Source organism: Arachis duranensis, chromosome 9 (assembly GCF_000817695.3).
Source record: "Arachis duranensis cultivar V14167 chromosome 9, aradu.V14167.gnm2.J7QH, whole genome shotgun sequence".
In the NCBI taxonomy this organism is placed as follows: domain Eukaryota; kingdom Viridiplantae; phylum Streptophyta; class Magnoliopsida; order Fabales; family Fabaceae; genus Arachis; species Arachis duranensis.
In genome coordinates, this window is record NC_029780.3 from 117,150,619 (window position 1) to 117,219,575 (window position 68,957).

Here is a 68,957-nt window from a genome sequence, read left to right on the forward strand (position 1 = left end):
TTATTCACCTGATTTTATATAATTATTTTTTATTTTTATTTTTTAAATAGTCACTTTTTTTATTTTTTATCTTTTTTGTTATGTTTAAATACTATGGTACAGTGATAAAATTATCGATAAAATACAAACATGAATATTATTAATCTTTTGATAATTAAAAATGACATTCAATTTTTAAATTTTATTTTTTATGAATCGTGACAACATGTATTTTTAACAATATTGTTACAACTAAATAATATTAAAAATATAAATATAAATTATTGAAAGAAAAAAAATGATATATATAGACAACAAAGATATTATATAATTTATGAATGCAATTACACAAAGAAATATAAAAATTAATGAACATAATCACACAATTATCTAATACATATATTTAGCAAAAAATTAACATTAACATTGACAACAGTAGTGTAACCTATATAAAAATAAAGGGTAAAAAAATATAAAAAATTAAGGTTTTAAAAGAATTCTATAATATTATAGAAAGATAAGTTATTATGAGAAGATAAAAGTATCATGAAAATTCTATAACATAATGCAACGATAGAAGATTATAACACCTAAAAAAAATCTTATGTGACAACATAGAGTGAAATCAAATGTCTAAAAATATTATAAAAATATCTTGTACTCTCTTTTAATATATTATAATAAGTAATAAAAAATTTAATTGAAGTTTATTTATCTAATTTTATATAATTATTTTTTATTTTATTTTCTGAATAGTTAGTTTTATTTATTTTTTTTATCTTAAGGTTATATTTAAATATTATAGTACAATGATAAAATTATTAAATAAAATACAAGTATAAATATTATTAATGTTTTGATAATTAAAAATGATATTTAATTTTTTTAATTTTATGTTTTATGGATTAGGACAACATGTATTTTCAATGATATTATTATAACTAAATAATATTAAAAAATATAAATTATTGAAAGGAAAAAGAAGTGATATATAAGCGACAAAGACAATATATAATTCATGAATACAATTACATAAAGAAATAGACAAATGAATGAATACAATCACCTAATACATATGTTTAGCAAATTAAAAATAAAAAATAAAAATGAAAACTATGATTATCAATCAAATTTTAGTTGTGCAAAAAAAAGTTGGTAAGAATTGAGAGGGAAAAGAAAAAAGATGTATGAAATTACGTAAGAGGAAGTAAGGAAAATGTGTGAAATAAATGTTGATTTATATAATAAATATAAGAATCAATGATGAGTATAAAAGAAGAAGAGAAAAAATTAGTTTTTAATTAAATTTATATCTATTAAAAAAAATTAATATTAGTATTAAAAATAATAGTATAATCTACATAAAAATAAAGATAAGAGAATATGAAAAGTTAATGTTAAAAAAAAATCCTATAACATTATATAAAGATAGAGTATTACAAGGAGATAAAAATAAATACAATAAAAATCTTATGATATAATACAAAAATAGAAAATTGTATTTAAGTTATGTGAATTAGTCACTTAAGCTGACGTAACATAATATTAAAAAGCTAAAAAACTAATAATTCATCTAAAAATTATTTTAAATTCTGTTTTAATATATTACTGATAGATTGAAAATGAGTTAAATGACTATTATATTATATATTTCAGTCTTTTTGGTAATCAAATCCAACCAAGTTAATCAAAATTCAACAAAAATTAATTTCATTAGTTGAGCGTGAATACACGCTCTAACTACGTGAAACAGTTTTTGCATTCCGCTCCTTCTCCTCCTCCTTCTTCTTTTTCTTTTTTTTTTTTCGGGTTTCTCCTCCTTCGATCCTTCTTCTTTTCCTCCTTCTTCTTTGCATTTTTCAGCCTTCTTCTTTAGATTCCTTCTTCTTCTTCTTTACGTGTTCCCTTCTCATAATTGTTCTTTTATTGTTGTTGCTGTATTTTTTTCTTTTTCTCCTCATCATTTCTAGTAATTTTGCATCATTATACGTTTTTTGTCTTTATTTTATTTTTTCTTATTTTTATTCTTGTTAAGAGAGTAAATGAGAAGGTAAAATAAAAAAAAGATGATAATGATGAAGAGGAAGAGTTTTGAGTTATCATTAAATAATTTTGGTGCATTCTAGATTAAAATAAGATGAACTTTTGGTTTGTGCTTATTTCGAATTGAGTTTGTTTGTGTCGTCATCATTAAGTAATTTGGATGCATTTTGTATTTAAATAAGATGCACTTTTAATTTGAAACTTGTTTTGAATTGAATTTGTTTATGTGTCGTCATCATTAAGTAATTGTAGTGCATTTTGGATTTAAATAAGGTGTAAGTCTGAACTTGTTTTAAATTGAGTTTGTTTGTGTGTCGTCATCATTAAGGAATTTCGGTACATTCTGAATTTGAATTATTATACATATAAAAAAAAGACAATGATGATAACAATAACGACAATAAAAGAGAAAAATGAGGAAAAAGGAGAAGGAGAAGAAAAAGCAGCTATAATTTCTTCTTCAAGTATGTTAAAAGGCATCCTAACATTTGGGACAAACAGACACAAAAAAGACCAAACTTATAAGCATGACACCAAAAACAATTCTATATTACACCAAATTGTGTTTCAAAATGCATCGCAGCTACTATTAAACGTAACATAAATAGATTCATCGAGAAAAATAATTCAAAACTCCAACATTCCATTCAAATTCAAACCTTTAATCATGAACATTAATTTTTATTAAAAAAAAATTTATTCAACTTATAGACAAAAAACTACACCAGCATCAACTACTAACGAACTACGTTAATGATGTTCGAACCAATCTTTATTCACTTGATTCATTTCAAAATAATAATTCAATTTGTTCAACTGACAGTGTGAATTTGTATTATTTATTGTCTTCGAAAACGAAATATCTGTTCAAACTTGATTTTACAGCTTGATTTTAAAAAAATTTGACCCAAATCTTCAAATCAAATCAAAGAACATTGATCGTGAATAAAAAGAACACAACAAAGAAAGAGAACGTAAAAAACGTTGAAAAAATTTAAAAAATAAAAAAAGAAACTGCATAGAAAAGGTAGTTATATATAGTCACACTTTAAATCACATAGTTATTGAGTTAGTCTAAGGATTAATTTACTAGTCTTTTTAAACAAATGTCAAATATTAGAATCTCACGTTATACATGCAGCAAACAAATTTGCATTATTGACTAGCCGTAAGCAAACAAATATCAAATCCCAACTTGGAATTGACTAAAAAGCAAACTCACAAGATCAAACCATGGAATTGAAAATTGGTAAAAGAAAAACCACACTATTTGAAAAATAAGCCACATTTAAGTTTGAAAACAAGAAAACACATTCATACCCTTTCTACCAGGAGTCCAGAACTACACACATGGCTACCCCACCAACACTCCAAAGTCCAAAGTCAAATTCTTTTATGTTCTTTTTCTCCCCGTACATATCATCCTATATGATCTTCTAAACCGGTTTCTTTAAACATAAGAAAGAAGATTAAAAACATAAAAAAAAAAAGACATGGTGCTACTGCAGAGAAACATGAAACTCCGAAAACAACCACCTTTGTCACTGTCCCTTGTCACCTTCATATCTATCACTATCTTCACCACTGCCACCACCATCATCTCACCGGGAACAACTCTCTATGCTTCAAACACCAACCAATCGTGGCCTTCTCCCAACAACACCTTTTCCCTACGCTTCTACCCTCTCCAAACCACCCCATCTTCCTTCATCGCCGCCGTTGTACACTCCGGCGGCGCCCCCATTATCTGGTCCGCCGGAAATTCTGCGGCCGTGGACTTTGGCGGCTACCTCCGCCTCCTTCCAGCTGGAAACCTTCGCTTGGTTAATGGCTCCGGCGCTACCTTGTGGGACTCCAACACCAGCAACATAGGTGTCACCTCAGCAACGGTTCTTGAAAGTGGAAACTTTGTTCTCTCCAATGGAACTTCCACTGTTTGGTCAAGCTTTGAGAACCCCACTGATACAATTGTCCCTTCTCAAAGTTTCAATCTTGGTATGGTTCTGAGATCTGGGGTTTACTCATTCTTTCTTCAGAAATCTGGGAATCTTACCCTTAGTTGGAATAATAGTGTTACTTATTGGGATCAAGGCTTGAACTTTTCAATGAGTGGTGTGAATTTGAGTTCACCTGTATTAGGATTGAAGTCTGAGGGGATTTTGGAGATAAGTGATCCTAATTTGACTTCTCCTGTGGTTGTTGCCTATAGTAGTGACTATAATGAAGGAGGGAACAATGTGTTGAGGGTTTTGAAGCTTGGTGATGATGGGAATTTGAGGGTTTATAGTTATTTGAAGGGTAGTGAAGTTGTGAATGTGAATTGGGTTGCTGTTGAGGATCAATGTGAGGTTTTTGGTTACTGTGGGAACTATGGTGTGTGTAGTTATGATTCAAAATCAGAACCTCTTTGTGGCTGTCCATCTCAGAATTTTGAGATGGTTGATCCTAATGATGGTAGGAAAGGGTGCCAGAGGAAGGTGAAGCTTGAGGACTGTGTTGGAAAGGTTGCTATGTTGCAATTGGATCATGCAAAATTCTTGACATACCCTCCTGTTTTTGTTGTTAATCCTGAGATATTTTTCATTGGTATTTCAGCTTGTAGTGGAAATTGTCTTGCTGCTAGTTCTTGTTTTGCGTCCACTTCCTTGGCGGATGGAACCGGATGGTGTTACATTAAGACGTCGAATTTCATCAGTGGATACCGGAATCCTGCGCTGCCTAGCACTTCCTTCATTAAGGTTTGTCCACCTGTAGCACCAAACTCAACTCCCTCTTTGGAGAATGTTGTTAAGAAGCATTGGAGGATTCATGGTTGGGTAGTAGCTTTAGTTTTGAGTAGCATTTTAGGTTTCCTTGCATTTGAGGGTGGTTTATGGTTGTGGTGTTTTAGGAATATCCCAAGATTCGGTGGATTCTCTGCTCATTATGCTCTGCTTGAGTATGCATCCGGTGCACCAATCCATTTCTCTTACAAGGAACTTCAAAGGTCAACCAAGGGCTTCAAGGAGAAGCTAGGTGATGGTGGATTCGGTGCTGTTTATAAAGGAACTCTTGCTAATAAAACTGTTGTTGCTGTGAAGCAACTTGAGGGAATTGAGCAAGGTGACAAACAGTTTAGGATGGAGGTTTCTACCATAAGTAGCACCCATCATTTGAATCTAGTGAGGTTGATTGGTTTCTGTTCGGAAGGGCGTCACCGGCTTTTGGTATACGAGTTCATGAAAAATGGATCACTTGATAATTTCCTCTTTGTTGATGATGAACTACAATCAGGGAAATTATTGGATTGGGATCAAAGATTCAACATCGCCCTTGGCGCCGCGAGAGGCCTGACATACCTTCATGAGGAGTGTAGAAACTGCATTGTTCATTGTGACATCAAGCCTGAAAACATTCTCTTAGACGAGAACTACAACGCAAAAGTCTCGGATTTTGGCCTTGCAAAGCTCTCGAGTGCCACGAATCACCGGCACAGAACATTGACTAGTGTGAGAGGAACAAGAGGGTACCTAGCTCCGGAATGGCTGGCAAACCTTCCAATTACTTCGAAATCAGATGTGTATAGTTATGGTATGGTTGTGTTGGAGATAGTGAGTGGTAGAAGGAACTTTGAAGTCTCAGAAGAAACAAACAGAAAGAAATGTTCCATATGGGCCTATGAGGAGTTTGAGAAAGGTAACATAAGAGGTGTGATTGACAAAAGATTGTTTTGTGAAGAAGTGAAGTTGGAGAAAGTAGAGAGATTGATTATGGCATGTTTTTGGTGCATTCAGGAGCAGCCATCAATGAGGCCAACAATGAGCAAGGTTGTTCAAATGCTAGAAGGTGTGGTAGATATTGAAAATCCACCACCACCAAAATCCATTACAATGGGATTTTCTAGTGCAATTAACACCAATGTTGCAGATTCATCAGCTTTGTAACTCAGAAAAGAACATTCCTTTCTTTTCTGGATTTTGGTGATATGATATGAGATTTCTTCTACCACTTTGTAATATTATATGTGTAATTGTCTGCTGTTGGAGTAGTAATATCCTTATACCAATTATCATCTATTCTTTACACTAATATACCCATTAATATTGCTGAGAATAATTCTTTTTTTTGTCTTAATAATAAAGTTTGCAAAAATTGTAGCATCTTTTGTAATACTTTTAGGTTAATTTATTAAGATACTTTTTGGAGTTGTTGAAGAGAATTTTTATTAAGACAATACTTTATTCCACTTTTCATCTGATTCTGAACTACACAACTTGTTAGGCTGCAATTATTCTTCACTACCGTTCAATATGATAAAAATGAAAAAGTATTTAGTAGTGCTCCAATGATTTTTAAAGAAAAGATATGCATATTTAACTAAAGGGTTGTTTGGGTGAGTTTTTAAAAAAAGATTTTTTTTTGAGTTATCTTTTTTTTAAAAGATTTTATAAAAAAGTAAAAGTAATTTTATATTTGGTATCTCATACAAAAAGATCTTTTTTTAAGAAAAAAAAGATCTTTTAAAAAAATATATAAATTATAGCTTCTCAGAAAAGATATTTTTTTTATTTTTCTAGTACTTTTACTTTTACTACTAAAAATTTGTCAAACACGTTAAAAAATAAAAAAATCTTTTTTTATCAAAATAATGACATCCAAACAAATACTAAACTCATGACACCAAATACAATAATATATTATGGTAGCATAGGAAAAGAGTAACATGGAATCAAAAACCATAATGAATGTCGATTATTATTGTGGAGTCAAGATGAAGAAGTAGCATAATGATTACATAAATATTCATTTCCATAATAAACCAGTGATTAGTAAGTGCTAAGTACTAAGTACTAACTAAATTTAAAAGGTCAAGCCCGCCCAATAAGGATTAAAAATAAAAATAAAAAATAAAAATAAATTCCGGAAACAAATCATGTTGTATTATTACTCCATTGCGATAGTGAGTGCACGCAAGATTCGACTCCCAATAACGTCGAATCCACGCTGCTCTCTCTACTCAACTGGGGAACCGCGCCTCCGCCCGCTCTCGTCCCCGTCGGACGTCCGTCATGGCAGCCTCTTCCGCCGGAAATCCGCCGACCTCCTCCCTTTCCTCATCCGCAGCATTATCTCGCGAGAAATTGAATTTCTCGGCGGATTATCCCGCGCGAATCGCACTCTCCTCCGATCAGCTGAAACACTGTACGGAAGCGCTCTCGTTCTTCAAGGAGAAGCTCCACACTCCTCAGAGGATAGCTCAAGAGTTTGCTCGCTTGCAGGTTAGGTTACAATTTTTTCTTTTCAATTTTTGTTTTCGCTTTTTTTTTGTTCCTAATTTATGATTATTGTTCATACGTTTTTTTTTTTTTTTTCCTTTTGGCGCTATTCTTGTATTCTGTGATGTTGAATCTTTCTCAGGCAAATAGGATAACGCCAAGTGAGATGAGGAGAAGATGCACTGTGGCTCTCGATGCTGTCAATTTGAACAAAAATCGATATACTGATGTGTTGCCATGTAAAATATTAATCTTCTCTTTCCATGGCATACTTAGATTAAATCTTGTGCTTGAAGTTCATCATTTGAGTAAAATTGAAGTTGCAACTTGCTATTTAAAATTACAACCTTGATCTTGTGGAGTTTTGCAATTTATTTGTTTAATTTTTTGTGTTTGGTTCAGTTGACAATAACAGGGTTGTTCTCAAGTCTAGCACGGATTATAGGCCTGAAGCACAGGGATATATCAACGCAAGCTGCATATCTGTAGGCATTTCCTTATTATTATTATTATTATTTTGAATTTCTTTTATTGTGATTATATGGTCTGAAAATTAAAGCTGTGGAAGGAGCTTTGGAGATGAAATTCATGATGCTGACAATTGCATTTCGTTTTCATCTTAAATGCAGGCCTCTTTGCCCGGAAATGTGTCGCAATTTATAGCCACACAAGGGCCGTTGCCTCACACATATGAGGATTTCTGGGAAATGGTAATCCAATATCATTGCCCTGCAATTGTGATGCTTACTAAGTTGGTCGACAATTACAAGGTTCTTGATTCCATAATGGTCATGATCATTTTTTTGCTATTGTCTACATACATTTTTTTAAAAGAAAAAGAAAATTGATGTGTGTATATTTTTCTTATTATAGACGATAAAGTGTGGAGATTACTTTCAAGCTGAGGATGGACCTAGAGAATGTGGTAATATCTCTATTATCAGTAAATGGATAAAATCTACTGAAACTTCACTGGTGTTGCGCCATTTGGAAGTAAACCATAAAGAGGTGAGTTGATCTTCTTCTTCTTCTGTGAAGAATGATTCAAGAAAAAAGCCATCAATGAATTGTAAATTTCCAATCTCTTAACATGTTTGAGAGGGAATGCCCTTTTAAAAGATCATAAACAAAATAGTGGCCAAATGTTTACTTTCTATTCAAACTAGTTGTTACTTTTGTAAATTGTTTTGATTATATACTGTCTTTGAAGGAAACTAAACACCAAAGGCTGGTTTGTTTTAGGCTGGCAAAGCATATTGCATCAACAAATATCAGCTTATACCGTTCAACTCGAGCTCGATATATGAAATCTTGTTTATGGAACATAGACTATTTTTTCCTTATAATATATTTGTACTTAATATATTTTCAAGAAGAAAATCTTAAGTTAATGTCTCAATTTTGGAAGTCTCTTGGTGTCTCTCCACCATGAAGTTGCATAGCATTGTGGTTCATATTAAACTTTGGATGATATTGCTGCAGGCCGAAGATACACCGTTATCAGTTTTGCACATTCAGTATCCTGAATGGCCAGACCATGGAGTTCCAAGAGATACATCTGCTGTTCGTGAGATTTTTAGAAGATTGCACCATTTACCGGCAAACCTTGGCCCAATAGTGGTGCACTGCAGGTTCATCCCATTCTTTGCTTCTTTAATTATTTGTAATTTTGACGACAATGGCAATAAATCATATGCATATATGTCTGAGACAAACTCAATCGTCCAGTGCAGGCATTGGTAGAACTGGAACATACTGCACAATTCACAACACAATTCAGAGAATACTTGCTGGTGATATGTCCGCTTTAGATATCTCAAGTACAATAGCTATGTTCAGGTCCCAACGAATTGGAATGGTTCAGACCCAGGTACCTTGCTTTGCTGCTTTAATTTTTTAATTACCATTATTGAATGAACTAATATTGCATGAGATGGCATGTATTTGGTTGGGTCACATGTTGGCTTGTTAGAAGAAGAGGAAGAGTCACTTATTATTTCGAATTCCCTTTGCATTCATTTAAAATTTTTTTGAATGTATAAAAATCAACACGGCAACACAAACTAGACAATAGTGTCAATCCGTAGCATGTGGTTACCCTCTACCATTTAACATTTCTTCACTTGTTCAGCCTATCATATACCTCTGTTAGTGCTAACACATAATTCAATTTTTTTTTTTTTTGGGTTCCTTCTCTGTTTTCGTGTTGTTTTCCCTAAAACCATAACATATATTTTATACAATAACTTATTAAATGGTCATATATTTACTGTAATAAATTTGTTAAATTGAATGCATTCTAATTATTTTAGCCACAAGTGTATATATATATATATATATATGTGTGTGTGTGTGTGTGTGTATAACATAATTATTATATTTTTATATTTTTATAATAAGAAAGGAGAAACGGATAGCTTTTTATGATAAGAAAACGACCAAACTGGGGATATTAGTATTCTTAAATTTAAGAATGTTAGTGTGTTTTATAGTCTTTTATATAATGAATGCTATATATATATATGTCTTTTCAATAAAACTTTTTATATTTTTTTTTGACAGAATAAAACTTTTACATTGATAGGGTATTTTTCAACATTTTTTTTAAGTAAAATAAAAAATTTGTCATATTCTAGCTTAGCATACGTATGATGTGACATGTGATGATACAAATCTTTAGCTTTTGGACCACCTCCATCTGCCCCTGGCTGCAACTTGCAAGTAAATAGGATAAAAAGTTAGGGAAGGGTGCTGTAATAAGTTGAAAGTTTGGAGGAATTTTATTGTGCTAAATTGGGAATAATTTATTCTTTTCTAAATGCGTACACCCTCGTCACAAATGAAATGTCAAAGACTGGAATTTCTTGTAACTTTGTAAACTAGAGGAAAGTAAAAACTTAGGAAGGTTACATTCTAGTCTTCTTTTCTGTCCTTCAGTTCAGGAGGCCTCAATTTACCAACCAGTTGGAAATTGGAATCCATCACATTAAGGATCCTAAGAGTTTCTGTTGTGGCATGCAATCCCCTTTCCTCCTCCCCATACCCCTATAATAATATTACTATTATCACTGCTACTTTTGCACTGTGGCCTCCCCCTTTGTATTTGCTTTTTCTTTGAACTTTTTGGTAATTCTCTCCTCAATATATCAGGATCAGTTTGTTTTCTGCTATGAAGCTATCATAGATGAACTAGAAGACCTTGTTTCTCTACAGCAGTGAGAGTTGAAGAGGTACATACTTTATGTGTTGGTCTTTTGTACCCTTTTTATGTCAGTTTTTTGTACCCTTTAGTTATTATATCCTCATTTGAAAATGATTTTGGTACCATGATGAATTTCTGTCTTGTGTTGTGGAAATCCAGTGCTGAATCAAGGGCTATGCTAAACTCTTGTATCATTTTGAAGCCAGGTTCCAATTCTTCCGTTTTCTATTTGAGTCCAGCGATGCATGGGTTCCCGGGCAGCTGATGAATATAAACTATTGGCATTCTAATTTATGACTTTCCAATGAACTCATGTTATTCTCAAGATTTCATGTATAATAGCAGGCAGGGAAAATCTAACTAACATTGGCATCCTTTTTGCTACATGATTTATTTATGGGGAACACAAGGACATAATGTCTAAAATAGTTTGAATTCCACCTTCCTGTACTATTTCAACTGCTTATAGCATGTTCTGCTATATTAGCTTAACCTTTTGTATTGGTGAAATTCTCTATGTTAGTTTATATATCAGATCTGGCTATCAATTTACATTAGTGTTGATTAAATAGTTACAAGTGTTGGTTATCATTTAGTACTGACCAACTACTATAAATATATCCGTTGACTTTTTAGGTCCTACATTCCTAGCTGATGGGACTTGTCGTCTAGTAAGCTTCTTATAGGTCTATAGCAACTTAAGAATAACAACCATTCTTTAACATCCAATCATGCTCTTGAGCAATTTTAATGCACGTTTCAAGAACATTTATAGTCATCTCTAACTATATATTATAAACGAAAATGAGTGGTTGTGTTCTTTAATAACACATTAAATGATTTCTAGGAGAACATAAGAATTTCATTAATCTATAGACCCAAGTAAACTCTCCGGAATGCCAAGTATATCTACTTGTAAGTAAGAAGGATTATCTAATTGATGCTTGCAGATATGTTGGTTGTAAATGGCTTAATATTGACAAAAAACATGTACACAAGGAAATGTATGGCATAAATAACATGGGTCTAAACCATTTCCCCCATTTTTAAAAATCAGAAGCTCCCTGTGACTAACAACCTGACAAGAGCAACTTCACATGGGAGGAATAGTTATCATCATATCAGGTAGATACACACCATACTCAAGGCAAATAATTGAAGAGAATCAGAGATATAGTTTTCTCCCTGTATCTTGGTCTTGTTTTTTAACCTATACAAAAGAAATTTCCATGAAGTTTCACTCTTGTTAAGTTATGAGTGAAAACACTGGATCAAAGTTTTCCTGTACTTTGTTTGCAATAGCAATTAAAGTGTTCAGACTTGAGCATAAGAAAGCATAGCGTGTTAGCTTACGATAAAACTTGCTTGGTGCCTCGACCATATTTTCAAATATGCGTGCCATGAATTTTCATTGAAAATAGAGAATTGGTTTTGTTTTAAGAACTATTAATTAGAGTTTAATTTTGATGTACTTATATTGTTGTGTAATCACATTTGTTTTTTTGAATTCATACGGACAATGTAAAATATAATAATTTTTGTTGATGTGTCGTTATATAATTAAATACACGTGTAAAATTACTTTATACACACATTGCATCAAAATTAAATTCTATTAATTATTGTAGTTTTTTTTTGAAATTTTGTAAAAAAGAAAACTGAAAATGTAGAAAGCAACAAGAGTTGAGTGTAACTTGAGGAAGAGGGAGTGTGTGCCAGTTAAGTTGGCTGTTTTCATCGAATTGTTATCGCCGCCGATGTGGACCACCTTCACAAGATCCAGTGGAGGTGTTGACCGTAGCAGCTCTTTGTCTCGGTTATGACCATCTTCCTCGGTTGATCTTGATCATGTAATGTACCTTTTAACTTTAATGTATCGTCTGCATTAAATAATTGCAACTAATCACAAGTGACTGTCTCTGTAAATTTTCTTTAGATTATGTTATTAGACACAGCTTTTCATTTTATAAAAAAATAATTGAATATTTACAACCAATAATCGAGATTTAGCTGGTTAATATAGAAAGAATATATTTTGTTAAGCTTCTATCATTTTAAATGCGTTGAAAGTTGAAACTCTCTTTTATTATCATTGAAAAATTTAACTAGTATTCTTCCATTAAATTATAAATGATGTATATTGGAAATTAATTATTAAATTAATTGTTATATATACATTTTTTCTTATATATTTTGAAATATAGTAATTTTCATCAGAACAGTCAAAAGTCAAAATTTTAAATGAGTAGAGTGTTTTGACCATTGCTAAAAGAAAAAAAAATGATAACTAAATCTTTGAAGATTTGTACTTAGATTAAAATAGATCTTTTAAAAAAATTAAACTGGTTCGGATAAGTCAGTCGCACCTACGCCCATACATCTTGTATAGAATGTATGTGGCTCAGATTTATACATATAGAAGTCAACTCCTCTAGAGATAATTTAACTTTTAATGGCTGCAACGACCGACTTTTTAGAACTGTATTCCATTTCAATTCGGAACTCTCCGTCTTTAGGATCAACAACGCCTACAGAAAGCAGGAATCATCGTTCATTAATCAATCCAAAGTTTAAATTAACAAAAACGTATTATTCAGTCATCACGTACCTATGTTTGCATATTCCGAAAATTTCGGTACATGCATGGCGTCGAGATCCAACTCACGCATAAAAGGTGGCACATTCATCGGTTGACTGCTTGAGGGATGAACTACTACATTTTCCGCTGCTATCTCAACTCCCACATCACCATCCTCGTCTTCGTCGCCAGCTTCATAAGTGGCTTCGAAGTCCTCTTCGCTGTCACAATTCATTCCTTCGTACACTACATGTCTATCATCCTCTATATCTAATTCATTTTGTATCCCTTCTGCCTCTACGGTTTCAAATTCAACATACAGCTCAATCTGTGGCTGTCGCATCTGAGTCTGTCGGTGATTTTGAAACATATTCTGCATACTCGATTCGTTAGTGATTAGCATGGTATCAAATTGTATTAGTCCACCAAAAACTACAACCGGATTTTGTTACAAAATTATTCTCACTCTCATTAACATACAGTTTTCCATACTTTGACAGAGACCGTTTTGAAGCTCCATAAACGTCATGGTGCATGGAATCACAAACAAAAACGAATTATGGCACACAAACCTCACTCCCTCATGAGTATTCCGTATTATCTCACCATTGCGATATATCACCACGTTTGCAATACCCTCTATTACACTACCAACACACTCAGAAGATGCTCAAAGCACAATCTCATTCGGAATGAAAGTGATACCGAGCTCGACCTTATCTAGAGGGAGCATTCAACATGCCCCCCACGTGCTGTGTGTCTCAGCCAACCATGGTTTGCCATGTGTCATCACGCCCCCCGCGTGCAGACTCACCACGCCCACCATGTGTTTGAAGCTTCACCCAATCACGCGTGGCTACGTGGTAGCATGCCCCTTACGTGCTGATCCACCATACCCCCACGTGCTACGTGGTTCATCCAACCACTCTCCGCCACGAGTCCTCTACATCCCCCACGTGGTGCTTTTAACGTGCTTCCTGCGTGTTGAACTAGTTATCTGACATGTCCACCCAAATATAAATACACTAAGTTTTCTCATTTCTAGCCAAAACACCATCCTTTTACTCCATAACCAAATTATTTAGCAGTTCCTTCTATTTTCCATCTAATATTAAAAAAATTCTATAAATCTCACCTACTTTTTTATACTATTAATTTCTTTTTTATTTTTTTATTCAACCATAAAAAATATATTTTTTAATTTTTTTCTATTTTTACCTCAAACAAATGCATCTTAAAAATCTATTCTATCCAAAATACACATTCTCATGGACTTATTTGTTACTTTAGTCAAAAAGAAATGAAAAAATTACAAAGAGCAAGAAGAGCTAGAAAAAACGAGAGAGAGAGAGAGAGAGAGAGAGAGAGAGAGAGATTTCATCTTCTGAAGTTCTGAGCTTTTTGCGTGTAGCAGCGGTTCCTGGGCACCGCATCACCGTGTCTCTGAGAAAAAACAGAGAGAGAAATAACACTCTCTCAGCTCAACTGTGCCCTCCTTTTTCTTCTCTTTGTTCTATTTATGTGCTTCACTTTACTTCTTTCTCGATCCATTTGACCCACCATAGCCATTAACACATGCACCTTCTCCCAGATCTCTGCTGCTGGTAGTTCCCTACCCCCATCAAATCCATATATTCGATCCAAACCTCTAATGTGTTCTTTAGCCTAACGTCTCTTCATGTGGGGTTTTCCCCCCTTTTTTTTAAGGGGAAAAAATATTGGTTGTCTCTAATTTTCTTCTTGATGTTGCTGGTTTTGTTTATTCTGAATTGGGGTTTTGGTTTGTTCGGAAATTTTTATTTTTTTTTTCAAAAAGAAAATAAATATGTAACATAATAAGCAAATGAAAATGCATAACATTTGTGAAATTTTAACCTCCTTTTGTTTGTCTGACAAAAAAAAATTCCAGATTTGGTGATCTTAGCAGAGTTGATGGACTGGACCTGTAAAGGTGATCAGAATTGGTATGATCAACATTTGCGCCTTGATTATAACATCCCTGTCAATTGAAGGCTCTGCTTGTTTCTTGAGTTGTTGCTTCTTATATAGTCCAGTTCAGTTTTGTGATATGAACTCCTCAGAAAGATTTTGAAGTGAGGTTTTTCTTGTTCTAAGTTATAGTGCATTACTGCATTATTGTATAGACATTGTGTACAGAAGAGTAAAAGCTATAGTCTCTACGAACTGAAAATAATATGGGTGGTATTTGCTCAAAGTCATGGAAAGCCACTGTGGATGGTGTAGCTGTAAATAATGCTCTTATTAGCGAAGGCTCGTCGTCGAGACATGCTAATGGCCATGTTAATAATGAGCCTGCAATGACTTATCAGTCTATTGGACTTCCTGCAAATAGTATAGATAGCAGCAATTCAAATGTTCCCCCACTTGTTGATGATGATGAGTTGGAAAAGCATGAAAGGGAATCATTTTCCTTTTCTGGAATGGAAAAGGTATCATATGGGTCCGGTGCAGATGATATCAACGACGGAATTCCTGCTCTATCTAGAGCTTTATCACATAAGTCCAGATCAGCCAAGTCCAAGCAGGCTGCTGCAAAGGTAGATTACTGACTTACCGCCCTCATATTTGATCTCTATTTCTTCTGTGTTTGGATTGGTTTATATTGTATTTCAAAGCTTGCAAACTATAATCGCAGTGCCAGAACAAGTGTTTGGCTAAAAGGTTATGTTGTATAAACATCAAGCAAAACCAAAACGTGCAAACTTTAATGCTGCCCCTGAAGAAGGAGAATGTGTATTATTTCTGGATTCAGCTTTAGTTGGATTGATCTTATTAAGTGGTGTTGTTAATGTACAAACCCCCTAGGCATGACATGGACGCTTGAATGATTCCATAGACACCAATGGAAATGGGTGCCTTGCTGTGGAATCAGGCAAGGAAAGAAACCAAGGTTCAGAAGGGAGTCGATTAGAACATGATCTTAGTAATTGTTTATGGAGTGTATGCTAAGGCACCTGTATGCATTTGAACTATGATACTTGATGGGAATTAACTCAAATGATTTGCATTAGATATGGAGGCTGCAATCCCTGGTTCTGATACCCAAACATTATTGTTGCCTTTGGAACATTCTATCTTCCTTGTTTGTTATCTTTGCCCTCTTTTTTCTTTTCATGTTTGGATCTTAAATATTGAATTTATGTAATATGGTTAGTTCTCTAGATATTAAGCAGTCTCTGTTTATGATATTAGAGACTGCCTAAAGATAACTGATTTGTAGAGAAGTGTTTACATCAGTTTTGCTTTATGTCATGGATTATATATGTGCCCTTCCCTTTAGATTGTGCTTTTGCCTTATCTCTTTCTACGTTACAGGTATCGGAAGTGAGTTCACTTTTGGGCAGAGCTGGTACAGCTGGGCTTGGCAAGGCGGTAGAAGTTTTGGATACGTTAGGTAGTAGTATGACAAGTTTGAATCTCAGTAGTGGTTTTACATCAGGCATGACAACAAAAGGAAATAAAATTTCAATTTTGGCCTTTGAAGTCGCAAATACAATTGTTAAGGGTGCCAACCTGATGCAATCTCTTTCAAAAGAGAACATTAGACATTTAAAAGAAGTTGTTCTGCCATCTGAAGGAGTGCAAAATTTGATATCCAAAGATATGGATGAACTCCTAAGAATTGCTGCAACAGACAAAAGGTAGATTATCAAGAATAGTTTGTTTCTTCTCTTAGATGCTCTCCAACTTTGATTTGGAGCTCACTTTCTTCAGCTACTATCTACACTTAAATGTGACTATTATATTGTAATGTTTTGGCAGAGAAGAATTGAAAATCTTTTCTGGTGAAGTTGTACGTTTTGGAAACCGTTGCAAAGATCCTCAGTGGCACAACCTTGATCGTTACTTTGAGATGTAATCCTTACTGAAATTATTTAGTCTTACCTTAACTTTTGCAATGTTTACCATTGTTTTAGTTATAATTTGCTTTCAATTTCTGATGTTTAGGTTAGGTTCAGAGCTTACACCACAAAGGCAATTGAAAGAGGAGGCAGAAATAGTGATGCAGCAACTAATGACACTTGTTCAATGTACAGCTGTGAGTACACCCATTATTATGGTTTGTCTAATGGTGTTTCTTTATCTAAAATGTTTACCCACTTAAGGTTTAGGTCTTTTACTTTAGTCTCTTTATCATGATGCCTTGTGGATAAAAGGTCAGCCTGTGCACAAGCATCCCATGTTACACAAGGTCTGGAGAAGAGCTGCACCCAAAGGGTGTAATGTAGGCAACCTAACCTGATAAATGCATTAGTGGTTGATTACACATCTTCGACCTTTAAATTAGAAAACACATTGGAACTGACATATCTTTTGTTTGTTTGTGTTTGAACATTTCTAGAAGTAGACAGGCTTGCCAGCTATGCCTTCGTTTGTGCTTTATCATTAGTTTGTTTTTCAGTTACGTGCTTTCTCAACTTTAATGTTCGAGTTAATACTCCGTAGCAGCTGTAGGCAAGTGTATCGAGGAAGATTTTTTTTTCCCTCCATAGAACCATCATGTTTGTTAGAAAAATGTGTCTTCATTTGGAAAATCTGCTGGGAGTTCTTTGCGCAAAATGATTGTTTCTACTTTCTAAGACTAAACCAATATCTTTATTTTGAATGCAGGAGTTATATCATGAATCGAATGCCTTGGACAGATTTGATCAAGATTACCGGCGCAAGCTTCAAGAAGAGGACAATTCAAATACCACACAAAGAGGTAAATGCAAGCCTGGACAAAATTATCATTAGTCAGTAGGTCCTATGTTCTTGTATCATGTATTAAAAATAGTTATTCTGTATAGAACCTTGTTACTTATGGCATGTTTTGAATGGAAACACAACACATCCTATAGGTGAATTTCCTGTACCAAATTATTTTTAAACAAAATACTATTAAAAAAATTCTATAGCACCCCCAAATAAAATCCTGCTTTGAACTATTGGAGCTCTTTTTTACAAGCACATATGAAACTTCCAAATATTTGTCTATAATAAAATGTAAGTAAGTGCTCAAATTTTCCGTCACAAAAACAATGTGTTGATCTCACAAAAATAACTGCAGATTCCTTTGATGAAAAAGAGGAACTCTGAAAATTCAGTCACAAAATCCATTTCTTCCAGAAATGTAGTGATGATAAAATGAATTCTGCAGAATGTGAGCAGTTTGCACTTATTGATTTTGCTAGAGAACCTCCACCACAACCTCACACCAGTTTTAAGTTTTCTACTCCTTGCTCTCATCAATTACCAAACCAATGTTGTTCATTAAGAGCCTGAAAGATCTTTCATTAAAATAGGGATAGAAAATCTAGTGTTAATTAGCAGGAAATGTTTTCCTTCTATTCCCCATAAACCATTTTATTGTAGTGAACAGAAAATTTGTACTGCTGTAAATAAATGTGTCTAGATGTCCAAATATCTGATGAAGTAAGTATTTTCAGTTTAAGAAATCATGTTATAAGTTATAACTATATTGTGCTTGTTACTATTACGAGAGTATTCTTATTTTTAGGTTATCAATATTTATCACATGTGTAGGAGACAGCCTTGCAATTTTAAGAGCAGAATTGAAGAGTCAAAAGAAGCATGTGAGGAATTTGAAGAAAAAATCACTGTGGTCCAGGATTTTGGAAGAGGTAAGAAAACTAGTATTTCCTGCTTCTTATGTTCAATTGTGATGGAAGCTTAAAGTCTAAAATAGAGATTGGCGATTTGTTTGTGTTGCACTGTCCTGCATTCTTTGAATTATGCTGTCTTCTTTTCATATTATTTTCTTTGGTAGTTTCATTTATCTTGGTGCTTCCCGTTGTGTAGTTTACTTATTTCTATTATGATAATTGTCATGTTCTATTAAAAAAAAAATCATCCATAGTCTTTTCAACCACTTTATATTGAGTATGTTTTATTTTTGTAGAAATATAAAATCTTATTGTGGTATCTTCAGGTAATGGAAAAGCTTGTAGACATTGTGCATTTTCTACATTTGGAGATACACGAAGCATTTGGCAGTGCTGGTATGCTTTCAAGAACTGCAAATAATTTATTACGATTAGCTTATTTATAATTATGCATTTATTTTTTGTACCCTGGTTAAGGATGATGGGGTGTGGGAGAATTTTTAACTTTTTCTTGTGCTTGTCCGTCTTTCATGACAAGCTGTAAGATCATCCTTTTGCTTTGTTAAGATGCCAGATTGAATAAATGTCTTTATATTTGTTGCCCTTTTTGACCTTGCAGACAATGATCAGCCAGTAGAAGAGTCTCCGGGCAACTCGATGAAGTTGGGGTCTGCTGGTCTTGCTTTGCATTATGCAAATATTATCACCCAAATTGATACTCTTGTGAGTTCCATAGTCTTACTTAATCATGCAGTCTATAATACTTTTAGTTGTCTTGGAAGTGCATTTATATCTATTTTATTGAATAGCAAATTCATTATTGCATAATGGTTCAATTATGAAAGGTGAAAACATCTTTATAATAGTAAAATAGTAACAGTCATTAATATAATTATAACAGTGATTAATATAATTCTATGTTTATTTTCAAAGAATAATCTAACTCGCAGTTGTTACAGCCACCAATGTTCACAATAGCAGCACAGATGTCTCTAAGATAATTGCAAGATGTTTGTGAAGGTAGCCCTGTGCTGACATTTCAATTTTCTCAGGTGTCTCGTTCGAGTTCCGTGCCTCCCAATACAAGGGATGCCTTATATCAAGGGCTACCACCTAATGTAAAATCGGCATTGCGATCAAGACTACAGTCATTTCAACTCAAGGAAGAGGTGCTTGTCCTATTGTTTTCTCTATTTCCTGTCTATTATGACCAAATTTTTAACTTTTAAGTCCATATTTGACATGAAGGAAACATTCTTGCAGCTTACAGTCCCACAAATCAAAGCTGAAATGGAGAAAACTTTGCAGTGGCTTGTGCCTATTGCTACCAATACAACAAAGTAAATTTGCCAGCCTTACTCAGTAATTCTTAAATATGCAAACACAATACAGTTGCTTAGCTTTATGATGTTATTCTACTCAAAATGAACTATTCAGTTTTCTTTGATTGTTAACAATTTGATATTAGATTTGCTTTAACCATATTTACCATTATCTTTTTTACACTCTCTTCTAGTGTTTCTAATTGCCCCCTTTCAATTCGATTTATACAGAGCTCATCATGGCTTTGGATGGGTTGGAGAATGGGCAAATACAGGGTAAGCATAGAAATCTTTGACTTATTTTCTCCATGATTAAGTTTCTGAACTCTTTACTTATCAAATTTGTCTAGGTCTGAGGTCAACCGCAAACCTGCGGGCCAGACGGACTTATTAAGAATCGAGACACTACACCATGCCGATAAGGACAAAGCAGAAGCTTACATTCTTGAACTTGTTGTCTGGCTCCATCATCTTGTCAGCCAAGTCAGAGCTGGTAATGGAGTTAGGTCTCCGGTCAAGTCTCCGATTCGTTCTCCAACGCAAAACACAGGACAATTATTTACACAGAAAGCCTGCTCCAATTCTCCCATATTAACAGTAGAAGATCAGCAAATGCTTAGAGACGTCGGCAAGAGAAAACTGACGCCAGGAATCAGCAAGAGTCAGGAATTCAGCACAGCCAAGACTAGGTTGAGTAAGCACCATAGGCTGAGCAAGAGTAGTAGTCATTCCCCAATAAGTGAAAGTAGTAGTAAGAATGATATATTCTCTTCTACTTCAACAAGGAGGCTACCTTCAATTCCTTTTATTGACTTTGACATTGATAGAATGAAGGCCTTGGATGTCATTGATAGGTTGGATACAATTAGGAGTTCATAGTTGCATGGCAAAATCTTTGATCCTAGAAAGTGAGGTAGCGGGAATGTTGGAATGAATTTAAGATCTTCAATATTATAATTACTTGTTCAAAGTTGGGTGCTGCCTCTGTTTGTTGATTTCAAGAGTGGGGTTGTGATGCAAGGCATGTTCTTTCTTGAGATTGCTGTATATGATTATGGGATCGGAACAAGGGGGGAGGGGGTCAAAGTTTTTTTCTTAATCAAATGTATATGTACAGATTTCATGATCATATAATAATTATAAATCAATGTTTTCTCTTCATATTCATCTTGCACTTATAAACCATAAGGGTATCTTTGTGAGTTAATTTTGAAGGAAAAGGAAGAGAAGGAAAGGGTTATTATTTCCTTCATTCTCACACACCCCCCTTAATTAGTTGAAGGTTTGCTACTTAGTTAAAATAAATTCTTCTAGACTTTGTACTTGCAAACTACAAATGTGTAACGGATAACAATATTCCTTGATTTATATCTGATGGAACAGAATGCATATGCTATGCTGATTTGTTCCTTTCTTAAGAAGCAAGGTTCCTCAGAATTTATAATGAAGAGGTTTTTGGCTCATTTTCTTGGATATGTAAATTCTATGTGTTGTGCATGGTTATGAAAGTGGGTGGTGTTAGATGTGAATGTGGGACAGTTTTTTTGAACTATGAAATGAAGAAAATGTACTGTCCAATTTGTGTGGGAGGAAAAATCGGAGGGTCCAATTTGTACTTTTATTTTATTTTTTTTATTTTGAAAACAAAAATCGGATGGTTCGGTTTGTGTGCTACAAATTTTTTTAATTTTTTTAAACGCAAATTGGACGGTCCGATTTGCTCTTGACACTATAACTACGTAAAGCAACAATATATTCCACAACTGCGTTCTACATTATTCTCTCTTCCATATCTAAATTAAAAAGTGGAGGTTTTTGGGTGAAAAGAATGAAGAATATATAATCTATCTTAAATAATTAATAAAAAAATCAATACATTTTACTAGATATGTCTTTAATTATTTATCAAAGAGAACCCTTTTTTTTTAACCATAATATATACATCGTCTCTAGAATGAATTGTCAATAGTATTTTGTGGGGGAAATTGACAAAAGAACCTATTGTCACAATATATGAAACTATTATGCGTTGTAAAATAGACTAAAACCTACCTACATACAAGGACGAATCTTTTCAATTTTTTTTAATTATTTGATAAAGTGTAATTTCTTATAAGTAGGACAAAAAAATATGTGACAGAATATATTAAATATTAAAAGATCATACCTTACCCAACAAACAAAGGAAAAAAATTGAGAGGATATACTCTTCTTACATACAAATTCCAACCAGTGTGTGTCTAAATTTCATTGGAGAAAGTGTCATGCATGTTCACTTGATCACTTGACGACAATTTAAGGAAGAATCACAGCAAGGGATAGCTCATCACTGAATCACTCACTTAGTGTATTTGCTATATTCAAATTTCTTCATTTGCAAGGTATTTGTACATTACTAGCTCTTAACAAGAACAATGTGCTGCGCCCACAGCTGAGAACCGGATACCAATAATGTCAATTCTTCCGTTGATTCGTTCGTTAACTTGATGGAGATCTTAGATCCTTCCAACAATTTTATTTAATTACTCTATTTTCCTGTAGGGGTGTGCATGGATCGGATGAAACCGGGTTTAATGTGACCCAGATTCGGCTCGAAATATATACTGGGCCTATTTGTTAGACCCGAACTCGACCCTAGACCCGATGAAACCTATACACTTTCGAACCACGATTATACCGGGTAAAAACCAGGCCATTAATATTACATTACTTTGAAACCTTATTATAAGCTAGCATGTGAAAATATCTAAATTTTTAAGACTTCAACCATTATTTGACATGGTAAAATTCACTTAGAAAAATATAACAAGAACCAACTCTTCTCTAAAATTGAAGCATAACCATAATCAATACTAATATTATCTAATAACACCAAATATTTAAATCAATACAAATAACACAATATTATGCATTTTAAACATAAAACATTAACTTATAGTCTTACAATAACACAAAATATTAAGGTTTACAATACTTAAATTCCACATAAGAATAACCATCATCCATCACTAATAACACAAAATATTAATTGTGTATGATGACTAGGCCGAGTTCGGGTGACCCGAGCTATGGCCCGGACCCAACCCGAAATAAAAACCGGGTCTATCTTTAAGACTTTTACCCGGCCCTAGATCCGGTAAAATCCCACCAAATTAGTCCTTAAAGTGTTCAGGGCCGGATCGGATCTTCGGGTCGAGCCATGCACACACCTATTTTTCTTAAATGTATAAGGCAAGTTAGCCTCTTTGCAAACACGTTATTCCAAATTTTTTTTTACCAAAGTATTCGGAGGGTTCCTGAACGGGTCGGATGTGCTGGATATACGGGGTGACAAAGGACCTGGATTCGAATCGCTGGTGTGAGGTTGGACCTCCCGGACTGATGTTGAAGGGAGAAGAAGGACGCTCGAGGATCTTCCGGATTGACGAAGTAGTGAGGGAGGAGCCACCTGCAAAAGAGACTTCGATACTCAAGTCAGAATCCATACAAGGTGGCAGAAAAAGTGAGGGTTAGATAACGTACCTTTGGGGAGGGGTAGGGCCCTTCCCTTATATAGTCTACACTAGGGCAAGTCCCACGGGAGAAGACCCACCTTCCAAAAAACTTCCTTCCCCAGCTATTAGGTGCCTCATGGGAGGGGTGGCGGTTCGGGTTGCCTCCTGGTTAATGTTCGGGTTTCGTGTTCCTGCAGGTTGGCCGGTCACTCGGGTCTGGAAAATGGACCAACTGGGCCGGGCCGAAACACAAAGATACGGAGACTCGAAACCACGACTTCTTAAGTAAATATGAAGAGACTATGCCATTTTGTTTCTTCATGCATCAATATATAGTATTGTTGTTTCTATCACTCTTAGTTATTTCTCGATTTTTACTTCATCTTTTATGAGTAACTAGAGTGAGATTTGCACAATAAACGAGGTGATAAATTAATGATAGTATATAGTATATTTTAATAAGTATTATATTATTTAAAAATTAATTAAAATATATATAAGTTAATATTAAATTTGATTTATTTTTTATTTAAAATATTTTATAATACAAAAAAATTTTTATATTGAAATTGTACAAATCTATATTTTTATTTGTTATTTTTATTTTCGTATTTGTTATAATTGATGGACTTAATCTTTTTATATGGTATTTATTCTCTTCTTTTTATTTTTAGTCGTTGTTGGAATTATTTCTTTTTTCTTCCTGTGGAGACATGATGTTTTTAAACGGTTCACTTGTATATATTTTCTGATCTATTGTCCTTTTTTATTCCATCTATGTGTATATGTTCTTTTATCTAAAGATATATCTTGGATTTGTTTAATTTTTTTTCTTAATTTCTTAATTTGTATGTTCTCTATGTTTGATGATATTAGTATTGGTGAAGTTAGTTCCTATAATTAATGAACAATATAAATGAGCAATAAAAATGATGCTTTGAATAAATAAAATTTTTGTTGTATTACCTATTTTATTTGTTGTAATAGGGGTTGAGTTTCATTATTTTTTGTCAAAACAAATGTCTTAGTAATAGCGTACTGTTGAAAGCTTAGTTAAAATCATTAATTTTGGCTTCAAATATAAGTGTGAAGTTGTATAAATTTTTTAATTAGAACGATGCTTTAGTATCATTGTTGTCTTGAAATGTAATTAGTTTTGAGGTAGTGCCCAATAATTTTTTTTGCTTTTCTATCAAATAGCACAAAAATTATTGTAACACTTTAATCTAAAATCTTTAATTTAATTTTTAATCTAAAATAATTATTGAGTTAGTAATTTATAATTTGATAAAAATTATTATGATAGGTATAATTTTATAGAATTTTTCATAATTTGAATCTATAATAATTTTTTATATTATAGCACAAAAACTTTATTTTTCATATTTTTTATGAGTTTTTTTTGACATTTACTTATTCTTCTTTTCATAATACATACAATTTTTTAAAGACATTTATCATAGTAAAAATAAAATTTTTTAAAATACTTATGGTGTGAAATATCTATAATATATTGAATAAGTTATTTTAATAAAAATAATTTAAATAAAATAAAATAAACATACCTATTTGATTCTTTGATTTAAATAGCATATTGAAATAAGTATAATTATAAGAATTTTAAAATATAATTATATATAAAATATTATAAAATAATAAAAAAAGTAAATATATTTTAAATAGTATGAAATTTGAATAGTTTATAACTTAAAATTTGTTATGATAATATTATTATGATACTTTTAATGTAGATGTTTATTATATTTAATTAATATTTTATATTTTTATTAAATAATAATATGTAATAAATTAATTTATTATGGGAGTTATGATTTTAATTTCAATTTTTTTAAAATATTTTACTAAAAATTGATTGATTAATTTTTAAATTTTATTAAATAATTAAAATTGATGATGTGATATATATTATTAAAAAAAATATAACTTAAATTTAATGTATAAAAAGTTAATATTAATTTTTATATAATAAAAATAGATTAATTTTTATATAATAAAATTAGATAGATAGATAGATTATGATAATTTTTCTCCAAGAATATCTATCAGTATTCAGTGGATCTGTGGATATATATATATGCTTCTGCTTTATTCATTGCATTGTAAACATCAAACGCAGAATACATATTATTCAACCGAGATACTAGGACAGTTTCATACATTAATAACATTCAAATGGAATTTTTTGATGTTACATGTCCCGTAAAACTATATCGATCTAACATGGTCCTGAATCCTGATGAGTACCGGGCCGAATTGACTGGTTTAATTAGGTTAATTGAAAATATATCATCAGATCAATTTAATTTAAGATAAAAATTTATTGATAGCGAACTAATAAAAAATTTTAAAAATTAGTAAAAAAATTAATTAATCATTTAAATTAATGAAAATTTTTAACAGTTAATTAATTTAAAATAACTAATCTTTTTTTAAAATATATTTTTTCTATATAAATATATTATTTTATTATATTGAATTTAATTTCTATTGAATCATTAATTCTCTAATTTTATTAATTCAATTATCAGTTTTGTTTTAAGAACCTTAATATCTATTTCATTTCACAACACCTCTAACTTCAAAAAGGGATAATATCGAAATAATTTTTAGTGTAGAGATGAAAATATTTGATCCTAGTTTAAATTACCTCGTTTTTTTTTTTAAGTAAAACTTAAATTCAAAATTTGTAGATAACAATAGAAAGTTGCCAAATTACATCAAAGTCTTCGGGAGAGTATGGATGAAAATGGAAGTATATATGCATGTACCTGGCTAAGAAACAATTAACATGCATGGTAGATATAATGTTGTAGTATTCAAACTTCATCACAAACAAGCTTTAGAGTATGAAAAGGAACAAACAAACAAACAAACAAATAATTGATATAGCAGAAAATGACACTACAGCTATTTAATTTATTTCCAAACGAATAATGACCTCCCTTCCTCAACATCATCATGCTTACGGACCACGACCTTTCATCACCAAAGAAGTATATATAACGTACCCATTCTAAAGTGTAACTTTTCCATACTTTAATTTTCTGAACCTAAGATAAAAGAAAAATAAATAATTTGTTTCATCTGTGTATTTATCTCATGTCTAATTATTAAGGTGGACAATAACCTAGTAATTATTTTTATAAAAAATTAACAATTAAAAATCGTTAAATAATAATTCAATAAAATATCAAATTATTTAAAGAATTTTGAATATCGACTTGACGAGAATATCGATGTAAGTGGGTCTTACAGCCAATTATTAAACAAGCCATAATGCAATGCAAGAGCAGCAGTTTTTCACTTTTCATTCACAGAACCACCACTCCCCAAACTACTATAAACCCACCAACCACCACACATTAAATACACATTCACACTCTTCACTGCTCCCTCTCTCTAACATAGATTGCAAGGAATGGAGCCTGTCGTCTCTGCTTCCACTTCAGCCACCAAGCCTCCTCCTGAAGTGCAGGCAGCGGAGGCAACTGCCACCATGCAACCTGCCCCACTGCGCAAGATCATGGCGGTGGCCAGCATCGCCGCCGGCATACAGTTCGGCTGGGCCCTACAACTCACACTACTCTCACCCTACGTCCAAATACTCGGAACTCCACACATGTGGGTCTCCTTCATCTGGTTCTGCGGCCCTGTCTCCGGCATCCTCGTCCAGCCCCTCGTCGGCTACCACAGTGACCGCTGCACCTCCCGCTTCGGCCCCCGCCGCCCGTTTATCGCCGCCGGAACCCTAGCCGTCACCTTCGCAGGCTTCTTAATCGCATTCTCTGCCGACATCGGCCACCTCCTCGGTGACGAACTAGTCGCCACCGGAGAGGAGCACAAAATCCGTCCGCGCACCATCGGCCTCGTCATCCTCGGCTTCTGGATCATTGACTTCGCCAACAACATGCTCCAAGGACCGTGCCGCGCTCTCCTGGCCGACCTCGCTGCGGGGAATCAAAGCAAAACGAAAACCGCGTACGCACTCTACACGCTCTTCATGGCGGTCGGAAACGTCCTGGGCTCCGCCGCCGGATCCTCCGGCGGGCTTTACAGAATCCTGCCTTTCACAACGACGAAAGCATGCCACGACGAGTGCGCGGACGTGAAAACGTGTTTTATGATCTCCGTGTTGCTATTGGTTGTTATTGTAACCGTCAACTTGATGTACGTGAAGGAAAAACAGTTAACGGTTTCCATTGGGAAAAGTGAAAAAGGCGGGATGAGAGAATTATTGGGTGCATTGCAGGGGCTTAAGAGGCCGATGCGGATCCTTTTATTGGTGACGTGTTTCAATTGGATTGCGTGGTTTCCGTTTTTTGAGTACAACACTGACTGGATGGGGGTTGAGGTGTACGGAGGGAAGGATAAGGAGCAGAGTGTGTATGATACTGGGGTCCGCGAGGGTGCCACCGGGATGATGGTGAATTCTATTGTGTCTGGTGGCGCGTCCTTGGGGATTGGTGTGTTGGCGCGTGGGCTTGGTGGCGAGAAGAGGCTATGGGGAGTTGTTAACTTCTTGCTAGCCGTTTGTTTGGCCATGACGGTGCCTATCTCCAAGATAGCCAAACATTTGCGGCGGTATGCGGTGGGTGCTGGCGGATCTCTGGAGCCTCTTCCGCCGTCTCGTGGCGTCAAGGCTGCTGCCTTAACTCTCTACGCCGTCCTTGGAATTCCTCTTGCTGTAAGTGGTTATTGCAATTTTAATTAGTAACAATTCCCATCTTCCATTGTCATGCACGCCACGCGCCAGCCATGCATGAAAAGAAGGCACGTAAACTTAAACTTCCCATCATTCTAATTCTTTTTTGTTTCATTTTGAAGGAAACAATATTAACATGTGAATTGAGAGAAAATTTATGGAATAAGGTTATGATGACATTTTCATTGTGAATTTTTAAATTGGTTAGCCAATTATATTATTTAATAATTTATAAGATGTTAGTTATTAAAAAAGTGAGTATTTAAATATTGAAAAAAAATTTTAAACGGTCTCCTATAATTACTTCAAAAGATAATAAGGTCCTTAATAAAAAAAATATTCTTTTTAGTCTTTAATTTTTATTTCTATGAAATTGAGTAATCTCTTTATTAATATTTTTTGTATTAACGGAATAAGCCTATATAATATGTTAAATTGTTGATTTATCCATTAAAAACTAACTAGAATTGACAAATTTTTTTATTGAGAGTCTCACTATCTTTTAAGAATAATTGTCAAAACTGTTTAATTTCTTTAATTATTTTTTTAAATATATCAGCAAAATTTACTGTATAAAATTAAGAAATATTAGTCATTTTTAAATTATTTTTGCTTATAAAAATTAAATAGGACAAGATTTTGTTGTTGGTGTATAAAAATTAAATGGAAGATATATTAGTGATTAACTATCACATAAGTATATTCTGAAAAAGAGATCATTGACAAAGCAGTCTCAAAAAGTTAAATATCAAAGGCCGAAAAGGGTATTTTTTTTAATCGATAGCCTCGTAGTCTTTCAAAAAAATTATCGGGTCGAAATGGGTATTCATTCTTAAATATTTGGTAACTAAAATTAGGTAAAAACAGCTTGGATTTGTTTCATTTAATATTTATTAATTATTACAACAATTAATGAATATTAAATAAGATAAATTCTAAATTTTTCTTTTGTCTTTCTAACATTACCGAAATGTTCAAACTAAAAAATAATGAGTTTAAGACTTAAACATTGCAAAATATATTTTTTATATAAATATATAATGAATATTTAAAAAAAAATGTGCACCAAATTTTGTCTAGTATCATAAATATAGATATAGACTATTGACAAATTTAGTAAGTTGTTTATGTTTGACCATATTTTTATAATATTTTAACATAGTATTATTGATTAACCATTTCGTAAGTTGTTGAAATAACTTTTTTTTTTTAACTTTACGTCCTCCTTTAATTTTTAAATTCCTACATCTTATTTCCTATAATTCCTTCATTATTTACCAATTTATGTTATTTCCAACTAAAAAAAGGATTAAAGTGCAAGGACTAAGTTTACCACTGAAATGCTAGCAAGTTAAATATCTATTTTTGAGAACTTGATTCATGTGCAAGATTTGGTAATAATAACCTAACTCATTATATGGTCGTGTTCAGATCACTTACTGCATACCCTTTGCTCTGGCATCTATATTCTCCACCAACGCAGGAGCAGGACAAGGTTTGATAATCATAACCACTTAAATCATTGAATTTGAAAAATTTTAATTACTATTGATTTGGGATTTACTATTAATAACGATCATGGTCTCATCCTAAAATGCATAACTTTTTTTGTTTATTTTTGTATCAAATATTCAGGTCTATCCCTGGCAGTTCTCAATCTTGCAGTTGTCATACCACAGGTCAGGATCAAATTTCAATTCATATGTTTTTTTCTCTTCCTTTCTAATTAATGATTCATTTCATGTCTAGAAGAATTGATTAATTAATCACATGCACATGTATACTTATATGTATACAGATGTTGATGTCTGCTGTTAGTGGACCATGGGACAAATTGTTTGGTGGCAGTAACCTGCCATCTTTCGTGGTTGGTTCCGTAGCGGCTGCAATCAGTGGCATATTGTCCATAACCTTGCTGCCCTCTCCGCCGCCGGACGTCAAGGCTGCAATCACCGGAGGAGGCTTTCATTAATTAATTAATCAATGCAACATTTTAGTTATCCATCTCATGTATAATTGGCAAAAAACAGAATGCTCTTTTAATTTAACTAAAGCTGTTTGCTTAATTAAGATCATTTAGGTTATCCAACCAGATGCTACAAGCAATTACCGATTTTGCTGTATCAACCATATCTATCAAATGATACGCATTAATAAAATGAAAGTTTGATGCGTGGCTGCACATAACCATAGCTTGTTCAAGACCCATCTAGCACTGCTCTGTTTTTTTTTTTTTTTAACACGGTGTTTTCAACCGCCAAATCAAAGATTAATTGGTGGCGGATCTAAACTACATTTAAGAATTTGTTGCTGGTCAATGGGTTGTTACATACACAAAACAAAATTCGAAACCTAGACACTTGCTTAAATAAACTAGTGAATTAATCACTAGACCAACCTAATTTAGTTCAACATTACCTTTTTTATTGTACAATAATAAGGTTCGTGATACGATCCACGAATCAAGAATTTTTTTAATAAAAAAAAGTCAAGTTTATTTTTTATAATGGAAAAAAAGACATTATGTATAATATATGTTTTTCTCAAAAATTTAATTATAATATTTATTTTTTGTCTAATTTAATCTTACTATTTACCAAAGGAATTTTCTAAGAATAATATAAATTGTAAAGTGCGTGATTGCTAAATATTTGATGATTAAATATATGAATTAAAATGCATGGTTATTAACTTATTATGGACCCGAGAGACGGAATGTATGGTTACAAAATAAGTAGATGAGTGATTTGTTCAATAATAATATTATTAGAAATAAGAGGTTAAATTAAAAAAAAAATAGTGTATTATTGAGTGCATATAAATAATATAATGTACAAAGATATATATAGGTGTTAGAAGAATCAAAATAATAAAAATATAATATTCTATAATAAATATACATATATGCTAAATAATGCTAATTGGTCTAATTGATTCGAATTATACTATAACATTCCTCTTCAAACTCAAGTGGGAGCTAAAGATACTATTTTGAATTTTGACACTAGAATCCGAAAAAGAGTAGAATGATGATGAGTTTTCGTGAAGATATCAAAATTTGATCTAGAGTCCTAACAGCTACGAGACGAACAACATCAATAAGAAGGCATTGTCAGACAAAATGACAATCAATCTTAATGTGTTTGACGCGTTCATGAAAAACATCATTATGAGCAATCTGAATAGCACTGCGATTGTCACAATAAACATTACTAGAAAAAAGATCAACATTGGAGTTAGTGAAAAACGTTGACTGAGTAGAAGGAATGAACTTAAATGAGGAGAACTTAAAAAACATACGATGCTCCCAGACTAAACATGACAAGATATACGAATACGTCTAGAAAGAAGATTTCAACAATGATAACCCTTATGTTCAGTTCCATAACCAAGGAAACAAGACATGCGAGCCCGAGGTTCAAGTTTATTATGTTTATGAGGCTAAGGAAGAATAAAACAGACACAACGAAAAATTCAAAGAGAATTGTAATATGAAGAAGTATGATAAAGACGCTCAAAGGGAGTAATGTTACCAAGGACAAAAGAAGGGAGTCTATTGATAACATGGACAACAGTATGAATTGCTTCACCCTATGTAGGACACGAAGAAGAAATAAGCAATGCACGAACAGAATCAAGAATGTGATGGTGTTTGCGTTTAGCCCGTCCATTTTATTAAGTGCATTTTTATTTTTCTTAGATGTGTTTGGATGAAAGGAAAATAAGAAGGAAAAAAATGTTATAAAAAGATAATTTTATCCTTATATTATAAAATATATTGAAAAAAGTAAAGGAATAATATTGGAAGTAGAGAGAGAATTAGTTTTCTCTCCATTTTCTTTCCACTCTTGGAGGAAAAAAATTGGTGGATCCCATCAATATTTTTCCATTCATTTTCCTTCCTCTCCCATTTCTCTCCTCAACCAAACAAAGGAAAATAACTATTTTCCTTCCAATTTCTTTCCCTTCCTTTTCTTTCCTCCCATTTTCACCTCAAACAAACACACCTTAAAGATTATGAAAAACTGAGTTTTAATCATAATGGCAAAGTTAATATAAATTTGAGATAACTCATGGCAATTAGTCATCAAATAAACCCAAGTAAAGCGTGAATAATTATCAATAAAAACTATAAAATAGCAAGCCCCTCCCATAGAAGTGATGTGAGTAGGCCCCAAACATCAAAGTGGATAAGATTAAAAGGAGAGCAAGTAAGAGGTGAATTATTGTGAAAAGATAAATCAGATTGTTTGACAAGAAATGCAATTAAAAGACTCATTATTAACCTGACTCGAAACACCTTTATACACAAGAGAACGCAATTTTTCTAAAGAGTTGTGGGCAAGATGGTAATGCCACAAGTGAAGGATAGATGGAAAAAGATAGCACAAAGATTTGACACAAGAATATGAAGATTCTCGAGCTCAAATAATCTTCCGACCTTACGTCCAGTCCTAATGATCTATCTCATCTCACGATCCTGCACACGACAACCAGAAATAGAAAAATTGACATCAAAATCGAGTTCAACAAGTTGACCAACAGAGATAAGATTAAAGTTTAATTTTGAAATAAAATAAGTATCAGAGAGATTAAGTTCAGACTGTGAAATAAAATCCTTATGTGTTGGATATAAGAGAAAACCAACAGCAATGTTGACAGAATGTGCATTTGTGGTGGTAGACAAAGATGAAAAAGGATGATGTAAAAGAGACATGTGATTAAAGCAATCCAAAATCAAAATACCATTTAGAATTATCTAGAAGAGTGAAAAGAGTAGTAGAAGTATTAGTAGAAAATGAGAGAAGTAGCTTAAGAAGATATTCAATGTTGGACGGAGAGACAAAAGGTGGTTTGAGAGAAGTAGAGTTGGTGGAGTCAGTAATAGCAGCAGCAACAATAGAAGCTGGCACATTCTTATTAGTGTAGTTAGAACGGGAATGATATTTGTGTTGATATGAATATTGTGGGCGAGTAAGACAGGTGGTAATCAAGTGTCCCAAGAGCTTGCAATAATGACAGAAGAGTGTTGGACAATTAGAGCCAACGTAACACTTCTGTTTACATTTTCGACATTCAATAGAATGACAGTCTGAGAAGAGGTACCCAAAATAGTTACAATTGCGACAGAATGTACTCTTTTTGTCTATGGCAGCAAAAACATCTTATTTTTTTATGATAGTAGATACAAAGACGAGAAAAGAGAAGAAGCTGCAAAATCGGGACAGAAATAAAAAAAATGGATGACAGAATCGAAAAGAGCTCACCAAAAAATAAGGGGTCCCACTGACTGCCACGTCAGCAAAAGGATGACATGTAGTAATAAACGAGTAGTGGAGGAGAAAGACACATGGACGAGTGACTGGGTGTGCGGGTCGAACCAATGGATCATAACAGGCGACACACGAGGTTGGGAAGCGAGTTGGTAGGAGTCACTTATGCACGACACGTGTGAAGCTCCTAGATTGTTGATCGTTGCCGAAGATCTAACGATTCTGGAAGCGTTTGGATAGAGAAAAATGTTGAGCGGACATGGGCCTTGCATAGGCACGTCCGGCAGTTTTCAATGACTGGGCTGTTCTCTGTGTACTCATAATAGTGAGACGAAGACGATGGTATGGCCGATGACAGAAGAAAATTTCGGAAAGTGGAGAGTGAAAACAGGGACAGAATATTAACTATGAACTAATTTTTATGGAAAGAGAAAGAAACCTATGCTCTTGATACCATGTTAAAAATAAGAGATTAAACTGGAGAAAATATAGTGTATTATTGAGTGCATTTAAATAATATAATATACAAAGATATATATAGGTTCTAGAAGAATCAAAACAATAAAAACATAATATCCTATAATAAATATACAGACATGCTAAATAATGCTAATTGATCTAATTGATCTTATTTATATTCTAATAAATATAAAATGATAATATCAAAAAAACAAAAAAAATAAAAATTTATCTTATTTAATATTTATTAAAAAATACTAAATAAAATAAATTTTAATTATTTTTAGTTAATTTATAGTTACCAACTATTTCCGAATATAATACATATGAGAGGAGAAAGTCTGCTAATTATTTGGTGGTTAAAAAGTGTCTCATTATTTGAAATACTTTCGGTACATCAAATCAAATAAATAATTACTATCGAATAACAGTGGAATTTCATGGTATATTTGTATAGCCGGTTTTTAATTTAAATTAAAAAATTATTATTTATATATGAATTAAATTTTGATATTCTTTTAGTATAAAAATACGTATTTTATTTACTTAAGTCCAGTTTGGATAAATAACTTAAATAAGTTTTTTTGAAAAATAAATTTAAAATATAAGGACTTTTATTAAAAGCAGCTTATAAATAAGTTATTTTGTGTTTAATTTTTTAGTTATAAAAGTACTTATTTTAAAGTTGTAACGTTTGGATAAATAACGCAAAAGATAAATTTTTTTTATAAAAGAGAATGAATATTAAAATAACCATAATAACAAATATTTTCCAATATTGAATGTTGATTTTACATAATCTAATCACTAATATTATGTATGATATGGTAGGTGAAAATAAAAAATAAATATAAAATGTGTGTCAATGTATATTTTATTGCTGTTTTTTATTTTTTATTTTTACTCTTATTAGAACTCTCTTCTCCTTTATTGAGGTCAAGAACTTGTTATAATTAACTATGAAAATAATAATAAGCTATAAAATTACATATGAAAAAAATAAAATTAAAACTGAAATTTCATACCACACTTGAATACAAATTTAATAATAAAAAATAGTGATAAAATGATAAAAAAAATACTTAGAAGGAATATATGCAGTAAGTTGTTCAGATGTAATATTGTCTGAAAATGTGGTGGAGGATCAATACTTCCATCAGATGTTTTATTACGTAAAAATAATGAGACTTGAAACATTGCGTGAGAATGATGGTGGAAGGCCAGTGCTTCTAGCAGACCTTGTGTGAAAATGGTGATGAAGGGTCAGTATTTTTCATAGAGTCAAGAAGGAAAGTAGATTTTTTTTGTTTTAAAATTAATTTTTTTTAAGTAAGTGGTAAGTCATATATTTCTACTTCTTTAAAAAGCTGCAAATTAACTTTTTGAGAAGTTAAAAGCTTCTTTTAAAATAGTGCCAAACACATAGACGGTGATTTTTTATAATCCAAAAATAAAAAAAAGTAGCTTCTGCTACTTCCCAAACGGACTCTTAATACTACATCAATAAAAAAATTATTTTATATATTAATCATGTAAATTATCATTTAAAAAAATAGATATAATTATATGATTATATAAAATATTTTATATTATCAATTTATATCAAAATTAACCTCTGTATATATACTAAAAAGTTTTATAGGTATCTAAATACGAACTTTATTGCATTAATTATATTGAATTGTTACATTATTCGCGCTTCAAATTTTTTTTTTAAAAAGTTATATATTGACACATTAGATATATTATCAGAATTGAGACTAAATTAACCTCATTCAACCTTTAAAAATTAGCTCCTAAGGAGAGATATTTTACATTTATAAATAATTTATAATTTAAAAAAATATAGATAGACAATGAAAATATTAAATAATGTGAACAATTGATATATCGGATGTTCAATTTAATAAATATGCGCATGGTTATTCTAATATTAATACGATTTAAGTAAATAATTTAAAGATATAATGTATTTTTATTTTATTAGTGATCGTTCATATTGTTTAAAAAAATTATTAGTTACTTAGCATAATCCATAATTTTATAGCATAAAAAAAAGTCTATAGCATTCCGGTTCTGTGAAGATTTTCCAAACAAAAGGACTAAAAGGTAGTCTACACTCTACCTTGTGTGACTTGTGCTGATGATGTAAGCCTTGGCCAAATTAATTAAGAGTGTGGTCCAAAATTAAATTTACCCTGAAATTGTCAACTCTCTCGTTAGCCGACTTTGAATAATGTTGGTAATTGATAATCAACCCAGTGATTAAGCTGTAGATTTTACGTCTTCCTTAAGCTTTAGTCTAATTTCCACTCGCCTAATATACCAGCAGTACCTTTTATTTCAAATTATTGAAAAAGAACTTAAGAGATATCTTAAAGATATACTTAATTTGGCGTATTAGGCTAGAAAATATGCATGTGAAATATTGGTGTATGCCTACACACAAGTGGGAACATATTACCATCAGTTTATGGTCCATTGGCTTGGTTGGTCCCGCTTGTAATCAGAACTGAAACTTCAAAGAGATCAACAACAATTTTGCCTAACTCAACTCAGACTGGAACTTGAGTGATGTTAAAGTGTGGAGTTCAAATGGAACTTGTATGATGTTAACGACATCCCCACATGTCCTTTAACTCTAACTGAATTCAAAGCAATTCACTAACGCCCTTGCAACTCCATTCAAACATGAAAATAACAACTAGTAACTACAAAACAAACAAATCATTATTTGCGAGAGCCACTGAAAATGACACCACTAATTAAATATGAAACCTTAGTCAGACTAGAACGTGCACTCAGTCTATATTGGCGACACATATTTGAGTGCATATAAAATCCATGCATATCTCCACTCCTAACATTTATTTGGCTCTTTTCCCAAGTTCAAACTTCAAACCATTTATCATTCATGCACACTCAGAAGTTGAGTGAGCAATTTTTGGAAACAAAAACTTTATGTACCAATTTTTAGGAGTAATAGAATAAACCTTTTATAAATGGAGTCTGTCAGTGCCACCAAACTTCATCCTCCTCATGCGGAGGAAGCTCCGGTTGCTCCACCGACTGATCAGCTGTCTAGCCCTCTAAGTAAGATCATCACCGTGGCGACCCTCGCCGTAGGCATACAATTCGTGTGGGCCCTACAGCTCACCATACTCACACCCTACGTCCAAATACTCGGAACCCCTCACATGTGGGTTTCCTTCATCTGGCTCTGCGGCCCTATCTCCGGCATCATCGTCCAGCCCCTCGTTGGTTTCTATAGCGACCGCTGCACCTCCCGCTTCGGCCCCCGCCGCCCCTTCATTATCGCTGGAACCCTATCCGTTGTCTTCGCCTCCTTCCTCATCGGCTACGCTGCAGACCTAGGCCATTTCCTTGGTAACTCCGACGAAGCCAACCTCCGCCCTCGCACCATTGCCGTTTTCATCGTCGGCTTCTGGATCATCGACTTCGCCAACAACCTCCTCCAGGGACCGTGCCGCGCCTTCATCGCCGACCTCGCCGCCGGAGACCACAGCAAGACCAGAACCGGCTACGCCTTCTACACGCTCTTCACAGCCGCCGGGAACATCCTCGGCTCCGCAGCGGGATCCTCCGGCGGAATCCACCGAGTGCTACCGTTCACAAAAACGGCATCATGTGACGAGTACTGTGCGGACGTGAAGACGTGCTTCCTCTTCGCCGTTGCGATTCAGCTAGTGCTGGTAACTGTTACTGTTACGTACGTTAAGGAAAAACCGTTACGAATAACGGGTTCAGTTGGAAATGGCGGGAAGGGAGGGATTGGGGAATTATTCGGTGCTTTGCGGGAACTCAAAAGACCAATGTGGATCCTATTGTTGGTGACGTGTTTCAATTGGTTCGCGTGGTTTCCGTTTTTACTGTACAACACTGATTGGATGGGGGTTGAAGTGTACGGTGCGCAGGATAAGAAGGAGAGGGTGTACACTATGGGGGTGCACGCGGGTGCGTTGGGAATGATGTTGAATTCCATTGTGGCGGGTGCCGCGTGCTCGCGGTTTGTTTGGCCATGACGGTGGCGGTTTCTAAGATGGCCGAGCATTCTCGGCGGTATACGGTGGCTCATGATGGGGTTCGGGAGCCACTGCCGCCTCCTGCGGGAGTCAAGGCAGCTGCGTTGACTCTTTACTCCTTTCTTGGACTCCCATTCGCGGTAACTAACTAACTAACTACTAATTTCGTATATTCTGCATCTAAATTCTTTTTAAAAAGAAAAAAAAATTAACAAAAGAATATTTACTAAAATTAAATGAAGATATGTTGTGTTGCTTTGCCATGTGCTTAATTCTTTAACAATCTTATCACTTTAACAGTCCCCTATCCAATAATAGAAACAATTTAATACAGTACAAAGTAGAATTAATTTTCGTTGGCATCAAATTGAGCTCTCTTTTTTTCAACTGACATGTACAAATCTATTAGCCTTTTACTTAAAACAATAATAATACTAACATCTTACTTTAATTAATTATTTATTGATTTGTTTCAGATTACTTGTAGCATACCCTATACTCTAGCATCTATATTCTCCAGCGCAGCAGGGGCAGGCCAAGGTACGTTCAAAGTTCATACCCAGTAAAACTAATTAATTAATTACTAAGTTGAGATCGCTCAGGTAGAGTAAAATATGTAATTAATTAACGAGTTTTAAATTTGTTGTTGTTTGATCACAATATTCAGGGCTATCCCTTGCAATTCTGAATCTTGCAGTTGTGATACCACAGGTTAGAATTTCACTTGACATGTTTAAAACAATAAAACTTGATTAGAGGCAAAACTTGATTATGATTATGATTATTGATGACAGATGGTGATGTCTGTGGTTAGCGGACCGTTTGATAAACTTTTTGGTGGTAACTTGCCATCGTTTGTGTTGGGTGCTGTGGCAGCTGCAATCAGTGGAATACTATCATTGTTTTTCCTTCCTTCTCCCCCGCCTGATTTCACCAAAGCTGCTGCAACCTCCACCCCTGCTGCCTTCCATTAATCACCAAACAACAGAGTTTGAATACCATGATCATGATGAATTGGTGGGATGTTATATCCTTCTGCTATTGGTGCTTTCTGTAGATTTCTAGTATTATTGGCTGATCATGATGATGAGGATGATACAGAGTGAAAGTTACATTTTCTATATATATATATATCCTCAAAGTGGAGAGATTCATGGATCTTGTTCAACCATACACATACAGTAATAATGCCTTGTTGATCATGCATGCACCAGTCACAATTCACAGATAAGACTCAACATTGTATTTCTTTATCGCCAAGAGGAATTACTAAAAAGAGAAAGTAAAATACCATTGTAGGAAGGGGGTAAAAAGATATATTTTTATTTATTTGATTTATTTTAGAAGTGAAATGATGACATGGAAAAATCCAAATTGAAAATTGTCATCCTAAGTTGCTTTAATTTTTAGTCTTCCCTTCTCTTGCGTCGGATCATTAATCTAATTACAAAATGTGAAACTGATTATAAATAAAATTAATTATTAAATGTGACAGAAAAGTAGTGAAACTTTTAATAGAGAGAAACACAAGTTAGGAAGCATTTTTAGTGGGAAAAAAAAAGACTTGAATAAGAGAAATTCATACTTTTAATGAAAACCCACAAACTTAGACATGTCAAATAAATTTTTGTATGCATATATTAGATCATGTCTAATAAAAAATAAATGTTTTAAAATGGTCTAGAGAAGGGGTTAAATTTATGATTATTTTTTAAATATTTTTGTCTTTTTTAATTTTGATTAGAAAAACATATAATTGCTGAAATATTTATCAAGTAAAAATTTAGGAGACAATTTTATTTTGTCTCTTTATGACGCTTTTAAGAACAGAGCAATATTTATTTTTAGAATAATTATGACTCTGAGATAAAGATAATATATGGGACATTTTTATTTTGTCTCTTCATGAAAGAAAAACAGAAGAAGATTAAAAAAGAGAAATTCATACAGCCATATATTTTTGTTCAACCATTATGTGCAATGTAATCTACATCCAGTCTTTCTCGCAATAGCGGTGAAATTTTCACTATCTTTTAAAGATTACAAGCACCAATTTTTCTAAGATTCAACTTAATCCTATCTAGAATAAACCCAACTTCTATCCAAATTAGATTTGACTAGATTCACTCCCTAAATTTTTAACCACTAAGTGCTTACCTAACTTTGTAAGAAAATTCCCTTAGAATCATGTGTACAAAACAGAAAAAATATACAAAAGAGCTTTGATATAATTTTCTAGCTTTTTCTTGTATCTCTCTTTACCTTTTCTCTCAATGATTTTTACTGATTCTTTACTATATGCCTTTTTTCATTGAAAAAAAATAAAGAAAAGATGAACACTGAAGAACAAAAAATTCAATGTAAAACTCTGGAGAAGAAGAGAGGAATAGCTTGTAAGCTATGAGAATTTAAACTATGTGCTCACTCCTTGAATCAATCTCTAGTCGTTTACCCCTTTAATAGAGGAGTAAATCTTTCAAAGCTTAAATCTTAGATTGAACAGTTGACTTCCTTCTTTTTCAATGTCACAGCAGCAGCAACAATAGCGCAGAAGACAACAGTAGTGATTAAAGTAAATATACAATCAAATCCAGCGGCTTCTCTTTCATCCTTTTTCAATTTTCTTCAAGGATCTGAGCCGTATATCAAAACTTTGGCTCCAAGTTTAATTTTTGACCTTTAATTTATAGCAGAGTTTCATAGCCTCCACTTTCTTCCATTTTTCAGTTTGGTACTTGAGGGAGAATAGCATCTTCAACAAGTTACCAATAAAACACCAAAATAAAAAGAATTTTTTAATTTATCTCTTTGATTTGATCTTGGCTTTTGAACCCTAACTTTTGACTTGCTTAGTTTTGGTAATCTATTTTTTTTTCTTTAATTTGAATCCTAATCAGATTATTTTTTTCTTGTTTTTCTTTTGAAATGTTTCACATGAATGAGAGAGAAGAGATAAGAAAGAGAACTGATTGGGTGACTTTGATTTGGTTTAGATGGAAATGAACATTTCTTAGTTAGCAACTATTTGTTTGAGTCATAGAGTGTGATATGATCTTGGACTTGAATCATCAATTTGGCATTAAACTTATTTTTTGTTCTAATAAAAAAGTGTTGATATGATAAACAACTATTTCTTTAAAGTTTATAGGCCTGAAGTTTGCTATTGGGCCTATTTTATTTTCTATTAATATCTACATAAATAATAAATTAATCGCACACATAATTAGATTTTTAACCTAATAATAATATTTAGTTATCGTCAATTAATTTATTATTTTTTTTAAATTCAACAAATAATTACTACTCCTCACATAAAAGTTCTACTTCCAGGGATTTATTCAAAACAGAAAAAGCCTTTCATTATAACTGCAGCATTAAAATATTTTTGAGTAGACTAATCAATTTTAAAAATATATATATATATACATAATAGAGCTTAATGTAGACCTCGGCATAGTACTTATATCACATATATAGTGTATAATCAAAGGTAAATATCTATATTCAAACAATATAATGCATTATTAAAATTCTGTTTGAATATTGTGGATATAACACAAGAGAATATAAATATGATCACAGAAAGCTTATTATTTGATTGTGAAAAATAGAAAGAGACACACAAACAATTCATGTACTTATTTCTATTGGTTTTAGCGGTATAGATCCAATCACACCCTAAAGAAACTATTACCATGTTGCCTATGTATAAAATTAAATATAGACCATAAATGAGTTGTAAAAGAAAGCAAAACACCAAAGGCTATATAATAAGACCAGCTACAAAACGTCCAACACCATGACAGGGGACACCAACAAACATAAATTGCTTTGTAACTCCTTCCCATCAGCACTTTCCATAAAATTAGCACTAACCAACAACATTAGTATGCATAGTTAGTGTTTTTTTTTTTCCATGGAATCTCCTAACCTGTCAGGTTAAGAATTAATCTGTTGCAGATATGAGCTTAAAAAGAGTGTATTGCTGATCAATGGGTTGGTGCATGTACAAGACAGAATTCGAACTCTCGACACTTACTTAAACGGACAAGTGAGCTGACTACTCGTTCAATTCAAATTGGTTATTAGTTGGTATAGTTAGTTATGCAGAGAGATTAGTTTACCATTTTCTGTTTCATTCAGTCATGCAAGCCTCGCTCCCTCTGCTCCAGTTTTTTTGTTTGGGGAGTCATACTCCCTCCTAAAGTTTTGTCTGGACTGCTTTGTTGGGCCTGGTTTCTGGGCTTTATTTCTTTTGGATCTACTAAGTTTAGGGCCCTTGGGCTTTATCCTTTTAGTTCTTGGAATACCATACTTTATACATATATAACATTGGTAAATTGTACAAAAACCAAAAAAAAAAACATTGGTAAATCACTAAATCCTCAACCAAAAAAGTGTTAAATCTTAACACAATATTGTGCAAACAAAGAGTAGGCCATCTAAAATTAGAAATGTATCTTATGAATTGGAAGAAAGCCTTAATTGATCCAACAAGGGGCAGAGAAGTGTAAATATCATTAGAGGATCAAGCATATATCCGGAAAACCTTATGGAATGATATACAAGAATATTATTAGCAGCCTTTTTTGCTATCATCAGTTCCATTATATTAATAAGAAAAAAGATAAGTATTATCATGCTTTAATTTGTTCAAAGAGTTGGCTGAAACGCTAGGATTGATTCGGATAGAAACCTTTTTGAATGAGCTTTAATTTTTGTGTGCGTAATTTACTTATCAACCGGTTGATTCGATCTAATTTTTAGAATCATAATAATTTACGTATCAAATCATCTAATAAATTCTTTACTCAACTTTAATTAGTTACATACTCAATGGTGGTTCTAAATTTTACAATTTCATTTATGAACCGAACTGAATTGGCCACCAATTTATTATTCAACCAATTTGATTAATCGGTTTAATCTGATTTTCAAAAATATGGTAATTTATACATCAAATTATCCATAAAACATTTCACCCAACATAAAGTAATTACCTCAAACTAATTGTATCATTCAAGATACATTAATACATACATAGTTATATATATACAAAAATAAAATTTTAAAATTTTTGTATTCTATCCAAATGTCAAATTAACTTTTTTTATCGAAAAGATATTAGAGATGGGAATTTTGTCAGGTAAATAATAATTTTCGTAAATAATATAAATAATTGACTTTAAAATTGATTCAATAAAGTGAAAAACACACTACACTCTTATGAAAATCACGAAAATTATAAGTGAAGAAGGGAAATTACCGTATAGAAAAGTATAGGTGAATAATAAAAATATTAAACAATGTAAATAATAGATATATCAGATGTTTATTTTACTAGTGTACAGATGGTTATTTTAATATTAAAATTTAAAGGGTTAATTTAAAAGTGTAGTGTATTTTTATTTGATTGGTAGTTATTCATATTGTTCAACAAAATCATTGTCCCCCTAGCATTCTCCTTACCGTATACGTAACTGCATTGTTTACTAAATTCATTCTCTACCTATATTTTTCCTTTTTAGGAAAGAGGATAAATTTTAACGTTTGTCTAAAACAAGTGAATGCATGCAGACACACGTAGACATAGATATATAGGTAGGTTATAATTGAAATACCTAACTTAAAGCATAAGAAATAAATTGAAGATGGAACATTATTATTGGATATGAAGTCTTCATATAGAAGCAAAAAATAAAAAGGAACAACGTATAGCATGCAGTGCGCTGTGCCCACGGTTCTGATGAGATTTGAGAAGAACCTGATACCGATATATATATAGATCAGCCATTCTACACATATTCCATATCTTCAATCAATCAATTATGCATTACATGCATTAGTTTACGTCCAACCATGCATATTTATCACTCATCCATTTCATAAACCTATTATCCTTAGCTACTTTCTTGTATTATTATTATTATTATTATTATTCTGCTACAATCTTCTAGATACTATACTATACTATACTATATACTATACGGTTTTCAATTTTGTATCTACTATAGTATATACATGTATATTATTCTACCTAATTAGAAAGAAATTGTCATGATGATCTACATACGTAACATTGAAATTGAAATTAAAACTATATGCCTATTGATATGACAAGTTGCATTGTTTACATCATATCTTGAATGAAATCGAATTTGACGTCTCTATATATTCGCACTATGTATATGATTTAATTGGTGACATTGATCGGAATACTATGCTAAAAGGTTATAAGCTATATATATACCCTCATATGCAAATGTCATGTATATCCATCGATCAAAATAACCATCATATAATGTCATTGCAATATATAATAAATAAATAAATATCAATTTAAGGATCAACTGAATAATCCCTTTATTGTATGCATCCTACTCAAGTTGCAACATGTGTATAGAGATCAGATTCCTTTTATGCAACTTAAGTATCAATAAGTTTTGAAAATCTTAAGAAAATCTGATATTTGTTGTAGTACCTCATCATGATATTGAATAAATATTATTTTCAGATAATTAGCTTTCTCATTATATATATATATATCTATTTACTAAAATTTTATACACATAAATTAATACAGTCTGTATTTATATTTTTTAATATTTGTACACATAAAATAATAAAATTTATTTACTAAAAATAATTTAATATTTATATTAATCAAATAATAAAAAAAATATTAGAAATTACTGTGCCAAAATTTCTCATATATATTCTAATTACATCCTCTTTTGGATATATGAACAACTATAATTAATTAAAATTTTATTCTTTTCCCCTGTAACACAGAAGGAAATCACTATATAATCTACATTATTAATGTATGTGTAGGATGAACTAATTAATCTCTGCCGACAACATATGCTTTCAACAAGAACTATATAATTATTACTATTAGCAACTAATTAATTGTGGTTGCATAATATACAAGCCGTGTGAGAAATTATTAAAGCATATAAATTTCATTGTGACGGTAGATTGTTGTAAGCAACCATAGAAGCAGCTTAGGATCCCACTCAGCATAAATTGACTCATAAGATTATTCACACGTACATAGGTAATTAATCAGGACACATTGAAAGAAAGGGGCATTGAAGGTTACGTTCCACGTATTTGTTGATCCATAAATAAGATCTATGCAATTGTAGGACCATATAGGTTATTATATTTTATCGTCCTAATTCCCTATGATAATTATCTCTACTTCCTAGTAGTCAAGACATTGTCACCAAAACTCGTAGAAAATGTGTGACATTAATTTCTTATCCACTCCTCACCGACCATGCTATAAACAAGTCAAAGAGATAGTGATGTAGTATGTGCTTCTCAATACAATTGATTAATTGAATAAATAAATAAATATTTCGTGTATTTATACTAAAAATAATATTAGAGAATTAATTTTTTCAGATAATATTAATTATTTTTTTAAAATTATTTTATTTATCTTAAATTTTAAATGTTTAATTATTAATTCTAAATTATACGTGTTTCAAATGTTCGATATATGAAGAGTTCAAATATTATTTAAAAGATATTAGTTTAAATTTTTAGAATATTTTAATTTAATTTGATGTATTTTGATTTTGTTTATTTAATTACTAGATTGGGCTTTATGTTTATGGACTCGAGGGTTTTCTTTGTTTTAACCTAATAAGAGGTTATAAATACCTCCTTAGCTATTGTAGTTGTAGTAGAGAATGATTTAGAGATTTGAAAATCCTTTTTTAGTTTCGTGATGAAACTATGGTGTGGACAATTGAGGTTGATGAGTTCTTCTCTTGTAGCATCGGGAAATTGGATAAAAGTTTGAGTAGTCCTTTCGAATCAATTTCCAAACTATGGTGTTGATAAGTTAGCTAGGTTGAGGAGTCCCTTTCTTGTTGAGTCAAGAAATTGGATAGAAAGTAGAGTGATTCTCTTTGTTTTCAATTTCAATCTATCCTTTTTATTTTTATTTCAATTTTAATGTATCTTTTGTTATTCAATTTAAATTTTTATCTTTTATTTTTTTATTGTTTTAAATGTTATTTTAAAATTGGGTCGGATATTATTTATCAACTAATATACTGAATTTTTTTTATATAAGATATAATTAATATGTATTAATTAAATGATCATATAAAACAAAAATTACGTAGAAATGAATTGATGAGGGGGGCCATATATTGATGGCATAAGAGGAAGCAAAACATTATCCAAATTGAAGTGATGATGAAGTAGCAAGGAAATTGCGAGATAGAGAAATACCTATAGCCTTGAAAACAAGTAGTCATAACTAACTTCCATCAACTGTATACATTAAATGACGTTAATAACCTAACTAACTATATATCACAAGTCACAAGTCAATGAGGCTTATAGCTTCGGGAGAGATCTTAGTCCCACGTAACTAACTGCCTTTGGAATTTCAGTTTTTCGATAGTTACATAACTTATAAACCTACTCACATTACCTAACATTTGGCATCACAACACATCTTAGCTTGCTATCTACAAAACCCCCCTCTTTAATCACTTGCCAAATGTTTCATACTTGGATCAACGCCTTATTTTTATTTTATTCTACTTGAAAAGTCTCATTCTTATATATAACTCTATGTTTATATTATTAACTATCAATATTGTATTTAAATAAGGAAAATTTAAAAATTCTTTTTGGCGTTCGGTCTTACTTTATTCAATCTTTTGTTGGTCAAAACGCATCGAAAGTAATTTTTTAAATAAAATATATTTTTTGTCTTTAAAGTTTTTGAAAAAATTTAAAAATATTCTTAAATTTTAATTTATTTTAATTTTATCTTTGATGTTTTAAATATGCTTTAATTATATTCTTTTTGTTAATTTTTAATAATTAATTTTTTGTTTCCAATTTTAACTTCTAATCCTAATAGTGTTTGGCAATTGGCACATACATTGCCTAATCTATCCTCTCTCTTTCTTTCTAATCTCATTCCATTCCAACAGATTAACACTTCCACTTTTCTTCTCAACCATCGCTTATCCTCTCATTCATCTTTCTTGCTGTAACTACCGGCACCACCACCAATCACCAGCCAATTTAATGAGAGGATGAGAGGATGAGATTGGAAAGAAAAGTGGAAGTGTTGGTTTGTTGGAATAGAATGAGATTGGAAAAAAAAGAAAAAAGATGGATTAGGCAGTGTGTCAACTGTTAAACACTGTTAGAATTAGAGATTAAAATTGAAAACAAAAAGTTGACTATTGGTTGACTATAAAAAAATTAACAAAAAGGATATAATTGAAGCATATTTAAAACATTAAGAATAAAATTGAAACAAATTAAAACTTAAGGATATTTTTGAAACTTTTCGAAAATTTCAGAGACAAAAAAAATACTTTATCCTAATTTTTTTCGTTTAGTTGACCGACTCTTAATAAAAACACCAATGTAATGAGTTATAAAACTTTGAAAAAATTATCACTACAAAATTAGATATTATGAAAGAATTTAAGATTATAAAAAATTTGTGTTCCTCTTCTGATCAAAAATTCTTTTTAAGATTTTCAAACTCTTCTCTAGTATGAAAAAAATAACAATTTGTGTTAAACAATGTATCTATCTAGCTAAACTTCATAACCAAAAGATAAAAACAAATTAAATTAAGAAAATAAGTAACGCGATAATGGCGATGGATCTTGTCTAATAATTATTGCAAAAACAAGAGGGACACAAAGAATGTAACTTATTGAACGAGTTTATACCTCCTTGATGAATAATCGGTACAAAATTGCAAGTTGGATTTGATTGTACTATATATCTTTTGAGAAAGATATCAAATGGTACATCAAACACCCAATTTGAGAAAGATCAGAATATAAAGAAAAAATAGAGTATATATAGAAGAATTGCCTCAAGCTTTCTCTAGTGATTGTTATTTATATATACCAATAATTCTGAAGAAACAAAATATTCTTCCTTATCATTATCTTTTCTTGCATTCATATTAAAAGGACTGGTTTCGTTACTATTTTTTTCCGCAACGCACGGGAATCAGATTCACCATTTTTCTTAATTCCCTTCAAATAAAGGGTTCCTGCAGTGATTTTTTAAGCCATTTGCAATTTTGCATTCCCAATTAATCGAATGAAAATAATAAAAAAAAAAGAAATAACAAATGCATGCATAAAAAGCCATGTAACCTTATACTTCATAATTTTAAAGGCGTTTTCAATTTGCAAGGCAAATGATATATTACATACTTGTTTAACTAAGGAGTTAATTTTTTTCAATCAATATCAGTCATAGAATGGTTTTTTCTTTCAGATTTTGAATCATAAATCTATAACTTTATCTAATTTTTAAAAATCATAAATTTTAAATTTAAAATCATAAATCTTTCAAAAAAAATGAGTTAAAAAAATAATTTTACAATAAAATTAGTTAGTATTAATGAGGAAGTACAGGGAGCCAATAGAATATCTATATAATGTGTATAATGGATTAGTGGGGTATAGGAATATTCGATTCAGTAGGATATCAGATGTTTATTATCCCTGGTACCCGAATAATTATTCTGAATAGTATGGGTGTATTGTGTTTGAGAAATTAGTAGTATTTTGTTCTGAATGTTCATTTTTTAACTCATATTGGGCCAAATAAATAGTCCATTATACACATTGTATAAATATTCCATTGACTTTCTAGCAGGATTCAGTATTAATTAATTAAAATTAGTTAATTTCCTATATTCAATACAAAGATAGTGTGAAATTTTCCATAATTTATTTAATTTAAATTATCAGAAAAAAATAAATTTGATTATACTTATAATATTATTGTTCTTTCGTTATGCATGGATTCACCTTATTAAACGGTGGGATCTTGATATCATTTCACCCAAATTTGAAAATATGGTTTACTAATTATATCATGACACCACTTGTCTCTAAAGTTAGTTATCCTTAATTATTATTAATTCTTAAAGAAAAAATATGGAGAACCAATGTTATTTCAACCATTTTGAAAAACAAATATATAATAAACAGTCAAAAGGAAAAAGAAAAAGAAAAGTATAACAAAGTACTTTTATTTTTTTAATTAAAGAATTTATATCTCTTGTTTGATAGTATACTTTAATTTGTGTATGTAATTAATTTACTACTTACCAATGAACTGAATTAATTCTTGATTATTATCAGAAAATTATTTAAACAAGTAAAAGAAGAGGAGTGACTTTTAAGTGTGGAAAATCTACACTTTACCCACTTACATACATAAACTTGCACCGACCATTCCCTCATGAATATAATTTACATATGATTAATCACATAATGACGACTTTAATAACAGTTTCACCAGTGATTTTGTACCACGTTGACAATCCAACTACCACAACTTCCATTGTTGACCATGGCCACGTATGAACCACACTTAAACCCTTATTAGAGGGGTCATTATGTCGGCTTTTTAGGTTAATTGGAGGCAATTTCCCAACAATAGTGTTGATTGGGAACTTCTTTTCCTTTTTTTTTTTGTTTTGAGGAGCACTAGAGATTTTGATTTTTTCGGCCCCACGAAAGTTTTGTGAAAACTCATGTGCAGTCGACTTCACGTGAAGTTGATACCTGAGAGTCGTTACATGATTTTACTTATTTAACTAAATTTTTATTTAACAATTTTCAGATATCAACTTCACGTGAGGTCGACTTCATCTGAGTTTTCTCCCGAAAGTTTTTGCTCAACTACATGTGCTTTGATGTATTAATTACGATTTCTCAAAACTTGGTAAGTGGAAATGTGAGTAATGTCTTTGTTGGCTAAATTGTACTCACTTATTTGTCACCCCAATTCTTTCTAGAATCAAATTGTACAATCTTCCAAGTGCTTCTAATAATGTGTGTCTTCCAATAGGGGACCCCATGTGCTATATGTCCTCTAATTATTCAAATTTGGAGGTTTATATATGTAATTAACTCAATTATTATCTCTATAATTCGGATCCTATATTATTGTTATTACATGCATGTATGCCCTTAATCACCCATATTATATTTCTTAATTATGGTAGTGTTAACAATGGAGTATGTAATGTAGCATAAAATTATTAAATCAAAGGGGGTACAATGGATGTAAAGATTATACAACTTAGGAACACTGAAGTAAAAGTGACAAAAAAAAAAAAGAATTCTAGTGGAACTCGGAGGAATAGAAGAATAAATTCTTCAACGTAAATATGGTGATTTCGACATTAGACTTCATGATTAAAGATATGTATTCGAATGTTATTTATCAAATACATTTTTCTTTCTACAATGAGTAGAATTTATTTGTAGTCGAATAATACAATCTAATAATTATCATAGTAATAAAATTAATTTAATATTCAATTAAATCAATATAAAATATTTTAAACTATATCTAGATATTATATATCCGATGATATCAGGACAGAGTTTCAGTAGAGAATCTTTTCCTTTAATAAGATACTAGTATTTTTTTTATATTTACTTCAATCACTTTAAATATTTAACTTTATTCAATCATTGAAAAAATAATAAAAATAAAATTTCTAAGTAGTAAATTACGTATATATGGAGGCTAAATTTTGAACAAGATGAGCTAAAAATACTGTCAAATTATTTATTTAAAAATATAAAATTTTATTTTACCGAAGATATGGAGACTTGAATTCACAATAAATATGAAGAGATTATACCATTTAAACTATAATTTATTGACAAAAAAATTTAAATTATTAAAAAATATATTATAAACAGTCATATATTTAAAGTATTTTTTATATAAGTATTTTTTTAAGACTTAAAATATAAATGGATAGACTAAAAATTTTGATATCATATATAAAATAAACCGATTGAAAAATTACAAATGAGAAGACACCACATCAAACTTAAAATTTTGACATAATAATTAATAAATCTCTCATTTTATAAATTCATCATTTTTCTTTATTTTCTTTAATATTAAACTAATTTTATACACTCCTCACACTTTAATATTAACACTTTCATACACAAATTATGATGTACTAGAACTTCGTATAGAAAAACCTCCCCTTCGAAACATGTTACTATTGCTTTCATGGTATCTTTTATTATAGGCAATTATAAGAAATAATATTATTTCAAGTTCTATTTACCACAATAACCTTATAAATACAGTTATAGAGGGATATCTAGATAGAGATATCATGTCATATCAATAATAAAGTTTTGTTTAATATATATTTGGGGTTGACATACATGCATGTTTATGCTCCTGATCGGAATCTCTGTTACTTTATATTTGTACAAAGAACATTCATTCGAGACATGAAATTGTAAAGTTTCATTGCTGTATGTCACTTAATTAATATCCGAACAAAACCCACCCATACTCAAAAAATTGCCTAATCATATGAGAGATAGTGGCATATCATTGCATATCAAACCCTTATTATTACTAATAATTCAGAAATATATATAATTCCTGAAATTTAATTTTTAAGTAACTAGAAGGATTAATGAAGCAAATCAAACAAAAATAAATATATAAATAATAAATCCCAACAAATTTCCTTAATTGTATTATTGATTGATCATAGATGCTTGGTTCCAAATATGATAAGCTATAGCTGCCAATTAGGTCAATAATATACAAGTCTTAAATCCAAGTTGAATTTTGCATTGGCCTATCTACTTGGTGACATTATTAGTCTTACACAAGTTGATAAAACTTCCACGAAATGTGAACAAAAATATAATATTAATGATGAAAGGCCAAAACACTGGCTAGTAGTCTAGCTAGGGAGGAGTTAGGTAAAATATTAAGGAGTCAAAAATTTATTGATAATAAAATAAAACTAAAATAAAAATTTAGATAATTTATTTTAACAAAATAATTGGCCGATGAAATTACATAAATATTATAATTTTAATTTAGTTACACGCTTAGTTTGTGTTATTGCAATCTAAGTAAATTGAATAAACTAAATTCGATTTACAGATTTACACATAAATCGAATTTGGATAATTTAACTGATGTATAATAAATATGCAAATCGAGTTTAGCTTATTCAATTTACATGAATTCAAATAAAATAAGGATATAACTAAACTAGAAATAAGATATTTGTAGGTATGATTTTGTTAATCAATCATTTTATTAAAATAAATTATTCTAAAAAATTTTGAAAATTAAACTAAAATTTATATATAATTTATAAAAAATAATTAAAATTTAGGGAGATATTGTCCCTTTTACCTACTATGAGGAGGAGTCTAGCACAAACTTGTTACTTACCTATCAAAATGAAAATTAATTAATTTAGATTAGTAATAATCAATTTGACATATGAAACTAATTAACAACACAAAAGGAGACAAGTGTTTTTGCTTTATACATACACACATAATGTTAATGTGCAATATAAAATTTATAAACCTAATATATAATGGTTATTATTGGCTGGATAATAATATTGTGTTGATATATAGTAGAGAGAATATAAAATCTATATAGTCACTTTCAGCCAGCAAGTTGGACTTTTAGAACATCACAAAAGGGTGGGACAAGGTTTGTGGTGTCGTTACCTAAACCAAACTACGGTACATATGCTTTGCTTCTATTATATGTATTCTTTGTCCACAATGCAAAAAGCCCTTAGTGGTGGGTCTTCCATTTCCATCTATATAATCTGCATAATATTTGTTCTTTTCTACTTCTTCGTCATTTCAAAAGGAAAAGGAAATAAATCAATATTTAAAATAATGTTTTTTGTATATACACATTATTACTCAATTATCATATATAAAAATACATATTTTTTATTTCTCATAAAACTTTTTTTAGACTATTGTAAATAAGTTTGACTATTTTGAAAAAATATATATAATTATCAATATTTATAAATATATATAATATTGATTTGTGATTAATTTTAATCTACATTAAATATTTTTTAAATACATAATAATACTCTTTTATTTATCAAATTATGTGTACTGACATTCTTTAGTTTTATGTTAAGAAAAAATTTAAGGGCCAGTAATTTTATTTAATTTTGGTCAACATGTAACCAGCAGAGAAAAGTGAATTACTGGATGGAATTTTACACCAATCTCACACCATTAAATCATCATTGATGGCTATTTGATGGCTATCAATCACAAAAATTGCTGATCTCCTAGCATTGATCTTATGTTAATTATATGATAATAAAATATTTTAAATTATTTTAATTTTTAATTAATTAATTTTTCAGATTATGATAAGAATCGTTCAGATTCTAATTGTATAATCTAATTCAACTTGAGTAGTTATTAATTAATTAGTTGTTTAAAGCTGTACTCAAGTCAGTTAAGTCACTGAATTTGAATTTGCTTACTGAAGCATAGTCAAAACATTGAACCAAATTGGCCAAGTGATCATAAACATATTTTACAATACGTTTGGTGGTGACCTTTGTCGTCAATCAAATTCTTCTTACGGTTATATACCTTTTCTTACTCTCTATTATTTTATAAAATTCAGAATAATTAATGTCACTCATACCCTTCACACAAACCTAATTTTTCTTAACTCGTGAACAAGGTTGCCAGCCCTTCAGGCGAAGAACCAAACTATTTTGGATATAAAGCACTTATTATTAAGAAGATAAAAGTTATAGCAGCCGTTGATAAATAATGTTATTTAATTTTTTTTTTTTATAATTTTTCAACACATGAGAGATAGAAAAGAGAGAGGCATAGGAGATAAATAAAGAGAACGCAAAGTTATATATACTTATATGTCTACTCTCTACATTGGGTGCCTTTAAATTTCATCTATAATATAAAAAAATTGAGAAATAAAAACTACGATATATAAATAAATTCTTTTTATTCTATTTTAATTTGAGAAAATACAGAAAAAAAATATATGTATGTATATTTTTTGTTATTTTTATAGATTACAAGAAAAACATTGAGTATTGTCGGATTTATTATAAAAAAAATTATGAAAATCTGACTATACCAAAATCATCGTCAGAATGAATCAGACGGTATAAATCTTGTCGGTAAATATTTATCGTTGGATTTTTTTGTCCAACTGGAATTACTGTCAGATTCTGCGATGGATTACCAACTCATAAAACCAATTGATTACTGACAGATTATTCCCACGATAAATCCAACGACAATGTCAATTTTTTTAAAAAAATTAGAATCAAATAGTCAATTCGTAAATAATAAAAATATATTATTTAAAACAAATAATATAATAATGTTTAAATAAATTAAAACTCAAGTACATCAAATAAATACAATGAAACAATAATAATTACATATCCAGGTAGTCCTCCTCCTCCTCCTCCTCCTCGATTCCGTGGCCTTGAATCGGTATACGCAGTTGTTGTACAGCGCTAAGGCGGTCTCGTAGCAAATCGCATCGGGATCGACGACTGAAGCTGCAAAATCATTGGTGGCGTCCTCCCCACTTTGCTGAAACTGTTGAGTCGCATCCTCTAGTCTCTGTGTATAGGACTCCTGTGTAACACAAGTTATTGTGATTAATATGATAGATATACAGTTAATATCTAAGAATTTTATAGTAGAAGATCAGATGTATGTTAACTCACATAAAGGTCCTGAGATCGCTGACAGATCTCTCTTTGTTCTCTTTCAGCGTGTGGGTGTACTTAAACATCTCCCTCAATGTCGCCCTGTAATCCAACGATTTCGACTACACATGTTGCATTGAAACAATATGATTAAGATGCCTAGTAATGATATGTAAAAGAATATAACTAAGTTATTAACAAAATTAAAGACACTACATACCAGCTTGGCCTTAGTCTTTATGATGGTCGCTGAATCGCCGATATACTTGGATGACCTGGCTGATACTCTGTTAGCTCTATTGGTGAGATGCTGATGTCTGAACCCCTCATCGATCTCCCAATAAACTAACAGATCCTTTTTTATTTTTGGTCGGAGCCAGGTCGTCAAGTGGTCCCGCTCTGGACAAATATCATCCGACATCTGCTAGAGCTGCCGACCTATTCTATGGTTGAATATCTTTCGAACAGTAAGATTATGCTCAGTGTCTCATATAAAATGCAGCTGCACAAAGAAACTTTAAAATTAGTTTCTCAAAATAGAGGATATAAACTACCTAAAAATGTTTGAAACTTAAAAAGAAAAAATTTAATTACCTCCCATTTCTCAAACCATCGCTGTTTGGTCTCCGCATGGATCTTCTTGTAGCCGAACCAGGGGTGATCGTACATCAGCTTGATGACATTGGTCATCTCCTGAGTACATACATTGTTGTCGCATGAATCTATCAACAATCTACAAACAATTCATAATATATAGAGATTTTTATAAAAATTTTTGGTAGAGTTTCATCTATAATTGAAATGCGCCACAATCAATTGAAATAGAAAACACATTCAGCTAATGAAAACTAAATCCACTAAACAAGAATCAATAATCAGGAACTGGACTTTCAGCAATTCCACAATCAATGAAATAGAAAACACATTCAGACAATAAAACCTAAATCCATTAAATAAGAATCAATAACCAGGAATTGAACTTTTAACAATTCCATAATAAGAAAACAGAAAACACTTCCAGGCAATCAAACTTAAATTCACTAAACAAGAATCAATAACCAGGAATTGAACTTTCAGCAATAACAATAATCAGGAAAAATATAAAACTCAAAGTAATACTTATCCTGTGCCGCCATCAAGCCAAACGGTCAACCGTACGATGGGAGGGTGTGGAGGGACATCAGCCGCCTCACTTCCATGAGAGACTCCGGGGCCGCAACTTCCGTCGCTGGAGGCAGCATCACTGTGGTAGCGGGCTGCTAAGCTGTAGGAGGCGGCGGCGTCACAGTAAATGGAGGCACGTAGTTGGGGTTAGGAACCATGATGAACGGCTGGTCTACTAAACTCGCAACCTGTGACATCACTGAGGTGGTCGGAATAAAGGCAAAGGATCCAGAAATTCCAGAGATATCGGAAGAAACCCTCCTTCTACCCTCATCACGACTACGAACATGACCAGCAGCTTGATCTGGCAGACTTCTACCCGTCGTCATATCTAAAAGTAGCATACCAATTAATAAAAATTCAGAACAACAAATGAATGCTATTCAACAATAAGTTTAACATCAAGTCAATGTTATTCAAACAAATTTTAGTAAATTCAACACAATTTCAGTATATTCAACACAAAATCAACAGCATTATCCATCAATTCTGTCAAATTCTAACATTTTCAACAATATAACACAAAAAAACTAATCTATCTTAACCACATAAAATTAACATATTTGGCAAAAATTCTATGTGTATAAATTACAAAAGTATTAGCAAACAACTCACAAACAACCGCCAAAGACAAACTACTAAAACCCTATTGCATGACCAGCCAAGGCATAAGCACATGCTTTTCAAAGCATCACTATCATTATCACATAAACTATACACCTATCCTAAATTTTCAATTCAACGATAAATTCAATATATATACTTGGCAAAAGAACAAAAGATTTACAGCAACAAAAGATTTAGCTAAGTGATTTTTTATGCAACACAGCAATAAATTCAACCAAAATTCAGCAATTGTTCAACAAAACAAATAAGCTTTTAACATAATTCACACAAATTTAGCATATTCAACACAAAATTAGTAACATTATCCATCAATTCAGTCAATTTTTGACACTATTAACAATATAACACAAACTAATAATCCTAAAACTAACATATCTTAACCACTTAAAATCTACTAAAATAAAAAAATTAACTCTAACTTAATTAACTAACTAAAATTAGAATAATAAAATAACCTAACCAAAGCATAAGCAAAACATAATTTGAAGAAGAAGAAAAAAAAGTTTAAAGAAATTTGAAACACAGAACTAGGAGAAAACTTAGAAAAGGTAAAGATGCAGCGACACTATGATGACACTATGACGTTGCCGGAACTAGAAGAAGTGGAAGGGTTGTCGTCGAAGGCTAGAAAAGTCGTCAAAGGCTGGTGGACGTAGCGGCGCGATGATGGTGGGGGCAACGGTGGTTTAATGGTGCAAGGAGAAAAGAGAAAAGGGGAAGAATGAGAAGAAAGGAGGTGTCGGCGGTTGGTTGACGACGACGGAGAGAAAGTTGTGATGATGTTAGTGAGTGAGAGAGTGGGTGAATCTGAAATAAGGGAGAAGAGGGTTAGTGATTTGAATTTATGCCCTATTATTGTCAGAAAAATTTGACGATAAACCGTCATGGGTCACCAAACCGCATCGTTTCACTAATTGGGGTTACCGTTAGAAAAATTCGACGGTAAAGGACGCGCCAATTTAATTTTTTTCCCTCCAAATATTACTAGCATATTTACCGTTGGAAACTAAAATCCGTTAGTAATTACTTAACCTTACGAATTCGACGTCGTTACCGATGATAAATCCGTCGCTTTTCTATGACACTAAATCTGACGATACTCAACGTTTTTTTATAGTGATATTGAAAACAATATTTAGTGTTATAAATTTTTTTTCTAAAAATTTTATTTGATAAAAAGAGATACATAAATGGTTATATTTTTAACACACTCTCTCAATTAAGTGCATCTTTTTTGAATTTACTTATTAAATTTTTACATAAGTTTTTTTATTGATCTTATATTTTTTTTTGGTTCAATAAAAATCAAATTCTAGATGTTTTGGTTATACAAATTTTAATACTATATCATGATTCCAATTGAAGAGACACGAAAATAATTATATCTATAAAATAACCTATTATATAAACACCATGCCCCAGCCGAGACGTAATATATTAGAGGCCACACAAATGAAAAGAAATGAAAACACCACCAGATCAAGCAAATTTTCTTTAGCAAGCTTCATATCCTATATTGAAAGATGAGGATGATATGATGAACCATGTAAAAAATATGTTGGAGGCCTAAGATTAAAGTCAAGGAGTGTGATAATTATTCTACATATTATATTATATGTGGCATGCTATATGAACAGAAAATAATGCATGAATGAATTGAAGTGGGGAATACAATAAGTCAATATCAAGAAGCAGGTACCAGAGAGAATCCAACCCACCCTTGAATTTCCAATGTGGACCTGTGATGTGTTCTCATGTCTCGAGGTTGCGGTTAGAACATGGAAGAAGCTAAGGTAATAATAAACATCGTCACCCGTGACCAGTATAAACCTTAACATTATTATTTCACCTTCTTTAATTTAATTTAATTTTATTTGGTCCAACATCAACATTACAAAAAAATAAAAAAATAAAAAATAAAGAAAGAAAACAATCGTGCCCACTTGGAGTATATATATAATATAAAATTTGTAAAGAATAAAGATAGTGTTGTTATAATTTGTAAATAAGATATTAAATTGGTAAGGGAACTAACACAATACACATGGTGATTAAACATAGCAATTTGCATGGAGAATAATATTTTTTTAATATATATAATTTTAAGATATCTATATAGGAATATATTGATAATATACCTAATGATGATGAGACTACAATAATAATAATGGATAAACTATATGTATATGTATATATATCCATATGCTTATTATTATTATTATTAGTGAAAATTATAACATCTAGAAGAATATAATTTTAGTTTTTTCTTGTCTCTTTTTTCTTTTTAACTTTGAATTAGATACTATAATATATAAGATTGAAAGGGAAAGAAAATATTTATTTAGAAGGTGAAAAGTGTACTTGTGATACAAGAGGGAGAACAAAGAACAAGAAAAAGGTCATATTATAAATAGAGAAAGAGAGAGAGAGAGAGAAACCAATAATAATAGCACTAATAAGTAAGCTGAAAAGATTGAACATTCAGATATTTTCTTTATTTTTTTTCCCCACTATTTTCTTTAATCTACTCACGTCATTTTGCAATTTGAAATAATAAGGGAATTTTGAGAAGTAGCCAATGGTGTGCCCACAAAAAAGATTCTACAATAATATATAATGGGAATCAAAACTTGTCCTATCACTACACTATATATGGCTTGGAACATATTTGTATGTGCGTGGATATATAAAATTAATTACTATATCACACAATAAAAATATTTATTTATTTATGCTTTTTTATGAGGATGTTAGAGATATATTATAATTTAGATTTAAAAAAAATAATATCATAATATAATATCAAAAATTTTATAATCTAAAAGTCCAAAATTTAATCTTTATTAGACTAAAAAAAATTAACATAAAGTCAATAAAACAAAAAGAAAATTTATACAAAAATTCAAATAAATTTTAAAAAAATATTGTGTGAAGAGATATATTAGAATTTAAAAATATACTTATTTATATTTTTTTATCGTGTTAAACTTTTAAAAAAATAATATCATAACAGAGGACTTGAATTATGTATTAAAAAAAAGTGATATTGTGCATGATATTGTATCCCAATACAAAGGCCAAAATGGTACGTGTCTAATAAATAAACAAGACTTTTTTTTCCTTCTTTTTTGAGGATTATATTAAAAAGTTTATTCGCTGGAGTATATAGAAGAAAAGAACTACGCAACGGATCATGGAGAACATTAAAAGACTGATAAGAATGTGAATTAAATTCTTCTTCTCTCGGAACTTGTCTCTTTAATCTTTTTTTTTTCATGTCATATCGCTTTTTTTGTTTTTCCAACTTACATGTCTAAAACCTTATCATTTGGCATAAAGCGTTGGATTCTATGATAATTTAATTTTAAAAATACATATATTCTTCCCCCACTTCCTTAAATTATTTATTTTTTATATATTATTACAATAATTTTTTATTTTCTTGATATTAAAAAGCAAACTACATAAGTATTCGTCACTATCAAGTAGATATCCTTGATTATTTTTCTTCTTCATACCTTACAATTATTAGTTATGCCCAAAAAGATATATATTAGGATATTTATGATTATTAGCACTTGACCTATATACAATGCACTTAATAATAATAACCTAACGAACATTTCGTTGAGTTGTTATGTCTACGTATTAGATATAGTTTGAATACGACACTCATCGACATTCATCTGACACGCGTATTTATTGTGTCCAACCGTATCTTAATAAATAATAAAAAAATTTTTCGAATACACTTAGACACATATAAATACCATCACGTGTCAGCGTATCTAGTCTTATTGTTAACATATATTCTTGAAATAAATTTAGATATACTATATATTATTATTTATTAAAATAAAAAATATTTTAAATACTTGATATAATTAAAATAAAATATTAAAAATAATTAAAAAATTAATTTATATTTTAATATCAATAAAATATCAAAATATCATTACGATTTATCTAAAAAAAAAATTTATATTTTATATATATGCGTGTTCCCGTATCTTATAAAATTTTAAAATTCGCGTGTCAGTGTATCCTGTGTCCGTGTCAGTGTCTGTTCAAATAACTCTCCCATATTATAAAATAATGAAATAATAATAATATGATGTGAGAGATGGGGGAAGAAAACGAAGAAAAGAGAATCTGATTTGTTAGTATATGAATTGCACTATAGTCCCACTTCATAGACAAGGGTTTTTCTCTAGTCAACACACATGGTGGTTTTGAATAATTAGAACAACTAGAAAGGCAAGACCTTTAAATCACTTTGAGTCACAAACTCAAAGTTCATGGCTTCACAATCAATCAATATATGCATGCTGGTCCCCCTTTGATTAGTTTCTGTTAACTTTCTCTTCATCTTTGATGTTATTTGCCATTTGGCTTGTTTTCTGCTTCATATAGTGCAAGTGTTGCTATAGCCTATAAGACAAAAACAAACGTTAGTGCTTGTACAAAAAACATTCCCCAAATAACAAAATAAAATGTCAAAAACAAGTATTTTTATTTGACTTCATTCTCTACTAGAAATAGTATTTTTGTGCTCATTTTTTTCTTTTTAGTATATATATACCTAATTGATTCATTTATTTCTTTTACAAATAAATAATAAATTAAATAGAGTTTTTTGTATTAAAAATTAAGTAGGTCTAACTTAATCTCAAAACTAATCCTAATAATAAGAGTTATCTCATATATATTTATGAAGATTATGAGACTTTTATTTTTGAAAATAATGTAAACTTCATACTTTTTTTTATATGATATAAGTTTTAAACTTCTTTCAATGATAGAAAAAAAAAGTGAGTTGATTTGATATCTAAAATAGGTAAGTATAGAAATCACAATTCAAATTGAAAAGCTAAGGTTTACAACTCTTTAACAATGGTGTTTATGACACTCATAATCATTGTTGTTGTTAAACATTGTATTCATACATTCATCCCACAACCATCGGTTTCATCATTTTTCCAATTCACACTGAATATATATACCATCATGTCACAGTTGACAATTCCATCATGCAATTTCAATTGTTCAGTTTAGCAACATGATGACAAGTATTCATCGTTCTTTTGGTAGTGGAATAATCCCCGTTAATCAAAAACCTATTTAATTTAGAATGATAATCTTCTTATTAATAATAATAAACACCAAAATAAAAATTATTTAGAATAAAAAAAATAGGTCATATTAGAACTGAAATTAAATATGGGTCTAACTCAATTCTAAGACTATGTTTGTTTTTTGGGATTCAAAATGAGATTAAGAAGTATTATGTTTGGTAAGCAAAGATTGGAACTAAAATTTCAGTTTTGAGACACAATTTCAATTTCTTTAGTACTTTTAGAAAGTAGGGACGAGAGGATTGAAATTTATAGACGGAACTGAAATTTTAATAATATTTTTTAAAAAAATACTCTTATTTAATTTTATAAATTTTAAATCTACCCCTCAAATTTCATATTTATTTTAAATTAAATATAATATTAAGACATAATTTTATATATTTTACACTAAACATAATTCAAAAACTTAATTTAATTTTTATTTCTCAGTCTCTATCTTCCCATATCAATTTTTTTTTTAAATACATCCTAGTTCATAAGATGAGAAATACAATCATACTCATAAATTATTTAGAGACTTTATCTTTAAGAGATATATGTGAATTTATAATACACCTTTATTTGATAATCTAATAACATTAGATTGGATAAATTATGATATCATATTAAAATTGAGATTGAATGAGTCTAATTTAGTTCCAAAATCTAATTCACAAAATAAAAAATGTCTCAAATATATAAATTATCTAAAGATCAACCTTATGGGAGTGATGTGAAACTTGTAATAGGTCATTAAGTGATACTTGAGGTAGTACGCTTATTGCATAAAAGAATTAAATATGATAAAATTCTAATCACCCTAAAAGAAACAAGGGAGAGTGGACTAAATGAAAGAGAAATAATAATAATAAAAGAAAAAATATTGAAAATTATTAGAAGATATTTATATTTTTAGTTTGATAGAGTTCAGATCAGAGACTTTGTTGTTGCTATCTTAACTGTTTAGGTCGAGTTAGGTTTGAATTGTCGTTCTATAATAATTTAAATTACTATATAATTCTATTCCGAATATTAAATTGGGGTATTTAATTAGTTAATGACGAGTCCAATTATATATGTATCTATGTACTTCCTAACTACGGGAGTGGTGTTATGTAATGTGTTAGTTAATTATTATCTTCAAAAAATTCATTTAAAAAATATAAAAGATCCTACTGTAGCCATGTGTAAAGGAATCAGAGGAATGTTTGAATTTCATGTACATTATTTATTATTTACTGAAAAGATTATATATCCCAAGGCCAGATCTTTGGATTGTAGCTCTCCCTCTTGAATTTGCAGTTTATTCTATGTTCATTCCTCGTTATTATTTTTGTGCAAGTGGCATAAATCATTGCCGTGACTTCTTGTACTAATCATAATTTCTGGTGATGTATATGTAATTGTAGTGTACTACTTCTAGTATTCGTTTATATATTTTTTATTTTTCATATAATTTAACATTAGACATAATGACACTGTTATCATGTGATGAATGATGTATGTAATAGTTATCGTTTTTTCACTTGAAGAGTTTAATATTAAAGAAGCGTTATTTTTTTAAAAATGTGGCTAAATAAATAAAATATATTTTTATTGAAAGAAAAAGTATAGGTAGACAATAAAAATACTAAACAATGTGAACAATAGATATATCGAATGCTCATTTTACTAGGTGTACGAATAGTTATTCTAATATTAAAATTTAGATGAATAATTTAGAGATGTAGTGTGTTTTAATTTGATTGATAGTTGTTTATGTTATTAAAAAAAATTATTAGTTACTTAACATTATCCTAGTTTAAATAAGCATCTCTATTTTTAAACGGTATAAGACTTAGTTTTAATTTATACATCTTTTGACAAATTTAATGATAACTTGAATTTATATGTAATATAAGAATGGTTAATAACAATTTTTTTTTATTTTTTCTCATATTATATTAAAATTAAGTAGGTCTAATTTATTTGAAAAACTAATTCAAAAAATAAGAATTATTTTACGTTTACAAGAACTATAATACTTTTCATTTTTAAATCATTGGAACTTTACAAGTTTTACGGATTAATTTTACTGTTCAGGTCCACAACAGTAACTAAGAGTAGGATTAAAAATTAATAATTGATAATCACAGATAAGAGAAAAATAGAGGAAAATTAAACTTCATTAATTAATATTCTCCATCGATATTATAATTTATATATTTATGATAATATGTAAGATTTTAACTGGGCTGTGTGGCTTCTAGCGGTGGTGGTGGGGCAAGGTTGGGTGGGTACAAGGTGACGTCATGAGGTGGGTGAACATAACTATTTTAGATTCACACTTAAGAAAATTTTTATTTTAATTAAAATGTTTTTAATTAGTTAATTATTCATAATTCTTTATTACATTATTCTTAAGATACTTGCCCAGTTAATTTGAATGTGTTATATAAATATATTATTCTTGAATCAATTAGTTTTGTGGGTGGATTTAATCGAATTGATTCAAAATTATTAATTTCTTTTTTATTTTACTACACCATATACAGTGGTTATGTATAAGATTAACAGCAATTTTTAATTATTGTCAAACGGATAGCAGCAGTTAATATATCTGCTGAAAAATAGCGTACGGCTAAATCGTTAGTAGCAGTTAATAGCAACCGCTAGAGCAATCGCTACTAAATGATATTTTGTAGCGGTATAATTTTACAACGATTTTTTCCGCTCCAAAATTGTAAGAACATGACTGCTTGGAAATAACAGCAATTGTTAATCGCTGCAAAATGTTATCTGTTGACTTATTTTATTAAGATATAGCAGCGGATTTAAAATCGCTGTCAAATGTAGAGTTACATTTTTTTTTTACTTTAGAGAACTCATTTTTACTATATTTAAATGAGAGAAAGGTGCCTATACTATTATGTTTTGACTCTATATATCTCTTTTTACAAATATCTTCAAACAGTAAAATATTATTTTAACCTATTATGTTTGGCTAAATTTTAATTATCTTTAATATTTAAAATATTTTATTTTATTTTATTCTAATTCTTTTAGTTAAACTTTTTTTAAAATAACCTTTATTCCATTATGATTATTTTAAAAATAATAAAAATTATAATTATAATTATAATTATAATTGAAAAATATCATGTTGCACATTTTGATTGTAAAATTTATAATTAGTCATTGATAATGATATAGAAAATAAATAGAGTGGGTGAAAGAATGAGAGAGCTAGAGAAAGGGAGAGAGAGGAGGAGAGAACTCTTAATTTTGAAGGAAAATATTTGATATCAATTATAATGAGAGATTGACATGTGTTATAAATAATTATATTTTTAATATATTTTTTAAATGATAAAGTTTTGAATTTTTACTTAAATTTTTGCATAGTTTTTTTTTCGTTTGTTTATATGCCTTTATTTTTTATCTTTTGAAAATAACAAAGATTAAATCATCAAATCATAGTATGATACTATTTTTTAAAAAATTTTAAACTGATAAAAAATATATAAATAATTATATCTTAAAAATTTTAACGTAATATTATTTATTTATTTTATAAGCATTTATAGTTGTTTATAATTTTATATACTGTAGCATACAATTATATATAGTATATCACGTAATTAGGCAGTCATAAATGGCGTGAATTCTTTTTTCAAAATATAAATCTTACATTACAACCGATAGTAAAGTTTAAGCAATATCAAAATCAAACTATAGAAAATGAATTAATTAGGGTAATTTACGTAAATAAATTGTTTGTGCTTTAAATTTATACAATTGCATTCTTTTAAACAAGAAAACGTAAATACATTATTTCATATATTTATAAAAACTGCTATTAGTAGTAGGAATTAACAAAAAACACACAATCCAATATAGTCAGCCGCGAATTACATGCAAATGAGAGAACACAGAAATAGCTAGAAGCTGCCGCAGTTTAAGTAGAAAGTGAATGCCCTATATAAACCGTAGAATGCAGCTGCGGCTTACTCATTTGGAGTCATTTTGAAGTTGTTTAGAGAGAAGGAATTTTAGAGAGAGGTCAGAGCAACTTGAGAGTGGGTTCGAGGGATCCGAGTGCCGACCTCCAACTGGATATCATGGCAAACGAACAGAGCTTGTACCGACTGAACGGGTGTTGTCCATAATGCCAATACCATTGGTGACGAGGTCAGTTATATTTTTTTAGCGTTAGCATTTGTTAAATAATTTTTTTCAAAATAAAATACGACTTATAATTTAAAAAATTCTTGTTAAATATGGCTTATTCCGGTATACCTGTGTATTTCTGGAGACGATGATAATGGTTGCCATTGTTAAATATGACTTATTTTTTTAATTTACAATTAAAAAAATTCTTGAAAAAGCCATGCTTGTTATCTGTGTATTTTTGTTTACTCCTATATACTGTTTGTAGATCTATATACTATTTGGAGATGATGATAATGGATTAAAATGGACGAAAAATGCGGGATTCAGAAAAATTAAAGGGAGTTCACCGGGGGTTAGGCGAACTTGCTCTAAAAAAATCGTATTTTGGGAATTAAAGTTCAAAAATGGTGTTTGGAGAACTATGAAAAAAAAATTATTTCTGAAAAAAATCCTAAATTATGGTATAGATAAAGTAAATTAAACAAAAAAAATTAACCACAAATAATAATAATAGTAAAAAATTATAACGTACTAAACAAGAGTACTTAGAGTACTAAAATAAACTATATAAAAAAACATATCAGAAAAAAGTACCAAAAAATTAAACATGCATAAACAAATATTATAATTAATGTAAAATTATCTATCTAAAAGTGATTTTAACTAATATTATCCAAACAATATTTATTTCATCAAAATCAATTTTGGTATAGAGTTGTCAAACATAAATCATGTTGATACAAACTTACTTCTACCCAAAATTAATTTTGTAAAATCACTTTCATTCAAACTCCAGTTTGACAAACGAAAATCCAAACACACAGTATGATGGAGAAATCCCCCAATAAAAAACTATCGATATCCAGTACCTAATACTGGATTGTTCTAGTCTATATAACATTATTCTCAGAAGACATGCTTTAAATTCTTTCAAAGCAATAATATCTATTTTATATTTGTTTGTTAAATTTCATGTGCAGGAGAATCTGGTTGTAATCATATACGCCGACTATAAAGAAGCACGACAGTGTTACAATGCAAGCCTGAAACAAAGCTCTGTCAAAATAATGCCACCCACATGCATGCAGGAAATCTATAGCTTGAAAGAATTACCTCTACTATTCGAGCTTGACCCTCGAGCAGGCTTTCGAGAAAAACCTCAACCAATGAACGATCTCGAGAAGGTAACTCTAACTGAAAATAAGAATCATTTTACATATATTGGAAGTGCACTTTCAGTTGAAGAGCGATCTCAGCTAATAACTGTGTTGCAACACAATGCCGGTCTATTTGCATGGACATCCGCTGACATGCCGGGAATTGACCCCAGTGTCATTTGTCATAAGTTAGCAATTGACCTAACATTCCGACCTATAGCTTAGAAAAAGCGTAACTTCGGTACAAAAAAAGGGGCAGCATCTTTAGAAGAAACCAAGCAGCTGTTTGCGGTTGGTATCATCAAAGAGCTAAGATTTACAACCTGGGTGTCCATTATGGTGATGGTAAGAAAAAACTCAGATAAATGACGCATGTGCGTCGACTTTACAAATCTTAATAAAGGATGTCCCAAGAATGCATATCAACTACCTTGCATAGACAAGTTAGTTGATAATGTCTCTGGTTTTCGTAGCTTAAGCTTTATGGACGCATATTCTGGTTATAACCATATTCTAATGCATCCCAACGACCAAAGTAAGACAACCTTTATTACAGAGATCGGAGCTTATCACTTTTTTCAAACTATATCTAAAAACAAATGGTTCGAGTGGAACGAGGACTGCGAAAAGTCGTTCTTGGAGCTAAAAACTATCCTATCATCACCGGCTCACCGCCCATACTGCAAAGATCGGAAGTCGGTAAACCATTAATTATATTTGTATTTATCTGTTTCTAACCATGCTATCAATTCGGTCTTTGTTATTGAAATAGGAAAAACGCAAAGACTGGTATCTTTTGTCAGCAGGGTCTTGCAGCCGGCCGAGCAAAGGTGCCCAAAGATAGAGCAATTAACCCTAGCCCTAGTAACTACTGTAAGAATGTTGAAACACTGTTTTCAAAGTCACACGATAATTACACGGACGGATCAACCGCTTCGACAAATCTTGACTACACCAGAGCTCGCTGGAAGACTGATTAAGTGGTCTATAGAGCTCTTAGAATTTGATATTCAATACTAGGCAAGATCGGCGTTAAAGTCACAAATATTAGTCGACTTCATATCAGAGTTCACAAACCTTAACCCATAACCCCAAGAATCTATTTGAAAGCTACACGTAGATGGCGCATATAACAGTGAAGGTATAGTGGGACTGGAATTCTACTTGAAGATGGAGCCATAGTGATAGTTGAACAATTATTGCAATTCTCTTTTGATGCAAGCAATAATCAGACAGAATATGAAGCACTGATTGCCGGCTTAAAGCTTGCACATAATTTCCAGATAGCATGACTTACGGTGTACTGTAACTCACTCTTGGTTGTCCAACTGATTAATTGATCTTTTCAGGTACAAGATCCTCTGCTGGAGCAATATTGACTCATAGCAAAGGATCTCATTTCAAAATTCATTAAATTTAAAGTTATTCATATAACAGAAAATTACCATTTGTTATGCAGTTAAGATTAGTCTCTTATATGTAGTTATTCCTCTCTTATTTGTAATTCATATAATCAATATTAAACAATTCACTTCATCTCTATCTTTCAGAGCCTTTATTATTATGGTTGCCAGCCTCTCGAGTTTATATTTTTGAATAATAATATATATCTAGTTGACTCAACTTTAAACTCATTTTTGATAGATTTGACAGACTCAAATAGATTTAAACAAATTCATAATTTTTTTCCAAATTTGTCAGTTTAATTTTTATCTTATTTTGAGTTAAAATAATACCATTTGAGTTTCTAAAAAATGTTGTCCACCGTCTAATGCCGATACTCTTAGTTTCCGTCTTCTTTGTACTTTTCGGCTTTCTCCTTCCTTTGTTCTTTGTCACTTACTCGTTTTGGTTTTACTTCATTTTTTCTAACTATTGTTGCATCTACTTTTGAGAACTATCTTTAATTTCAACTTTTAAATTATAACTCCTGCTTTTGCTTGGTGCTTGTATTTTTGTCGTTGATTTGAACTTTGTTAATGCTTTGTGTTTGTGTTCTACTTTATACTTGTTGTATAATTGTAAAATATTTAAATGTACTTATTATAATTGGTATCATTATTTTAATTTATTATGTGTTATATGGTGAAATTGTTAATTTTAGGGTTAAGTACGGTTTTGGTCCCTAAGGTATAGGTCAAAAATTTTATTTATCTCTATCTTTTTTTTCCCTAC

At 31.0% G+C, this 68,957-nt stretch overlaps 4 protein-coding genes and 1 pseudogene across 7 annotated transcripts; all 5 read left to right on the top strand.

The window, feature by feature from the left end:
• Positions 1 to 3,336: 3,336 nt before the first annotated feature.
• Positions 3,337 to 6,073, top strand: LOC107467784 (G-type lectin S-receptor-like serine/threonine-protein kinase At1g34300). The gene has a single exon (XM_016086970.3). The coding sequence runs from the start codon at positions 3,516 to 3,518 to the stop codon at positions 5,943 to 5,945; it is 2,430 nt and encodes an 809-aa protein (XP_015942456.1). The 5' UTR covers positions 3,337 to 3,515; the 3' UTR covers positions 5,946 to 6,073.
• Positions 6,074 to 6,946: 873 nt separating this feature from the next.
• Positions 6,947 to 11,048, top strand: LOC107467866 (protein-tyrosine-phosphatase PTP1). 3 transcript variants are annotated; one of them, XM_016087082.3, is made up of 9 exons: positions 6,949 to 7,280; positions 7,420 to 7,516; positions 7,680 to 7,762; positions 7,907 to 8,047; positions 8,151 to 8,285; positions 8,760 to 8,908; positions 9,006 to 9,147; positions 10,428 to 10,507; positions 10,686 to 11,048. In XM_016087082.3, the coding sequence occupies exons 1-8, from the start codon at positions 7,071 to 7,073 to the stop codon at positions 10,494 to 10,496; spliced, it is 1,026 nt and encodes a 341-aa protein (XP_015942568.1). In that variant the 5' UTR covers positions 6,949 to 7,070; the 3' UTR covers positions 10,497 to 10,507; positions 10,686 to 11,048. The 3 variants fall into 3 exon arrangements, with proteins under 3 accessions (XP_015942569.1, XP_015942568.1, XP_015942567.1); XM_016087081.3 differs by having other exon boundaries at positions 6,950 to 7,280; positions 10,639 to 11,048; XM_016087083.3 differs by lacking the exons at positions 10,428 to 10,507; positions 10,686 to 11,048 and having other exon boundaries at positions 6,947 to 7,280; positions 9,011 to 9,147.
• Positions 11,049 to 14,357: 3,309 nt separating this feature from the next.
• On the top strand, positions 14,358 to 21,167 carry LOC107467842 (protein PSK SIMULATOR 1). Of its 2 annotated transcripts, none has more exons than XM_016087053.3 (13): positions 14,358 to 14,661; positions 14,967 to 15,615; positions 16,394 to 16,719; positions 16,841 to 16,933; positions 17,027 to 17,117; positions 17,690 to 17,783; positions 18,605 to 18,702; positions 19,011 to 19,080; positions 19,304 to 19,407; positions 19,737 to 19,853; positions 19,933 to 20,024; positions 20,238 to 20,282; positions 20,357 to 21,167. In XM_016087053.3, exons 2-13 carry the CDS (start codon positions 15,253 to 15,255, stop codon positions 20,883 to 20,885), a joined length of 2,022 nt encoding a protein of 673 aa, XP_015942539.1. In that variant the 5' UTR covers positions 14,358 to 14,661; positions 14,967 to 15,252; the 3' UTR covers positions 20,886 to 21,167. The 2 variants fall into 2 exon arrangements, with proteins under 2 accessions (XP_015942539.1, XP_015942540.1); XM_016087054.3 differs by having other exon boundaries at positions 14,359 to 14,661; positions 19,948 to 20,024.
• Positions 21,168 to 26,904: 5,737 nt separating this feature from the next.
• LOC107467870 (sucrose transport protein SUC5) lies at positions 26,905 to 30,331 on the top strand. Its single transcript, XM_016087089.3, has 4 exons — positions 26,905 to 28,205; positions 29,655 to 29,718; positions 29,859 to 29,902; positions 30,022 to 30,331. Exons 1-4 carry the CDS (start codon positions 26,940 to 26,942, stop codon positions 30,193 to 30,195), a joined length of 1,548 nt encoding a protein of 515 aa, XP_015942575.1. The 5' UTR covers positions 26,905 to 26,939; the 3' UTR covers positions 30,196 to 30,331.
• Positions 30,332 to 36,826: 6,495 nt separating this feature from the next.
• On the top strand, positions 36,827 to 39,379 carry LOC107467871 (sucrose transport protein SUC2-like; annotated as a pseudogene).
• The last annotated feature ends 29,578 nt before the right edge of the window (positions 39,380 to 68,957 follow it).

Coding starts and splice junctions, on each gene's coding strand:
- LOC107467784 (XM_016086970.3), top strand. CDS start 3,516: ATGGTGCTACTGCAGAGAAACATGAAACTCCGAAAACAACCACCTTTG.
- LOC107467866 (XM_016087082.3), top strand. CDS start 7,071: ATGGCAGCCTCTTCCGCCGGAAATCCGCCGACCTCCTCCCTTTCCTCA. Junction 8,048..8,150: donor AGTTGGTCGACAATTACAAG/GTTCTTGATTCC, acceptor TTCTTATTATAG/ACGATAAAGTGTGGAGATTA. Junction 9,148..10,427: donor TTGGAATGGTTCAGACCCAG/GTACCTTGCTTT, acceptor TCAATATATCAG/GATCAGTTTGTTTTCTGCTA.
- LOC107467842 (XM_016087053.3), top strand. CDS start 15,253: ATGGGTGGTATTTGCTCAAAGTCATGGAAAGCCACTGTGGATGGTGTA. Junction 17,118..17,689: donor CACTTGTTCAATGTACAGCT/GTGAGTACACCC, acceptor TTTTGAATGCAG/GAGTTATATCATGAATCGAA. Junction 18,703..19,010: donor GGTCCAGGATTTTGGAAGAG/GTAAGAAAACTA, acceptor TGGTATCTTCAG/GTAATGGAAAAGCTTGTAGA.
- LOC107467870 (XM_016087089.3), top strand. CDS start 26,940: ATGGAGCCTGTCGTCTCTGCTTCCACTTCAGCCACCAAGCCTCCTCCT. Junction 28,206..29,654: donor TCCTTGGAATTCCTCTTGCT/GTAAGTGGTTAT, acceptor GGTCGTGTTCAG/ATCACTTACTGCATACCCTT. Junction 29,903..30,021: donor TTGCAGTTGTCATACCACAG/GTCAGGATCAAA, acceptor ATATGTATACAG/ATGTTGATGTCTGCTGTTAG.